At 57.4% G+C, this 68,631-nt stretch overlaps 3 protein-coding genes across 3 annotated transcripts in view; 2 read left to right on the top strand and 1 right to left on the bottom strand.

The window, feature by feature from the left end:
- Positions 1 to 27,210, top strand: part of MTMR9 (myotubularin related protein 9) — a 36,113-nt gene extending 8,903 nt beyond the window's left edge. Inside the window, exons 3-10 of the mRNA XM_004614702.2 lie at positions 798 to 923; positions 1,785 to 1,958; positions 3,307 to 3,524; positions 4,312 to 4,473; positions 5,628 to 5,769; positions 6,128 to 6,348; positions 19,036 to 19,187; positions 22,111 to 27,210. Of these exons, the coding sequence (XP_004614759.1) occupies positions 798 to 923; positions 1,785 to 1,958; positions 3,307 to 3,524; positions 4,312 to 4,473; positions 5,628 to 5,769; positions 6,128 to 6,348; positions 19,036 to 19,187; positions 22,111 to 22,274 (1,359 nt within the window). The 3' untranslated portion in view covers positions 22,275 to 27,210. The remainder of the gene's footprint in view (positions 1 to 797; positions 924 to 1,784; positions 1,959 to 3,306; positions 3,525 to 4,311; positions 4,474 to 5,627; positions 5,770 to 6,127; positions 6,349 to 19,035; positions 19,188 to 22,110) is intronic.
- Positions 27,211 to 36,310: 9,100 nt separating this feature from the next.
- On the top strand, positions 36,311 to 43,807 carry LOC101550091 (L-threonine 3-dehydrogenase, mitochondrial-like). The gene is made up of 9 exons (XM_055123655.1): positions 36,311 to 36,330; positions 38,964 to 39,144; positions 39,727 to 39,769; positions 40,143 to 40,213; positions 40,469 to 40,618; positions 41,032 to 41,204; positions 41,895 to 41,985; positions 43,004 to 43,273; positions 43,668 to 43,807. Exons 2-9 carry the CDS (start codon positions 38,976 to 38,978, stop codon positions 43,805 to 43,807), a joined length of 1,107 nt encoding a protein of 368 aa, XP_054979630.1. The 5' UTR covers positions 36,311 to 36,330; positions 38,964 to 38,975.
- Positions 43,808 to 56,657: 12,850 nt separating this feature from the next.
- FAM167A (family with sequence similarity 167 member A) lies at positions 56,658 to 67,995 on the bottom strand. Its single transcript, XM_055145532.1, has 3 exons — positions 67,888 to 67,995; positions 63,604 to 64,074; positions 56,658 to 58,501 (listed from the first exon to the last, which is right to left on the bottom strand). The coding sequence occupies exons 2-3, from the start codon at positions 63,883 to 63,885 to the stop codon at positions 58,241 to 58,243; spliced, it is 543 nt and encodes a 180-aa protein (XP_055001507.1). The 5' UTR covers positions 63,886 to 64,074; positions 67,888 to 67,995; the 3' UTR covers positions 56,658 to 58,240.
- Between the last annotated feature and the right edge of the window lie 636 nt (positions 67,996 to 68,631).

The following is a 68,631-nucleotide window of genomic DNA, read 5'->3' as shown; positions in this document are numbered from 1 at the left end:
AGTCGTTATGTCCGAGACCTGTCAGCGTTCCTGGCCAGCATGTGGTGGCGACCGTGTGTCCACAGAGAAGCAGAGAGAGCCAGGAAGGATTCTGCCCTCCTCCGCAGCGAGGCTGGCCTGGAGGGCTGTGCGGAGGGCCACAGAGGCGGGCTGCGGGGGCCAGCTCGGGAAGAGCAGAGCCGTGCCCAGGGCTCGGGATGGCCAAGCTTCGGGGGCAGGGGTGGGGCACCATGTATGATGTGACCGTGGGGTGACGATGACATCACGGGCACCCAGGCCTGCTTGCCGCCCACAGCTGGAGGCCCGTGTGGCAGAGCCGGGATCCTCACCCTCACCCACCGTCCACAGGGTGAAGCCAGCCCCTGTGCCCGTCAAGAGTAGTGGTTCCATTTTCCAGTTTCACCTCCATACAGGAGGAGAAAACAAGCCCGAACCATACGCGTGCTGGCCGGGGGGACCGCTCTCCTGCCTGGTAGTGGCTGAAACTGGCCCGGCTTCTCTGAGCTCCTGTGGGCCATTTGGCCTCCCTCCCCCCTGCTGGACTGGCCGGCCGGGACCTTCTGTGCCTGCTACTCCCGACGGCGGGAGGGAAGGGGATTATTGGGTGTCTCGGCGAGCCTCGTGGTGCCTCCATAAGTCCCGCAGGGGATCGCGCTGCTGCGTGAGCACTTGCCGTGACTGGCGTCGGGGGCACTGCCAGGCCCCGTCTGGCTTCCCCGAGTCACCGGGTGCAGGGGCTCCGGCAAGTGTGGGCCCAGGCGTCTCTCCCCTGGGCTCATGCTCTTCTCCCCGGCCAGGCGCTGTCCACCCTGGACTCCATCACGCTCATGTACCCCTTCTTCTACCGGCCCATGTTCGAGGTGATCGAGGACGGCTGGCACGCCTTCCTTCCCGAGCAGGAGTTTGAGCTCCACTCCTCAGCGGTGAGTGGCCCCACGGATGCCGCCTCCCGTGGACCCTGTGTACCAGAGGGTCTCTGATCTGGGGAAGGAGGGCTGGAGTGATGGTGCAATGGTTAGGGCGCTGGCCTTGCATGCGGCTGACCCGGGTTTGGTTCCCAGTGTCCCATACGGTTACCTGAGCACGGCCAGGAGCGATGCCTAAGTGCAGAGCCGGGAGCATCGCTGGGTGTCCCCCGCCCCGCCCAAAGCAAAAACCAACCAGTGACAGTTCTAGTTAGGAAAGGAGCGCTCTGGCATTGGGCCTTCTCTCCTGTGGGGTCACTGTCTCTGGGGGCGGGTGCTTCCAGCCACTCACCAGCTCGGGTGCCCTCATGTCTGAGGACTGGGTGGCACCGAGGGGCACGTGCTCTGCTCTAGGTGGGGGTCTCGTCCTCTGGGAAAGGCGTTCATGTTCTTCAGACGTCCATTTCCCACGTCTTCCTGTCGCGAGCGCCGTGGCTGCTGCCCTGACTCAGAGCTCTGCCTGTCCCAGCTCCCCACGCTGAGTGACAGGGAGCAGGATCGGGGCTCATGGGGACGGCAGGTCACAAAGCACATGGCGTCAGCCACGAGCCCTCGAGGGTCAGCAGGCAGCAGCCATGCAGGACGTCTGAGCAGGGGGCTGGTGAGGCCGGGACAGACGCGTCCCCGGCCCGGCCTGCTCTTGCTCCTGGAGGGCGGGGGTCTCGAGTGCAGGGGCAGGCGCCGAGGCTGAGGTCGGGGCTTCTCTTCCCCCGAGCAGCCCGTGGGGTCCCCTGGGCTAAACGTTGGTGGCCCAGGGATGGTGGCACCAGAGCCTGGCAGGTCCCTCGTACCGGCTCTGAGGCCTCCCTTGCTTTGCAGACCAGCGAGTGGCGGCTGAGCCACGTCAACAGGGACTTTACCGTCTGCCCGTCGTACCCGCCTGTTGTCATCGTGCCCAAGGCCATCGACGACGAGGCCCTGCGCAAGGTGGCTGCCTTCCGCCAAGGTGGACGCTTCCCCGTGCTCAGCTACTACCACAAGAAGAACGGGATGGTGGGTGCCAGGCCCTGGGGTTGGCGGGATGGTGGGTGCCAGGCCCTGGGGGTGGCGGGTGCCAGGCCCTGCAGGGCCCTTTCCAGCACCCTTAGCTGTGCTGCGGGTTGGTCCCCTGTGCCTGGGTGTGTCGGGAGTCTGGGAGCGGAGGGAGGGCAGCTGCCGCCGTCATTCTCTGTCTGCATCCCTGCAAGGGCAAAGGGGGCAGGGGGTCGAGTGGGAGATGCCCTGATGTGGCCACGCCCCGAGCTGTTCCCCGCCCCGTCCCAACGCCCCTGTGCTGCCTTCCTCTGTGGAAACTCCCGGTTGCGTGCTCTTGCCACCGCCCTACCCCGCCCCACCTGGGCCTCGCTTTTCCTTTGGGCCCTCAGGGAGCCTTTGCATGTATGAACGGGCCCTCGTCATTCTTGGCAGTGGCGAATGCTTGTGGAAAGTCTGCCACCATTGAGGCCTGGGTGCTAGCACAGCGGGGAGGGTATTTGCGTTGCATGCACCGACCCGGGTTTGATCCCCAGCATCCCATGGTCCCCCCAAGTATCTCCAGGAATAATTCCTGAGCGCAGAGCCAGGAGTAACCCCTGAGCATTGCTGGGTGTGTCCAAAAAAGCAAAAAAAAAAAAAAAAGAGAAAAGAATAAAGAAAAGAAAGTTTGCCAGCGCTTCTCTGGGCAGCCTTTGTGGAGGTCCAGAGGTGCCAGGATGATGGTCAAGAAGGCCCTGGGTGGGGGTGGTTTGGGGCAATAGGACAGTGTGTGGGGGGTGCTTGCCTGGCACATGGCCAGTCTGGGTTCATTCCCAGGCACTCCATTTGGTCCCTTAAGCGCTGCCAGGAGTAATTCCTGAACATAGAGCCAGGAGTAGCTCCTGTGCTCTGCTGGGTGTGACCTCCTCAAAAAAAAGTAGCTCTGGGGTGGCTTGAAAGGGCGGTCAGCAGTCACCAGACTGTCATGGGTGAGGTTTCAGGGGCTGGCCTTGGAACCCCACTGTCTAGCCCGGAGTAAGGTCTTGGGGAGCAGGGGAGGGGGCCAGGGCTGGTAGCACTGGGGAGAATGGAATCGGATCCCTACCGAGCAGATCGCGCTCACGGGGACTCCTCCCAGAGCCCCTCTGTGGCCCCCAGTGACCCTGTCAGCCCCACTTCACATATGCGAGAATGTCCTGCCCTCGGGCCTTCATGACTGGCCGGTCCCTGCAGGGTCCTGTCTCATGGCCACAGCCCAGGGCTAGGGGGAAGGGCCAGGGGCCAGAGGGGCTGCCATGGGCGGGTGTCTCTGCCCCCGGCTCAGCCCTCGCGCGTGACCCACAGCAGTGGCCCAGCCGCGGCCACACTCGAGCCCCGTGCCCCCTAGGTGATCATGCGCAGTGGCCAGCCGCTCACGGGCACCAGCGGGCGTCGCTGCCGTGAGGACGAGAAGCTCATCAATGCATCGCTGAGGGCCGGGAAGCGCGGCTACATCGTGGACACCCGGCCCCTGGGCGCGGCTCAGCAGGCCCGAGCTCGGGGTGGTGGCTTCGAGCAGGAGGCGCATTACCCGCAGTGGAGGCGCATCCACAAGTCCATCGAGAGGTAGGCAGTCTCGAACCCCGAGTCACTCCCGTTCCCAGAGTGCCAGAAATGAGCCCCAGGGGGAGCCTGGGGCAGCCTGGACCGGGCAGCGACTTCTTCAGGGCGGCTCTGCTCCTGCAGTGGCTTCCTGACATGGATGTGCTCCCGTGAGTGCTGAGAGGCTTCGTCTTCCCCCGTCCTGCTCACACCCCCCGCCATCTTGATGACAGGGACCGGGAGGGTCTTCTGGGGAGGCAGCAGTGGTGCAAGAAAGGCCGGGTTATGGCAGTGCCGTGTGACCTGCCACAGGCCACATTCAGGCCTCTCCCCTTGGGGAGTTGAGCCACGTGAGCCGGCCGCCCCTCTGTATCGAGCCACGGGAGCTGGTTGCCTCTCTGCACTGAGCCACGGGAGCCGGTTGCCCCTCTGCACTGAGCCATGGGAGCCGGTTGCCCCTCTGCACTGAGCCACGGGAGCCGGTTGCCCCTCTGCACTGAGCCACGGGAGCCGGTTGCCTCTCTGCACTGAGCCACGGGAGCCGACCGCCTCTCTGCACTGAGCCACGGGAGCTGGTTGCCTCTCTGCACTGAGACACGGGAGCCGGTTGTCCCTCTGCACTGAGCCATGGGAGCCGGTTGCCTCTCTGCACTGAGCCATGGGAGCCAGCTGCTCCTCTGCAGCTGGCCTAGGAGGTGTTTTGAGGGTCCCTGGGAATGTTCTGGCAGCTGTGCATGGGTTTTGCTCCTGGCTGCCCTGTCCCTCCCTCACTGTTCTGCTTTCTGTCCTCGGCACCTCGTCACCACCCCAGGTACCACGTCCTCCAGGAGAGCCTCGTGAAGCTGGTGGAGGCCTGTAATGACCAGTCCCAGAACATGGACCGATGGCTGAGCAAGCTGGAGGCCTCCAACTGGCTGACACACGTCAAGGAGACTCTGACCACTGCCTGCCTGGCCGCCCAGTGCATCGACAGGTGAGGGCCCACCCTGTGCCCACCAGGCTCCCGGGCCCACCTCGGGGCCTGAGAACGCGGCCCCACAGGGGCTGTGACACTGAGTGAGAGTGTGGGACCCGATTCCTGAGCATGAAGGGACCCGGTGCTTGTTCTATAAAACCCTCGAGCCCTGGGTCAGCCCGTTTTCCCGAAGTCGTCTGTTTGTCTGTCTTCTCAGCAGGCCGGACATCCCTGCCCACACCTGTGAGGCCCTGGAGGGCACCATTGGTTCTGGTCTCTCCCCTCCTTCTGGGCAGAGTCAGTGCAGGGCTGCGGCGAGGTGTCAGGGTGCCTTTCTGCGTGCTGCATTTGGACCTGGAAGTCACTGGCAGAAGGGGGTGTCAGAGCCCCCGACTTTTGCAGACGAGCTTCACCCACCACTCAGTTGGCTCAGGGGATGTTGCTGGGCACCTGAGTCTGTTTCTTGGTGCTTCCAAGTCAGGGAGCAGTCCAGTTTCTTCTTTTTTTTTTTTTCCTTTTTGGGTCACACCCGGCAGTGCACAGGGGGTTACTCCTGGCTCTGCACTCAGGAATTACTCCTGGCGGTGCTCGGGGGAGCCATATGAGATGCTGGGGATCAAACCTGGGTCGGCCGCATGCAAGGCAAATGCCCTACCTGCTGTGCTATCACTCCAGTCCCAAGATCCATCTTCTTCACAGTCGGAGAGAAACCGGGTGATGGAATGTGTCGCTTCCAACAGTGTTTGCCAAAGTGGGGGATCCTGCCAGGGGCTGGGCGCCGAGAGCAGAACCACTGGGGACCACTTCCTGTGTGTTTGCTGGAAAAAAAACGTAGATTCCCAGGGGTGCTGGTCTGTGTCCCGGTGCTCTGTGGTAGGCAGAGCTCATTCTGCTGGGAGATGCGGAGACAAAGGACCAGGTCCCGGGACAGAGAGATGAGGAGCACAGGAAGAGATGGGGAAGGGCTCCATGTGCGTGTGGGGAGATGGGGAAGGTCTCTGTGTGTCGTTGAGGAGACGGGGAGGGCTCTGTGTGTGGAGGGGGAGACGGGGAAGGGCTCTGTACACCCCTGGGAGGCAGGGAAGGACTCCGTCCTTCCCATGCTGCTGCTTGCTTGTGTATAGGCCCGAGGGTGGCCGAGACACCACCCACTGACTCTGGCTCTCCTGCAGGGAAGGCGCCTCCGTCCTGATCCACGGCTCTGAAGGCACTGACTCCACACTGCAGGTCACCTCCCTGGCCCAGATCATCCTGGACCCCAGGAGCCGGACAGTACACGGGTTCGAGGCTCTGATCGAGAGAGAATGGCTGCAGGTGAGGCTTGACTCAGGGGCTGATACGGGACTGACAGAGACTGTGGGGCTGACAGAGACTGTGGGGCTGAGGAGATTGTGGGGCTGAGGAGACTGTGGGGCTGACAGACTGTGGGGCTGAGGAGACTGTGGGGCTGAGGAGACTGTGGGGCTGAGGAGACTGTTTGGCTGACAGACTGTGGGACTGAGGAGACTGTGGGGCTGACAGAGACTGTGGGCTGAGGAGACTGTGGGGCTGACAGACTGGGGCTGAGGAGACTGTGGGGCTGAGGAGACTGTGGGGCTGACAGAGACTGTGGGCTGAGGAGACTGTGGGGCTGAGGAGGCTGTGGCAGCCACCTGTCCCCCATCCCCCGCAGGCCGGGCACCCTTTCCAGCAGCGTTGCGCACAGTCGGCCTATGGCCCCAGCAGGCAGCGCTGGGAGGCGCCCGTCTTCCTGCTCTTCCTGGACTGCGTGTGGCAGATCCTGCGCCAGTTCCCCTGCTCCTTCGAGTTCAGCGAGAGCTTCCTCATCCTCCTCTTTGAGCACGCCTACGCCTCACAGTTTGGGACCTTTCTGGGCAACAACGAGAGCGAGAGGTGGGTACCCTGCTCCCCGGCCGGTGCGGGGAGGAGGTGTCGGCAAGGGTCCTGCTGGGGGTGAGGCTGCGCCAGGAGCTTTCTGCAGCCCAGGTGGCCACAGGCACCCCTCATGCTCATCAGATGCTCCGTGAGTGTTGGGTGGCCACGTCAAGTGCTGCCGTCCGCGTGCAGGCTGGCTCTCTCTCCACTCCGGCAGAAGCCCCCGTACAGAACCCCTCAACGTGTCTGGTTTTCTAGGCAAGAGAGAGAGATCCCGAGAAGGGAAAAGGTGTAAACCAGATACGGCTGGAAAGAACGCTCCCCCACCCCTGCCCTCTGTTCCGCCCCCAGACCTTGAGACCACCCTCTGACCAGAACGGGGTCTGACGTTCTCTCAGCACCGCTGAGGTGACGCCGTCTGCAAATGTGCAGGGCTGGGCCTCTGATTGGCTTGCTTGGTAGCCCCAACACTGGGTTGAAAAATAAACACAAACAGTTCCTTTGCCCGTGGACAAATAGGGTGGTCACTTCTCACCCTCCCCCCGACAGCACAGCTGGTAGAGTGGAGGCCTGCGGAGTATGACAGTGGTCGCATCTCTGCCAGCTTAAATAGAAGCTGACCGAGCGGTAGAGCCCACAGGGGTCTTCAACACGAGAGTTTCATCCACATTCTAGTCTTTAGAGGGCAGTCGTCCAGCTGGGAGGGTTCAATCCCTGGCATCCCATATGTGATCCTGAGCCTACCAGGAGTAATTCCTGAGCACCAAGCCAGGAGTGAACCCTGAGCATTGCTGGTGTGCCCCCCGACCCTCTTCACCCCCCAAAAATGGACTAGGGGGGCTGGAGTTATAGCACAGCGGGTAGGGCGTTTGCCTTGTACGCGGCCGACCCGGGTTCGATTCCCAGCATCCCATATGTGCCCTGAGCACCGCCAGGGGTAATTCCTGAGTGCAGAGCCAGGAGTGACCCCTGTGCATCGCCGGGTGGGACCCAAAAAAAGCAAAAAAAAAAAAAATGGACTAGGGGGGAAAAATTAGAACAATGGTATGATGTTCTAGAAAATTCTCAGTAGTTTTTACATGTTTTGTCTATTGTTACTACGGCCCCATAGGATTCTTTTTTTGGTTTTCTTTTTGGGTCACACCCGGTGATGCACAGGAGTTACTCCTGGCTCATGCACTCAGGAATTACTCCTGGCGGTGCTCAGAGGACCATATGGGATGCTGGGAATCGAACCCGGGTCAGCTGTATGCAAGGCAGACGTCCTACCCGCTGTGCTATCGCTCCAGCCCCTCGATAGGGTTCTTATGGTGAGAACTACAAAGGCAATTTAATGGGTGCATTTATATTTTATAGTATTTCTTCTTTACGCCCGAGGCTGTCTGCACTTAATTTTCTCCCCTGATTATAGTATGGGGTTGAGACAGGATTAACTTGTTTCCAGGCGTGTTCAGGCTAAAGTGCCTTGTATTTGCATCATAAAATTGAGCCTCTGAAGAAGCATTCAGGGGAGTTGGGTGCAGTTTTCTCCTATTCGGAGTTTAGGCTTAAATAAATTTTTGGGTTTTTCTGTGAGCTCTTTTGGAGGAGTTGGTTTAGGCCCCGCCCGAGGATGCTCAGGTGTCTCTCCTGGCTCGGTATTCACCAGAATTCTGGCGGTGCTCAGGGGAGGATATGGGGTGTTGGGGATGGAACACCCAGGTCGCCCACGTCCAAGGCAGACTCCCTCCCCGCCATAGCACTGCTCCAGGCCCTGGGTATAGATGAATCTTCTAGACACATTTATTTCTGTTCATGAGATTTACTGTTGCTTTGTTTCACGATGACGGTTGAGCAATAATTACACTTGCATTGTTACGCGTGTAGTTTTTACTTCTGCCCCCGAAACAGGCCTACTTTAAAGAAGTGGCATTTGAGTTGGCTCACCGTAGATCTGCAATTTGTATCTTACTTTTCCGACCTAGGAACTGTTCTGTAACACCACTGTTAGCTCATAGTTAATAAGCCATAACTTAGCCACATCTTTTCCTTCTATTTTCTTCATTGTTACCAAGTGGAAGGTCTTATGCTTCCTGGCTTTGGGGTCTGTGTTTCTCTGCTATGAAATCTAGAATCTTCTAATGAAAGTGGAAGAGATGATCTTAGAAGAGCAGTGAGCATGTGTAAAAGGATGGGCATTTGAGATTTTTTTTTTCCTTTTTTTAATTGAATCATCATTTGAAATTTTTTTCTTCCTTTTTTTTAATTGAATCACCATTTGAAATTTTTTCTTCCTTTTTTTATTGAATCACCATTTGAAATTTTTTTCTTCCTTTTTTTATTGAATCACCATGAGATAGCCCATTACAAAGCTGTTTACAATTGGGTTTCAGTCATACAGTGTTCCAGTGCCTATCCCTCCACCAGTGTACCTTTCCCACCACCAATGTCCTCAGTTTCCCTTCTATCCACCCCCACCTCCGATCCCCTCCCCAGCTGCCTCTATGGCAGGCACTTTTTCCCTCTCTCTCTCATTGATTCTAACATTACCTCACCATTATGAATTTGGAAGATTGGAATTTTAACTGGTCTTTCCTATTTAAACACACACACACACACACACACACACACAACCTTTTAAAAAAACACTGCACCACTTATGTCTCTGTCAGGCTCCTGGCCAGGCTGAGGCCAGAGGGAGGAATTTTCGCTCTTCCTTAACGACTGATGATGTTGAGTGTCTTTGAGCATCACCTTTGGAGAAATAGCTATTCACATAGCTTTTGGGTTTGGTTAGGGGTTGTGTTGACTCTGGGGCTTGCTTTGGGGTGTACTGGTGTCCCAGTGACACGCCCTTCTAGACCACGGCTGGGCTTTCCTTTCTTTCATTTTTGGTTTAGGGGCCATAGCTGGATGTCCTTTGGTCCTAGCTCTGTGCTCTGGGGGCCCAAACAGGGTTCTGGGGATGGAGCCTGGGTTGGCTCCGAGCAGGGTAAGCGCCCTGCCCGCTGTCTTATCTTTCAAGTATATCTTGGTGTATCTTTCCATTGACTTCCATCTTTCATTTATTTTAGCAGTATTTTAGCTTTAATGCAAAAGTTTTTCCTTTGAGGCTAAATATAGTCTCCGGTACTATTGTAAATGCTATTGTAAATGGACTTGTTTTTTAAGTTTCTCTTCAGAGTGTTCATTGCTGGTAACAGAAACATGATTTCGTGTGTGTGTGCATGCATGTGTGTGCGTGCATATATGTGTGTGTGTGTGTGTGTGTGTGCATGTGTATGTGTGTGCATGCGCGTGTGTTCTGTCAGGTTCTCTGGCACTTTGGAAGCATGTCGCCTGTAGCTAGAGACAGCTATGCTGCTTCCTTCCTCTCACACACACTCCCAGGAGCTCCCCACTGAGTCTGACTCTAGCTGTGGTTTTTTGGCAGACATATCTGCCGCATTGAGAAAATTCCCTCACGCTCCTAATTTGTTCAGTGTTTCTATTTTGAAAAGATGTTGGGTTTCCTGTGACCTTGTCCGTCAGTCTAGTAATGTGATGTATTGATTGTTTCTTATTATGTTCTAACCAGCTTCTGTACCTAAGATAATCCAACTGGTATGTTGTAGACCCCTTCTAACATGCTAGTGGAGTGGGTTTGCTGGCAGTTTGTTGAAGATTTTTGCATCTTTGTTTATAAGGGAAGTTCACCTTTGTAGTTTTGTTTCCTTGCGGTGCTTTTATGATCAGGGAAGATGCTGTGCAGTAGAACTTGGGGAATATTCCTTTTCTATCTTAGAAAGTTTGAGAAGAACCAGTATTTCATTTCCATTTAAACATTCAGTAGAACTCATCAATGAAGTCATTAGGCTCTATAATTTCTTTTGTTGGGAAATTTTTATTGCTAACTCAGTCTTTTGGTTATATGTCTGGTGAGAATTTTGATTTCTTGAGTCATTGTAGGTAATTTGCACGTTTATAAGACCTTACCCCTTTCTTCCATACTCGAACTTCACATATAATTGTATATCATCGTCTCTTGTGATAGGATTTATTTATGTTGGGTTGTGGTTATGTCCCGCTTTATTTCTCATTTTACTTATCCATGTCTTTTCTCTCTGCTTCCTTTCTCTCCCTTTCTCTTTCCACTTAGCTAAAGGGGAAATTTCCTTCTTTTGGAAGAACCAACATTGAGTTTCATGATACTATTCTGTGATTTTCTCTTCCTTTCCTTTCTGTTTGTCTTGGTCACACTCAGCATTTCGCAGGGCTTTGTTGCATAACATTGGTTTATCCTTGCTCCTCCTGCAGAGAATTTAGGTTTATTGAGTTACTCCCACAACAGTGCCCCTGAGGCACACCCAATTCCATCAAGCACTAAGAATCCTACATTGCTTTGCTCTTTCCTTTATGTCATTCGCATGGTTTATTCAGCAGTGTCCTTTTTGCATAGATACAGGAAGACAGTTGATGCTATGCTTTTGTGACATGGGAGTTAATTGACTCAGAAATAATACTTACTTCTGGGCATCCATCATATTTACCTGATTTAGACCTCAGTTGCCCTTAGTTTTTAACACCACCAAAAGGAGGGTCCCAGTGCAGGACGAGGATGGACCCAGAGCATCAAAAGCAGACAAGCTAAGCATAATGGCATCAAAAGGGGACAAGCTAAGCGCCATAAGTATAGTAAGTTAAGAGCACGGTCATGGAACAAACTCTGTCGTGACCCAAAAAGAAGTAACTGAATATGGATCCTGCTGGGGTTAGGAAAGACTAACCTGGCCTGAGGACTGTAGTCTGGGATATTTAGTGAAATGGTCCCAGGAAGAGCTACCCTTTAAGCTTAATATATTTCTTACTGCGTTCATATAAAATGACTAGAAATATTATAAGAAGTAAACTTAGTGATTGTTTAAATGGGTTACTAGCTGAGGAAAGGAGAAAGCAATATACCCTGGATGGAATCCCGTCCTTGAGTGGATCTCCTAGTAATCTGGAGTGCTGAACCCTCAGATGAGATCTTGTCCTTGAGTTCATCTCCTAGAACTTCCCCTGAGGGAGTGGCTTTACCTCTGTTTGTTGTTATGACAGTGTTCAAACCCACCTATGTGTACCCCCACCCTTTGTGATTTCTATGTAACTGCTGCAAGGGAAGGGAGAGAGGAGATGACGCTGGGGAAAAGAGGAGAAATTGGTACGCTACAAGGGAAGAGGCCGAATTACACTGGGGAGAAAGGAGGACAGATTACTAGGTTGGGGAGGAGAGGGAAAGAAACTGTCTTCCAACCAGCCTGGGGCCCTGTTTCCCCATTCCTCTGGTCCTTTGTCCATCCATCCCTGTGCGCTGGCCAGGGGAACGGTTCTCAGCCACTGAATGCTTTCGTCCCGCACCCCCATGCTTTTTTTGAAACTCGCAGCTGGCGTCCCTGTGTGGGCCATGGGCCTGGGCCTGAACCACCAAGTGGTGGGCATCAAAAGGGGTGCATCGGTGGACCCCCACTTACAGAGGTGAGGGGGCGAACACATTTTTGGGTTACTGGGAATGTAATAGTCCTAGCTGTATCCCCCCCCACTCAGAGGGGAGTGGGATAGTCGATTTTTCAGGGTGCTGGGAGTTAGAATCCTAGCGGTAGCCCCAACTAAGATGGGACAGAATCTGGGCCTCCCCAGGCCCTTTCAGTGTATCTTGAGCCAGACTGAACGGACCGAGCCATTTGTGGATTTGATTCAGTATCTCTCCCTCAGAACTGGGGACCCGGAAGACTGCATTTCCCAAGACCAACTCTGGGCCTGCTTTATGGTTTATGAAATAAACCCAAGGTTCCTGGCCGAAGGGACTGTAGAGACCAAGATTTGAAAAGAATTGTTAAGGGAAGTGTCTACATGGCATGCAAGAGGGGACTAAGATCCCCGTGGGATTCTGGGTTACATGGGAGTTTGTTAATTCTATTCTCCGGTTTTGGGGAAGTGCAGTTGAGAAGGAGAATATTAGGGATAAGACTCCCTCAGCTCCTCCCATACCCACGCCCCGAAAGAAACTCAGCCTGTTTCCAGTCGAAATACATCCTCAAAGTAAAAGTCTTTCCGATGCTGGTGAATTAATGTTCCCTACTAATGTCAAACCCAAGAGACCCCCTTCTCTTTCGTAGGGCTCCACTTTCAGTGCATCTGATAAAAGTGATGTCACTGATAAAAGTGATGTGGGTGACGAGCCTGCTGCCACTTCCTGGATTCTGAGTCGTGTGTCCCGGTACAGGAGGCTCCCTGCGGAGGCCTAGGTCCCTTGGCCGAGCAGCCTCCAGGCCACTCGGGACCCACTCCTGATGGAAGCTTCCAACCGAGACCTCTCGACCGTACGCGGTCGACCCCGCCCAGGCTGCCCGAGCTCTGTCTCCTTCTCCTGGTCCAGTGGGAGGAGAAGCAGCCTCCATCTTACAAGGGGTTGAGAATGGATTCACTCAGTCATATCAAAAAGGCCTGTGCCTCGTATGGACCTACATCTCCGTACTGTGAGGAATATCTTAGAGGCTGGAGTAAAAGTGCCTATTGGGTACCCCAAGATTTTGATTTTCATGTGGTCACGAAGACATGTTTAAGCCCCTCTCAATATGTGCAATGGAGGATGTGGCTCAGTGATGAGGCTAAGGCAAAACTTCATGACTTAGGTCTTTCTGGATGAAAATGTTCAGGATTTAACTTGACTTATGAGATGCTAGCAGGCAAAGGGAAATGGCTCGATCCAAAACAGCAAGTCACCGTGCCTTTTGCTGTTTTTGCTCATGTCCATGAGGCTACCTGTGGGCTTGGGAGAAGATGGATACAGATGCTGAATTTCAGGGAAGCTATACAAAGATTGTTCAGGGGGCCTGGAACCATATGCAGACTTTATAGGGAAGTTGATGGGTGCAATTGAGAAGCAGGTTAGGTGTAAAGTGAGTGACTAAGCAAAATCTGTCAAAACAATTGGCTTTTGAAAACGCTAATGAGGATTGCCAAGCTATTCTGCGCCCCATTAAGGAAAAGGAGGACATAATGGGGTATGTGAAGGCGTGTCATAATTTGTTGGTTCTGTTAAATATCAGGCACAGATGAATGCTGTAGAGGCCTATGCAGTACAGAGACAAGCTCAGAATAAATGTTTCAGGAGAAAAAAAAAGCAAAAAACAATGGGGCTTGAGTGATACCACAGCAGGTAGGGTGTTTGCCTTGCACGCAGCTGACCCAGGTTCGATTCCCAGCATCCCATACGGTCCCCTGAGCACTGCCAGGGGTAATTCCTGAGTGCAGAGCCAGGAGGAAACCCTTGCATTGCTGGGTGTGGCCCAAAAAGCAATATATATATATATATGTTATGTATATATAACATATATATATATATATATATATATATATGTTTCAGGAGTCTGGAGCCATAGTACAGGGGGTAGGGCATTTGCCTGGCATGCAGCTGACCTGGGTTTGATTCCCAGCATCCCATATAGTCCCCCAAGCACCGCCAGGAGTTATTTCTGAGTGCAAAACCAGGAGTGACCCTATGCATCACTGGGTGTGACCCTAAATGTTTCAATTGTGGGAAGTCAGGTGACTTCCAACAGGGTTATAGGAACCCCCTGCTTCTTCGAAAGCACCACCCAGGATCTGTGTGAAAGAGGAAAGCACCTCGCGGGCCCTGTCCCTGGTGTAGGAAGGGAAACCAGCAGGCCAGGGACTGCCGTGCCAGATTTGATGCTATGGGTAACCCCATCTCGGGAAACCAGCAAGGGGCCAGCCCCAGACCCCATTAAACCAGGGGACATTCTGGACTGCAGCCCCTCTTCCCAATGTGGAGTTTCAGAACTCCAATCGTAGACTTACTGCAGCCAGCCTCGGCAGGGAGCGCAGCCTTGGGTATTCCCTGCCTGGTGCAGTTACTATAACCCCTGCAGTGTCCCTACGAATTAAATTCTGATGTAAAGGGACCAAACCCATGAGGCACTTTCGGCTTACTCTTAGGAGAAGCAGTTTGACTGTTAAGGGAATTACTGTTCATACTGGGGTCATTGATTCGGATTATCCTGGGGAAATAGTGATTGTTATCACGGTGCCAACTGTTTGGGCATTTGATAAGGGAGAGAGCATTGTTCAGCTTCTCTTACTTCCTTTTGTTCTGCCCAGCCAATCTGCTCGCCCTGGTACGGGAGGTCTTGGCAGCACTAATCCTTTGGTTGCCTGTGTCCTCCCTCTTAGGGCAACTGCCCACTTGTAACTCTTGAGATCCATGGGGAAAAATGAGGGGAATGATTGAGTCGGGGGCTGACGTCTCTATCATCTCTACCCAATATTGGCCCTGTAACTGGGCCGTGCAGGCAATACCCTACGGTCTGCAGAGAGTAGGCATGATGCCTTCTTAAAATGTTTTGGCCACGAAGACATTACAGCCACTTTCCAGCCCTATGTAGCACCCCTAACTCTGAATTTATGGGGACGAGATCTACTTGAACGGTGGCAAGCGGAGATTAGGATCCTCACTCCGTCTCCAACTGTGGCCTCCGATCCTGAGGCCACCCCCCTTTTTAGTAAGGGGGTACTGTGGCTTTAATGCCCAACACCCCTCCATATTCAGTGGAGATCCCATGATCCTGTGTGGTCCCCCCACAGTGGCCCCTTAATTATGAAAAATAAAGGGTGTTAGAATCCTTAGAAGAACAGCTGAAGTTGGACATATTGAAACTTCATTTTCAGAATGGAATTCCCCTGTCTTGGTTATCTGAAAGAAATCAGGCAAGTGGCGTTTGCTGATTGGCTCGAGGAATGTTAATTTCACCGTGGTTCTCATGGGGCCCTTCAGCCCGGCCTTCCTTCCCCGCTGCTATTCCTGAGGGTTCGCCACTGGTGGTCACAGATTTAAAAAACTATTTTTACAACATAACATGTCGACTGGACTTTCCTCGCCCCCGGCTTTTACAGGTTGTGGATTGGACGATGCCAGGACCCTGTGTCTGGACTAACGATTGCCTTCTTTTACCCCCTCTCTGGGTTTCACAGATGCTTCAGTTCCCAAATGAGGAATTTCTTTTAGCTTCTCCCTAGGATGTTCTCTCGATCCTGTTTGTATTGGAGTGTCTCCCTCTGTTTCTCTTCACCCCCAGACTTGGGTTCATACCAACCCCCCGATTCATACCACCTCTGACCACTTCCAGAACATTTTTTTCCTCTTCCGCGCATGCTTTTCAGTGATGTGACACCCACTAACCGAAGCTTTCTCGGTCAGCCTTCCATTCCAGTGGGTGAGCCCATCTCTACGAAAGCTTAGAAGTCCTCGCCTGGGGAGCTGGGGAGCGGGCGGAATGCCAGTCCCCCTAGGCAAACCGTGTCATCGAGATGTTAGCAGCTCTAGACTGAGGCCTGGGGGCAAGTTTGTTCCTGAACTGTGTTAAATGTCCTTTTCTTCCTGCAGCCAATTGGCAGTGTCTCTTCTGTTTTTAGTTTTTTTTTTTTTTCAGCTTTCATATCTAGACCCACAACCTGCTGGAGCGGCACAATGGGGGAATATACCCCCACCAGCCTTGAGCATTTATTTATTTATTTATTTATTTATTTATTTATTTATTTGCTTTTTGGGTCACACCTGGCAATGCACAGGGGTCACTCCTGGCTCATGCACTCAGGAATCACCCCTGGCGGTGCTCAGGAGACCATATGGGATGCTGGGATTCAAACCCGGCTCGGCCGCGTGCAAGACAAACGCCCTACCCGCTGTGCTGCCACTCCAGCCCTGACCATGGGCGATTTGTAATGGACCGTTTTACCCCAAACATACTGACCTTAGCCTCAAGCCCTGGCCACTGTTGGGATGGATACCTGTGTGGCTCCAAGCAGCTCAATTTTCACTTAGGAGTGAAAATATCAGTCACAATCCTTCTTTCTGCATGAAAGCATGTGTAAAACACCCTTATGTATTTGCTCGAGGAGCCCTTTCCTTTGGCCCTGTCTGAAAAAAGGGTTTCTTGTCCTGACTGTGTCTGGATTCCTCCCTCTCTGTCCAAGCTTCTCGCAGTATAATCTTAGTAAAGGCCAGATCACATATATGGCTGCAGTGAACCTGCACGGGGAATGGCAGAGTTCCCCTGCTACAGAGCTTGTGACGGGGGTCCTGGTGCTCTCCCGATCGGAGCTCTCCTGGGACTCATTGCTACGGCCACTACACCTGCTCTTGCCGGAACAGCTCTTCAGACCCCATCCAGACGCTTGATTTTGTCAGAAAGTGGCAAAATGACTCACCACCTCTGGACAGGGCAGGCTGCCGTTAGCCGTGATGTCGAACACCTGCTGGACGCTGTCCAGCAGGCCCTGCTCTGGGTCCAGGGGCGGGCTGAGACCTTGGAGCAACAAACGAGGCTGTTTTGTGACTGGAATAGTTATTTCTGTGTCACCCCCCCCCCCAAAGATATAATGGGTCCACTCATACTGGGGCACAAATTAGATACCATTTATAGGACCTGAAGGGAAATATGTCTGGATACTCGCACTCTTCACGATGAGATAGTTCGAAGTGTTTTTTTTTTTCCTTTTTGGGTCATACCTGGTGATACACAGGGGTTACTCCTGGCTCAGCACTCAGGAATTACTCCTGGCGGTGCTCGGGCGACCATATGGGATATGGGGAATCAAACCCGGGTTGGCCGCGTGCAAGGCAAACGCCCTACCCGCTGTGCTATTGCTCCAGCCCCAGTTGGAGTGTTTAAAGATAAACTCCCAGGAGTTCAGTATGAAAACAGCCCAGTGTATTGCGGGGATGCATTACAGGGCCTCCACCCGAGGTCATGGTGGCAAAGCGTCACTCACACTGTTGGCAGTGCTGCTGCAGCCTTGCTTATCCTGTCCGTTTTATTGACCATAGGGTCCTGCCTCTTTCAGAGAATACTAGCAAATACGGAGGCTATAACATATCAAGCCTAGTATAAGTTTTTGCACTTTGCAAACAGAAAAGCGGGAGGAACTCACAGGCCTTACTCCTGGTTCTGTGCTCAGGGATCACTCCTGGCAGGATTTGGGGACCCTATGGGGTGTGGGGACTCAAACCTGGGTCACCTGCATACGAGGCAAGCACCTTGCCCGCTGGACTGTCTCTCCGGACCCTGCTCTGTGATTTTCTACTTTGTCTCTCCTTCTAATTCAGGTGTTCTCTTTCCTTCTGCTACCATTGATTTATTTTGCTGTTATTGGTCTAGCTATCAGGTAAAGCCAGCGTATAGATCTCAAATCTTTTTCTTTTCCTTTTTTTGGTATAGAAAGTCTCAGGACAGAGTCCCCGCCGAGCACTGCCCTCCTTGTCCCCTACCATGCTGTTAGCCAGCTGCATTTTTGTTTTTCTGTTTCCTGAAAATATTTTCTGATTTCACTAGCGATTCCTTCTTCAGACCATTAGTTATCTAAAAAGCATGTTATTAATTTCACCTATTCATAAATGTTCTGGGTTTCCTTCTGTGACTGATTTCCCTGTTCATTCCTTGGTGGGCCAGGGAGCTTTCTGTGTCATTTCTGTCGTTGAAAACTTGCTGACCCTCTGGCCCCGTGCCTGTCCTGACCTGGCCGCAGGGCTCCTGGGTTCCCTCACGCCTGGACTCCGAGGGTCTTGCCGTGGCCTGGTGGAAGGACTGGCCATGTGGCAACGCGTCTGGACCAGAGCGAAGTCCTTGCTGACCAGAGGGACTCAGCGGGGTCTGTCCCGCCTTTATCTTTCTCAAGTGAGCCCCCACTGGTGCCTCTCCGGCCTGGTCTACGGCTGCGCTTGTGCGTCAGGCGCAGGAGAGCCGACCGGTGCTGTGCTCTTGGCCGGGCGTCTGCGTGGTGTGTGTCTGCTGTGCTGCCCCTCCGAAGCAGGTCTCTCGAGTATTTTTTCTTTTTTTTTTTTTTGCTTTTTGGGTCACACCCCGCAATGCATAGGGGTCACTCCTGGCTCATGCACTCAGGAATCACTCCTGGTGGTGCTCAGGGGACCATATGGGATGCTGGGATTTGAACCCGGGTCGGCCGTGTGCAAGGCAAATGCCCTACCCGCTGTGCTATCACTCCAGCCCCAGGTCTCTCGAGTTTTGAGATTTGGCTCCATCTTCGTTTCCAACAGGCTGTGTATGATTGATGGTCCCTGAAACAACCCAAACAGAGCTCTTTTTCAGTAAGCTCTTCACATGAAAACACAGACTCAGACATCCTCACTTTTGTGTTGAGTAATTTTGAGGAGCTGGACCACACCTGGTGATGCTCCGGGCTTAGTCCTGGCTCCGGGTTGCTCCGGGCTCAGGGGTCGCTTCTGGTGGTGCCAGGGATGGAACCAGACTCAGCCGCCTCTGTGCTCGCTCGCCAGCCCCTTGTCGGGTTTTGATTCATGAGTGAGGCTGAGACCGGCCTCCCCCATGTCCAGCTTCTGCTCTTATCATTCTTGCTGATTGTAAAACCTGTAAAACAGTCTCTGTCTAGTCATTGTGTTTTTGTTTGTGTTGGCGCCACACCTGGCGGTGCTCAGGACTTCCTCCTGGCTTGGCACTCAGGGATCACTCCTGGCGGTGCTCAGGGGCCTCTATGGGGTGCCAGCTTGGCTGCGTGCAGAGCAAACGCCCTTCCCGCTATGCTGTCTGTGTGGTCCCTCTGATGGGTATTTTTATCTTGCAACGTTGTCTAACACGGGGAAGAGACTGTCCCGGCAGATGGAGCCCGTCAGCGCCCCTGACATGCGCGTCCATTTCCTTCCTTGGTCAGATGCAAGCTGAAGCTGCAGCAGAAGACGATGTCTCTGTGGTCCTGGGTCAACCGGCCCAGTGAGCTGAAGAGGTTCACCAACCCGCTGTACGAGGCCAACAACCTGGTCATCTGGCCCTCGGTGGCACCCCAGAGCCTGCAGCTATGGGAAGGTGAGTCTCGTGTCCCTGACGGAGAGCCGACGGTGGGGAGTGGGGGGAGCGGGGTCACCGACTCTGGTGTCTGTCCCGTGAGGCAGCTTCATCTGGTCATCTCCACCGTCCATGTCATGTCGCCAGCAGCTCTCCGGAATATGCGTGTCTGGGAGCTGCGGGCCCCGTGAGTGGCCATCTCATTCCCGGGGTGGCCAGCCCACGTTGCACGTCCCTCCTCGCCTGCTGGCAGGTGTCTCGTCTGTGCCCGCATGCCGTCCCTCGCTTGTCACCCTCACACCCAGCTGACCATGTCGTTGACCCACGGCGCCTCTGCACTGTGCTGCCAGCCTTTGGGGGGACACTCAGCACGTCGGGAGTGCTCACGGCCCCAGAGAGAGGGGACGGGGAGGCCACGTGAGAGCGTCATTGTCGGTGTTGTGAGGCCCCGGGAACGCGCACAGACGGGGCCCAGGCAGGACACGGCCCGGCTCCCGGTCCTGTCTCAGAGCCCGGACGGGCGTCTGACCTGCACTGGCTCTTGTTTGTGAAGCATAAGTTGCTACTAGGTGGAAGCATCGTCTCTGTGAAGCGACTGGGGGCATGGCCCGGGGAGGGGGCGCCCTGTGAGGCAGGAAGCGCCCAGCGCCCTCTCACCTGTGCTCCATGGAGGCCCGTTTGCTGCTATTCTCAGGGGTTGGTCCTATACTGGGTCCTCCGGGCTCGGCACCGCTGGCTGCTTCCTTCGCCGGCAGCCGGGTCCACTCTGACAGGCCTGGCTGCTGCAGACCTGAGCCCCTGCAGCTGCCTCCCCACGGGGGCTTCTGGAACACTCCTTGAAGCCATCCGTCCCAGGGGCCCGCCTGCGTGGGGACAGGCTGTGTTGGGAGCGGGGCCTGAGACTGGCCGGTTCTCCCGATGAGGGACAGGCGGCAGGGGCCTGTGTGACTCTCTGGCCAGGTTCCTGTCACTCCACCCAGTGATCTGGCCACACGCCGCCGCCATCCTCAGCTCAGGGCTCAAGGGACCCTGCTGGGTCCCACCTTCCTGCATCCGCCCCACGCTCTGAATTCTCCACTAGATTCTGACCTTACAGGCTTCTCCGCTGTTTGCATCTATGCCCCGGGGAGCGATCCTTGGATCAGAGAGTAGCCTGCTTATAGAAAGATCAATACCCTACAGCTAGACTGGAAGCCGTGTCTGGTCACCCTTCCCGACTGGGGAGCACTTGGATCTCCACAGAAGGGCGTCTTAGGTCCAGGAGTGTTTCAGAGCATTTACCAGGGGCTGGAGTGATCGTGTAGTGGGGAGGGCACTTCCCTTGCATGCAGCCGAATTGAGTTCGATCCCTGGCATCCCGTATGGTCCCTGAGCACTGCCAGGAGTAATTCCTGAGTGTAGAGAGCCAGAAGGAACCCCTGAGCATCTCTGTGTGACCCCCCAAAAGACCAATCGACCAACCAAACAAAACCAAATAAACACCTTTATGAACTTCTGGGATGTTGACATGTGTGGAAAGCTGCCATTCTTGCTCACATCTCTACACCCTTATTTGGGGATGCTACGGTTAAGCCTGTGTGGGTAGAAAGTATCTCCTTTTAGATTTATAATAAAGGATAATTATTGTTGTTTGGGAAAGTAGCAGTAGCGTATGGATTTGGAAGCTCGCCTCCTAGGTTCCAGAGAAAGGCAGAGAGGGGGGCTGGAGCGATAGCACAGTGGGTAGGGCATTTGCCTTGCATGCGGCTGACTCAAGTTCGATTCCCAGCATCCTATATGGTCCCCCAAATACCACCAGGAGTAGTTCCTGAGTGCAGAGCCAGGAGTAACCCCTGTGCATTGGTGGGTGTGACCCAAAAAGAAAAAAAAATAGAAAGGCAGAGAGTGTGGGAGCAGGGCTTTGAAAGGACAGTGTGTGTGCTTCTGCGTTGCTCCAACTTTGGTTGGTAAAAATGATTCCACGCACGGAGGCCTTATATGTCTGGGTATCACTGTCACTGTATCACTGTTATCCCATTGTTCACCAATTTACTTGAATGGGCGCCAGTAACATCTCCATTCGTTCCAACCCTGAAGCCTCTCCTTACTCGTTTTCCCAATGATTGGCGGCTCTTTTCAGGGTCAGGGAAAAGAGACCTGTCATTGTTACTGTTTATGGTATATTGAATACACCATGGGGGGGTGGGGCTTGCCAGGCTCTTCTGTGTGGGTGGGATACTCCTGGTAGTTTGCCGGACTCTCTAAGAGGCATACATATATATGTGTATATATATATATATATATATATATATATATTTCCCGTTATGATGTGTCGCGCGGCCGCGAATATGTTCACTCATGTGTGAGGCTTGGCCTGTAGGGACAGAAATGTGGATTTCCTTTGTTGTTGTTGTTGTTTGTTTGTTTTTATTTGTTTGTTAGTTTTGGTAACACCCAGTGGTGCTCAGGGGGGTTACTTCTGATTCATACACTCAAGAATTACACCTGGAGGGGCTGGAGTGATAGCACAACAGGTAGGGTGTTTGCCTTGCATGCGACCGACCCGGGTTTGATTCCTAGTATCCCATATGGTCCCCAGGGGTAATTCCTGAGTGCAGGGCCAGGAGTGACCCCTGTGCACCGCTGGGTGTGACCCAAAAAGAAAAAAATTATACCTGGCAGTGCTCGGGGACCTTATGGGATGCTAGGAATCAAACCCGGGTCAGCCACATGCAAGGCAAACACCCTACCTGCTGTGTTGTTGCTCCAGCCCCAGAAATGAGGATTTCTTGGGCTCTGAGTGACTGCATACACTCGGAATACTGCGAAATCCCTAGTTCAGAGGCTCTTAAGCTGTGTGAATGGTGGGGTCGGGGTGGGGACGTTGGCTGCTAACGTGGCGTCTTCTCTGCAGAGGGCTGTTAACCTGTTGTGTGTATCTCTCCCTCTGTGCCTGGTTCCACAGGCGTGTTCCTGCGTTGGAACAGATCCTCCAAGTACCTGGACGAAGCCTATGAAGAAATGGTCAATGTCATCAAGTATAACAAGGAATTACAGGCCAAGGTCAACCTCCTTCGGAGGCAGCTGGCAGAACTGGAGACCGAGGGCGGGGTGGAGGAGACCCCCTGAGCGACCCCACCTCCTCAGGACCTGAGCCCCACCCCCACCCCGTGCCCGTCAGCCCCCTCTTCCCGCGATGGACCCCTCAATACTCATGAGTGAAAGCTGCTGTCATGCGTGTGCGTCTGTGGCCTGGTAGGTACTTCCTGTGCAAGAGGCGGGCAGGAGGCACCGTCACCGAATCCCGGTGGACCAGAGTGACCTGCTTGCCCTGGGCTCACCTGCCTTTCATCAGAAGCTTCTCGAGGCCATTCGGCGTTGGGAGGTGCAGAGCTGCCCAGGAGATGCACGGCCTTGACCGGGAAGGGAGCCGAAACGTTTCAGCCGGACACGGTTTGACAGGTCCCGATCTCTGAGTTTGCCGAGTGGCCTCCCGTCACCTGTGGCACTTAAAATAGCCATCCTCTTTAAACAGCTCTGGACGAACAAAGCAAGCTCGCGCTCGATCTGGTTTGTCAAGAATGGGAATTCTCAGTACTTATTCAAGGTGAATTTTCTTTAGGAGGGCAACGGGGAGAGCCCGCTGGTCCTTACGTTTGAAAGTGAATTTTGTTTAACGGTAGACACTAAAAGAATGTGCAATAGGGGGGTCGAGCGGCTGTTACTGATCCCGCTGGGGCGTTCTTCTCCCGTCCCCGGCTCCGCTCTCAGGCTGCCTACAGGGGCACCCAAGGCTCCCTGGACCCGGCCGGCTGCTGTCCTTTAGGGGAGGTGCTCCTTGGAAAACCTCACCGCCCGGCATGTGTTTTGTTTCTCATTCCTCCTTTAATGTACTTTGAGCGTTTGTTACGGTAAAACTGTCGTGTTGCCTTGAGCCTTGGGGAAAGGTGTCTGGACTCTGCTGACTGGTCTGTCACTGTGGGCCAGAGGGTGACAGTTCGGAGCAAGATGCAGTGCGAAATGTGAAGCTTCGGAAACAAACTCTCGGTGTGGGCTGTGGTGGTGGTGACCCCACTCCCACCATACCACGCTGCTCTCGCCTGTCCCCCCACGCGGCGGCCCCGTGTTCTCTCGGTACGCTTGGCTCCGTAGCCCTGTGGGGCTTCAGGAATCCCTCACATCTGCGTTCCCTCTGCAGCGTGGAAGGCACATGCTTTGCATGTGCTGGGCCCCGCTAGGAGAGATCCCTGAGCACAGAGCCGGGAGTCAGCCCTGGGCATCCTCGATTGTGGCCCCAAAGCAGGATTAGCTGTATATGAACATTCCAGCATGAAACGCACCCGGACTGAACATTCCTAGAGCTACACGCCGAACCACAAACTTGCTTTTAACCAGGACTCCAGGGGGCTGGAGCCAGCACTGCCCGGCCCCCTCAACACCCCCAGGTGTGGCTCAAGGGGGACAAACGAAAGAATGAAAGTAAGGAGGCGCTGGCCAAAATCTGTGGTCACTTGGAGGCCTCAGGAGTGGCCAGTTCTTCTCCTGCTGCCCTCCCAGGGCCCCCGAAGCCCTGCCCCAGCCCCTCCCTCCCTCCCCCCTAGAGGCACTCTTATTCTTGGCTGGTTGTGGCCTGGGGGCTGTGGTCTGCACTCGGGCCTGGAGGCCCTCAGCAGAAGGGACAGAGTTGTCTCCCTCTTGAGCGCTGTGTGAAATGCTCTCCTGTGTCTGCCATAGGAATTGCCCCTGTGCATCTCCCCAGGGAGCCACGCCCAGCCTTCTCATGCCGCATCTGTCACGCAGCTGGCCAACCCGTCCCCTTCCTCTTAGACATGGGGAGATCCTTCCCCGGCCACACCAGCCGCTGTGGATGTGGCCCTCCGCAACTCTGATGGGTGGGTGGGTGATCCATGGATCCGTGGGTGGGCCCGGGGATGTGTCCTTGGGCCTGGATACACTGGTCGCCCTGTCTCGGCCTCGTGCTCCCCGGGACTGTCCCTCGCCGCCCAGAGCCAAGGAATACCTGGACAGTGGTGGCCATGCTTCCTTCCCTCGGAGACCGTGCTTGGGGCTGCTTGTTGGGTTTGCGTTTTAACCTTCACCTTGTGCTCGGGGATGGTTGAGGCCTCAGCAATGTCTGCAGGTGGTGGGAACAGGCGTCTGGGGTGGCTGCACACGTGCTGAGGACGGTTTCAGCCCTTCGTGGTGCTGACGCCCGCCAGCTGCTGGCTGGAGAATGCTGTGGTGCGGTGTGCCCTGGGAAAACATTCGGGGACGTGAGGAGAGGGGCCTCGGACTCAGTCAGTGATGGTCTAGGGACGGAGAGCCAGGCTTCTGTGTGCTGAGCACCACCGACAGGGGTGAAGGTACCCCACGAAGACTGAGCACCCGCTGCCCTTCTCTCTCCATGGTACTCAGGTCTCCGGGAGGGGATTCTTAAGAGGCAGAATAACACGGTGGCTCAGACCGAAACGTCAGCCCTTGCCGCTGGCCAGGATTCCTGCATTCACATGGCTCCACATCTGTGCCCTGCAACCACTTTTTTTTTTTTTTTTTAAAGACCTCTTGGTAGTGGAAAGCTTTCATTTTAATTTTATCAAATGGGAAAGAAAGAAGTGAACCGAAATTGTAAAATCCAGTAAGGTTTAAAATAACATATAGGGGGCTGGAGCAATAGCACAGCGGGTAGGGCGTTTGCCTTGCACGCGGCCAACCCGGGTTCTAATCCCAGCTTCCCATATGGTCCCCTGAGCACCGCCAGGGGTAATTCCTGAGTGAAGAGCCAGGAGTAACCCCTGTGCATCGCCAGGTGTGACCCAAAAACCAAAAAAAAAATTAAAAAAATAAAATAACATATAAAGATGTACTGTTTCTCAGAAATAGCATTGGACGAAGCAACATTTTTAAAGTGGCATTTGGGAGAAGGTGGCGAGGTGCCACAGCCCCAGCTAGGGAGCAGAGAGTATCGCTTGGCCGCCCAGGGGCCTGGCTTGGGGGCGAGTCGGTGCTTCCTGGGAGAGTGCCTGAGAGTTTGATCTTGGTTCCGTATTTGTTTTGGGTTGTTTTTTTTTTTTTGGCTTTTTGGGTCACACCCAGCGATGCTCAGGGGTTCCTCCTGGCTCTGCACTCAGGAATCACTCCTGGCGGTGCTCGGGGGACCATATGGGATGCCGAGGATCAAACCTGGGTCGGCCGCGTGCAAGACAAACGCCCTAACCACTGTGCTATCGCTCTGGCCCCTTGGTTCCATATTTGTATCGAGTCAGAACACACACATACACATATACATATACACATATAGCTCAATAGTATGGAAAAGAATTTCCTGTAATCGTTTTTTTTCTTTTTAAAATTGAGGTGGCTTTTTTTTTTAACTTTATTTTTTTATTGAGTCTCAGTGAGATACACAGTTCCTGACTGGGTTTCAGTCATACAGTGTTCCAGCACCCATCCCTCCACCAGTGTATGTTTTCCAGCACTAATGACCCCAATTTCCCTCCCACGCACCCACCCTGCGGTAATTGTTGATTCGAATGAAAGAACAGGAGGAACTTTCATCAGGTGTGGCCCCAAAAAACAAACCAACAAACAGTCCGCCTACAGATGTCACGGGTTTAGGGACTGGCTGTTGCACTCGGCAGGTTCATTTCTGAGTCCGACGGGGAAGTCTCGGTCTGCACACACCAGCCTTCGTGAGTGGGAGCTGCCTAAGGGTGTGCCAGGCCCCCGAGAGCAAGGCACCGCCCGGGCCCTCTGAGGACGAAACAGAGGTGGGTCCAGACTGGAACCCTGCTCCCGGCCCAGACGCTCTGGGACGCTGCGGTGAGCGGGCAGCGGGACCCTCTTGTGCAGGTCTGTGCTTCTCCCAATAGCAAAACGCTTCTGTTCTCACTCTGGCACGTGGCTTTTTACCAGCTCGTAATTTTACGGGACTCACCACCTTGCGGAACCCAAGGTGATCTCTCCATGTTCCCCGCAGGTAGCGGGAAGTGCCCACATCCTCAGAGATCAGTTTTGTCGTTTCAGTTTTCTTGGATGGTCCCACCTTTGCCTTGACCCTGCCTTCACGGTCCAGTGTACGGGCATGGTCCGCTGTGCCAGCGGTATGGGGCGGGGCACGTATGTGCTTTGCATGTCTATCCCGGGCCGCCTTTGTGGCACCACCAAAACCCAACGGAAACCAGTGGCCCCACAGCGCGAAGGCCCTGAGGTGCGAGGCTGGCGCTAGCCCGTCTGCACCCTGACCGAGCTTCCGCCGGGAAGCCCCGCGCCTCTCCCGCACTCCCGAGAGAAGCTGCCTGTGCTTGCTTTCCCGGAAGACGTTGGCACCCACCATCAACGCTCCCTGTCCCGAAAGGCTGTGGCTGCTGAGGCGCCGCTTCGGGTCTCCAGACTGACCCTGTGCAGCTTGTGAGGAAAATGAGTTGTTACAGTGGTGCCTGTGGCCATCTGCCTGAGACGCCTGCTGCCCTCTGGAGATGGCCCTGCTGTGAGCCGGCCACAGCCGCCCGCCCGCCCGCCAACGTCTGGAATCCGCTAGCCCCCGACCCGTCTGCATTAAAGTCCCTTCACAGCGCAGTCCAGGTGGACCTTGTGTTCCTCAGTAGCCTGCCGTTCGGGTCCTACTCTTGATCTGTGTGGATGTGACTGAGTATAAGTGCAGTGTCCACGTCTCACACAATAAACTCGCACTGTGCAGCAAATGTGTCTAATGCTTCGCTAAGGCCGCAGAGAGCTTGCGTGTACGGGTTTCTGTGTTGTGAGCCTGATAATATTTCCCCCTGTGTATAAAATCCCGGGAGGAAGGCTGAACTCCCCTCAGTTTATGGGACATTCGACTATTCCTTTTAGTGTTCTCTCGGTGGTAGGTTCACTTACGTCCCCAGATGAGACTTCTTCATCTTGGCGGGCTTCGTCACGGAACTGAGAGTCTTGTCCAAGGTTTTCTCTTAGTCACAGGTGTGCGTACGCTCTTCTCTCTGCCTCCCCGAACTGGGGGCACAGAGGCTGGTGTCGAATTCCTGTAGAAAATGGTAATAAAATTTGAATATATTGCTGGTAAATGAAACCTATCAGTTGACTTTTTATTTTGCACAAATATTCGTGAAGAAACTCAGCATCTCAACCGCTAGATGGAGTTTGGAAGAATTCGGATCCATGAGGGAAGTTGCCAGATGGTACAGTTGTCCTCGACGGTTCCCCTAATCCATCACACTTTATTATATCTACTCTAATACGTGTGTGTGTATGTGAGTGGGTGTGCGTATGTGTGTCTGTGTGAATGTGTGTGTTTGTGTATGTGTGAGTGTGTGTATGTGTGTGTGTATATGTGTGAGTGGGTAGGGGTGTGTGTGTATGTGTGAGTGGGTAGGTGTATGTGAATGTGTGTGAATGTGTATGTGTGCGTGGGTAGGGGTGTTGTGTGAATGTGAGTGTGTACGTGTGATGTGTATGTGTGAGTGGGTAGGGGTGTGTGTGTGTGAATGTGTGTGTTTGAGTGGTTTTGTATGTGTGGGTGGGTAGGTGTGTGTGAATGTGTGTATATGTGTGAGTGTGTGTGTATATGTGAATGGGTAGCTGTGTGTGTGAGAATGGGTAGGTTATGTGTGTGTGTGAGAGTGGGTAGGTGTATGTGTGTGTGAATGTGTGTTAGTGTGTATGTGTGTATGTGTGTGTGCACACATGACTGTTACTTTGCTGAAACATTCGAGGGGAAGCCTCAACTCAGCGTCTCCGCCTCCAGAGCTGCCGTGTGCACAGACATGCCGTTCCCTCCGGATGCTTGGGCATGAATCGATCAGTGATGGTATCATTAAAAAAAAAAAAAGGTATAGAAAGAATTGATCAGTGAGGGAAGGCTCATCTGAGAGAATGTCTCCTGAAATGAGAGGAGAGGAGGATTTGCCATTGTCCCAGAAATAAGTGGCCTGATTGTCCGCAGCAGCTGCTACTGAAAACACTACTGAAAACTCGGTACGAGGTTACAAGGAAATGTCCATCCTGCCCGAGGTTTTCTAGAAAAGGCTAGTTACAGTGCAGGAAATACGGAGTTTGCAGTGAAGGAAATTGGCTGGTCACTTTATCCACCATCACGACTATTATAGATGAGGCACCCCAAAAATGCTCCACAAGGTCATAATTTTGTCTTAAATTATGGCGCCTTTATTAGCTGGACCAGCCTGGAGGAGAGAGGCAGCCCTAAGTGTAAAAAGCAAGCTTTTTTTTTTTTAAGGGCCAGACTACTTTCTTGGCATTTCACTAAGTCAGCAAGGAAGTTTACTAAAGCCAAACAATGAGGTTAGCTAAACAATCCATTGGTTAATACAGAAACCCAAACTAAAGCAAACAGTAATTCAACAGAAACCAAAAATAAGTAGTCAAACATTCAGTAAAGTAGTCAAACAGTAAAATAGTCAAACAGTCAATAAACTCATCCAACAATAGAGTGATCAAACAATCGATTGATGCGGGAACTGAAACCGGTTAGCTACCTCTTTACTGATCCACTCCCGTCTCAAGGACCAAGCGAATACACATGTTCTGGATGCGAAAGCCAAGAGTAGAGCAATTTGTTTCTTTCTCAAGGGGTCAGTCTTATACAACTACCAATCGCCAAACCCAGTATTGATCCCCCAGCCCAACAAGATCTGCCTTTTTGAGACGTTCCTCGATTTTATGTCATTTAATTCTATAATCATGAGGCACCAGGAAAACAAAATGAGACTGATAACTGATGTGCTTTTTGGGAGGGCAGGAAGGGTCATCCCCAGCAGTGCTCAGGGCTGACTCCTGGCAGGCCTTGGGGGACCACATGGGGTTCCAGAGATTGAACATGGGTCAAACAAACCCATGCTTATTCCTGGGCACCCCATATGGTTCCCCCGAACCCTGCCAGAATGATCCCTGAACACAGCGCCAGGAGTTAGCCCTGAGCACTGCTGGGTGTGGCCCCAAAACAAGAGTGACAATAAAATGGCAAGCATGCAGGATCTGAAAGCAACCCACACAGAAGGTGTGTAAAGAAAATTAGAACTTGACAAGGGTCCTTGAAGAAGAAAAACAAAATAGTACTTAAACTTATCATCCAAGAAAACTTCCCAGAAATTAAGGCCTGAGTAGAACTGGATACTGAGTGTAAGGGCGACACTGAGGCCATGATAGGTGGCAGAAATCAGCTAGGCCTCAGGTTCAGTTATCGGAACTAAAACAATCTTGGTTTCCCAGCAGTGAAACAATGTGCAACTAGCCAACCTGAACCCACCTGGTAAAGTTCCTGGGCCCAGCAAGTGGGCTCAATTAATCAATTCTCACAATGCCCCAGAAATTGCCTTTTGTTAACCCTAAAAAGAATGAGTAGCATATGTCACCATAGACTGCTGGTGGAAACTATTGTTTAACTGCTGCCTGACCACTGTTACCTTAGACACTCGCCAAAACACCTTCGTTCGGTAACTAACTAAGATTTCTTTCCGAAATGGTAAGGCGTGTGCTGCTTATGTAATCAAACCCTATATAAACTGCTTGCTGCCTGAGGTCGGGGTCGCTATCAAGAGACCACTCTGTGGGTGAGACAGTTGACCCCAGTATACTGGAATAAAACTCCTGCTGCTTTTGCATTATCGAGTTTGTGTCTCTCTCCATCTCACTGCTTGGGAACCCAGAATCCCGGGCTTAACATGAGTAGACGAGATCTAGTGGAAATAAAACTGCTGGGCTTTATGAGAGGAAAATCCTCAGCGCCACTACAAGCCCCCGAGGAGCATCAGAGATCTCAACATCCCCCAGAGAGACAATGAGGAGAACAGACAATCCCCTATGCCAGGACGCAGCCAATTGCACTTTGAGATTCAAAACCTTCCCGGAAGTTTCCAGACCTGTCAGAGCTCAGGGGATGCTGGTCAGGAGGCCTGAGAGATCTGTCCAGGGAGGGCCCCATGGCCAAGCAGCCCTGGGAGAGCCAGGGGTCAGGACTCTCTGTGTGACACTCCACCGAGACCAAGACAGAGGTGGACGAGGGCGGAGAATATTAAATCAGAATTATGGGTGAATAATAGGGCCCGAGAGATAGAACAGCAGGTAGGGTGCTGGCCTTGCATATGCCCAGCCAGATTTGATCCCTGGCACCCCAGATGGTACCCCGAACACCGCCGGGTGTGGGCCCAAATTAAAAGATAAGTAAGGGGGAAAGCATTAGCTCAATAACTTAACAAGTGAGAATCTACATTTCCATCTGATAAATGGCTTATGATTACGAGCAAGGGGACCTAATGGCACCTTCTGAGCAGTGTGGCATAGGAGCTCTAGAGAGATCACTGATTCTTCTATATCAGGGTTCGACCTTCTGCACCACACATGGTCCCCAAGAAACCTCAAGGAGTGAGCCCCAAGCACCTGCAGGGTATCAGCCTTCCACCCCCAAACAAACAAAAAAACACCCCCAAAAACCCAGAACCCTTTCTCAGAGGGCACACAAAAGTTGATTCAAAAGATTCAATATCAGATACATCGAGGAAAACGGGCACAGGCAGAAACCTCTCTCCATGATACTGGCTTCAGGAGTGTTTTCAAAGATACAACCCCACTGGAAAAGAAATTAAGGGCAGAAATAAAGAATCGGGACTTTACCAGAACTAACAGCGTCTGCTCTGTGAAAGAAATGAAAAAAAAAAAAATCTAAAACCACAGTGCTGGGTGGGAGAAAGTATTGGCACCTCACACATCAGGCAAGCTATTAAACTCATCCACGAGGCTCAACAACAAAAACAAGGTCCCCCACTCAAAAAAAAAAAAATGGGGAGACCTAGAGAGAACCAGTAGGCGAGCAAGTGAGTGTCCAATCAGCACTCTCATTGCTTCCTTATGTTTTATAGAAAATGCCAATCAAATTGACAGTGAGGTTCTGCCTCACTCTGGCTAGATCCCTCTGCATCAAGAAGTTAGTTCAGTGGGGCTGGAGCAATAGCACAGCGGGTAGAGCACTTGCCTTGCACCAGACCAGCTCGGGTTGAATCCCCGGCACTTGTAAGATCCCTGAGCTCAGAGTCAGGAGGAAGCCCTGAGCAGTGCCGGGCGTGACCCCCCAAACGAAGCTGAAAAGTTTGGAACCAGTCAGTGTTGGCGGAATGCAGAGACAAAGGGTGTCTCATTCACGGTTGGTGGGACCATTGTCCAGATCAGCCTCTATGGAACAGTTTGGGAACCTCGAAAATGACGAGAATTTCCACGTGCCCCAGCAATTCCTTCCAGAACCCTGACACAGTCCTTTGGCAGGGTGTAGGCACCGCTGTGATGGGAGCATACGCTGCCTGGCCGCACCGGGGATCACGCCTCAGCCCTGGGAAAAGATGAAATCCTGCAGCTGGCTGCAACCTGGGTGGCCGTGGAGAGGGTGCTAAGTGAGGTGAGTGAGACCCAACTAGGTGTGCCCTCTCGTGTGTGGCGTTACGGAAGCTGGGGAGAGACTGTCCCTGGTGGAAACAACCCTGAGACAGTCTCAACAGAGCTGAGAACTGAGGGTGCAAAGTTGGAGGGGAGGGGCGCTAGGATGCGGGTGAAGGGACACTAGCCCTGGTGGATGGGGTAACAGACGCATGTAAAACAACATGATACTGTTAAAGTTGGTGGCCCCCAGGGTGGCTTTTGTGAGGCGGGAGGAGAGAGATGATCACTTTCTCCCCATCCGCCTCTGCCACCCCAGGTGGCCATGAGGCCACACCTCGCGTCCGGTCTTCCACTTGGGGAGTTGATCCCCGCCACCCAATTTCTCGGGCAGTCACAGACTCTGGAGTGAGGAACTGCTTTTTGCCAGAAAAGTCAGGTGGGTTCTTGTCTCGCCTTCCAGGAAAAAATTTCAGGAGTAGACGAGCAGTGAAGTCAGAGATTTTATTTGGAGTTTTTTGAAGGTGAGGAGGGAGAGAAAGCGAGTGAGAGAGTAACGCACTCAAGGGAAAATATGGGCTTTCCCAGGGCAGAGAGACCCCTACACACACCCCAGCATTAGAGGTGGACGTGCACCCTCAAGAGGGGAGATGCGGGCGCCACATGTGCCTGGCCATGTGGGCACAAGCAGCACATGGGCTCCGGCAGCATCTGCAAGCCCTCCCTTTGTTCAAGGTGGCTTTTATAGGGTTTTCCCAAGCCACCCCCCACTCGGGGGCTTTCTAGCTAGATAAGAGTCCGTTGCTGGGGTTGTTGCTAAGTGGTAGAGTTGGGAGAAGTCTTTGAAACTCCTTTTCTCGACCTTGTTCCTGTTGGATCTTCTCTGGAGAGTGGGTCTAGCCTTCTCTATCTGGGCTAGCGGAGGGTTAATAGGATTACAGGAAGCAATTGGGGGGCTCTCCAATACTTTCTGCAGGGAGGGGTCATCTCCACAGGGCTGGCTACTGGGGAAGGTCTTATCAGGCCTTGCTTTCTGTGTCCACAGGAGGGCGGGCAGATTTAGGACTTCACTACCTAGACATTTTATTTCTAATTCAGGTGGCTTTATTTCCTACAGTTTTCATTGCCACGGGGCCTTCCCTGTCTATCCTTGCCTACATCGCCATCATAAGCCACTGCAACTCAATAAAAATATATAAATAAATATATATATAAATAAAAATAAAAATGACAAACCATTTCAGGAGCGAGTGAAGGAGGCCTGGTGCTGGCAGACCTGGGTGTGATCCCCGGGACCCCACGTGCCCCCCCCCCCAGTCCTGACAGGTGTGATTCCTGAGCAGTCAGCAGTAACCCTGAGCACTACCGGGTGTGGCCCCCAAATCATAGAAACAAAGGATTTCAAAATCAGGTGTGTCTTGGAAGACTCATAGACATGGGAAAATGTCAGGAGAAAAAGTTGGAAAATGGGCCCTGTCAAAGATGAGTCACATTCCTAGAATCACTCCTTCCCAGCCAGAGAGAGCGCAGGTGGGGCCTTGCAGTCCGTGGCAGGCTGAGAGAAGGCCTCAGATTCCCCTGGCCAATGTCCCTTCCTACAATTTTGGGTTTGTTTTCTTTTCTTTTCTTTTTTTTTGCTTTTTGGCTCTTACCCGGCAATGCTCAGGAATTACTCGTGGTGGTGCTGGAGGACCCTGTGGGATGCCGAGGATTGAACTGGAGTTGGCCGAGTGCAAACACCCTCTCCGTGGACTGTCGGACTGTGGACTGTCGAACTGTTGCTCTTGTCCCCCTTTCCCCCTCCCTTCCTTGCCTCTTTCTGATCCACTGTCCACCATAAAATGCTGCTGAGGCTCACATGAATGCGGAGATAATGGGCAATGCCTAAGGCAAGTGGCCAGTGGAAGGATCTTTAGGACCTTGCATTCTCCCTAACATTCATGCCCCTTGATAAGAAATGCAAAAAGCCCAATTTCCATTAAAAGGGCCACACCACACAACAAACCCTTATCTCTAACTTCCCCCGCTGTCTCTGTAACACAGAGACCCACTGTTCCCATAAAAAACCAAGAAAAGGGCCATAGTTAACTCAGTCCTAGATCAGGTTCCTCCCCACTGGGAAGTGAGTTCTCCTTTCCCTTCTACTTTCTAATACACCTTTCTAACTCTGAGCATTTTTGTCACTCTTCATTTTCATTCTTGAAAATATCAAACCATCAGAGACCTGTCCTCAGAGCTCTGGCATTAAGACCTGTGATTGATCTACAGCCCGAGGTCCCCTGAGCACTGAGCAGGGAGCACCACCAGGACCATACTTTTGTTTGTTTGTTTTTTCTTTTTTCTTTTTGGGTCACACCCAGCGATGCACAGGGGTTACTCCTGGCTCTTGCACTCAGGAATTACTCCTGGTAGTGCTCAGGGGACTACATGGGATGCTGGGAATCGAACCCGGGTCAGCCATGTGCAAGGCAAATGCCCTACCCACTGTGCTATCGCTCTAGCCCCAGGACCATACTTTTTAAAATTTTTGTTTGTTTGTTTTTTCCTTCCAGTTTTGGGCCCACACATGGCAGTGCTCTGGGCTTACTCCTGGCTCTGTGTTCAGGGGTCACTCCTGGTGATGCTCAGAGAGGACCCCAGCAAGCGCACTACCCGATAAAACTATTTTCTTTCTAGTTCCAGGGGCTGGAGAGAAAAAATTCCTGAGTGCAGAGCCAGGTGTGACCCAGAAAAAATAAATAAAATAAAGTATTGTTGTTTAACAACAAAAAAAAACCCCTATTTTCTAGTTCCAAACCATACATTCTTCTTTTGGCTTTTGGGGTCACACCAGTGATGCTCGGGGTTGCTCCTGGTGGTGTTAGGGGGACCCTGTGGGGCTTGGGGACTGAATAGATCGGCTGCAAGGCTAACGGCCTAGCTGTTGTGCTGTTGATGCAGCAGGAGCTGAGATGCAGAGCGTCACTTTAAGTCTCTGCCCATGGAACAGGTCGACAACCAGGAAGTAGAACTGGAGAGTTGGGGGTGGGGGTAGGATTTGGCAGCAGACAAATGGAAGCCCCCAGCCCCATCTCTCTCTGAGCACATGTACTCTGGACTCTCCCCAAACAGGTGTTGCACCAAGACACGGCCCAGTAGAGGCAGCCAGACAGGGCCAGGTACAGGCAGGGCTGATGGCCAGGACAGCTCAGGTGCCCAGGACAGCTCAGGTCCAGGAGGGCTGTGACAAGGTACTGAGCACAGGACCCTCACCCACAGACATGTGGTCATGGCTAGGGAATAGAAAAGCCAGGACTACACGACAGGAACTGCTGGGGGGACAGCTGGGAGGCCCAGAGATGGGGTGGAACACAGGGACCTTGCCCACGCGCCGGGCTGTGGCCACAGAGGGGGAAGGTGCCCACGTGAGAGCAGCTCAGGGATGGGACCTGGCTATCATTCCCAGGTACAGGAGAGGCGTGGACGTCTGGGCAGACCTGAAACTATCCACCCTTACTGTACAATAAATCAGCTTTCAATCTTCCGAGTTTGCAAATCTTTCATACGATTCTCAAGAACCCGCCAGCACAGGAAAAACCTGCCTTCACGCCAACACTATCCCGACAACCCACCCCCCCCACCCCAGATCATACATACATCTGGCCAGCGTGAGCGGCCGGCAAATGCCCTGGCGTTCTCAGGGACAGGCAACTCTGGTTCACGAGATGTGGGACAGATGTCTGGTCCAGAGACCACGCTGAGCGCCGCGCCTCGTGGACAGACGGGCTCAGCCGGCCGCACCTTCGCTGCTGAAAGAGCGTCACACAAACTTGTGCTGGGCAGCTGCTGTCCTCCAGGACAGTCGACTTCTTCGGTCTTAAGTCCAGCCTGGGCGTAGGGTCGGTGCAAGCCCTCCAGGCGGGCGCGACAGGCCGCTGCGAACCCGGGTGCGCGCTGGGCGGGACCAACAGCTCTTGGGCGCTGGCGCGGGAAGGTTCGAATCTGTCTTTCCCGCAGCGGCGGGTAGGCGGAGCGGGCAGAAGCGGCGGGATTTGCAGCGCTGCTTCCGGAGACCACGGGCTCGGGCTCGGGGGCCCCCCCGCACACCAGACGCCCCGACTCCAGATCGGGCTCGCCAGCAGCATCCCTTCCGGGACTGCACGGTGCGCCCGGGGGTCCCCGACGGCCTTTACCTTCTTGGAGGTGGGCGGCGCTCGTGGGCGTCGTGCTCCTGGGCGGTGCTCACGCGGACACGCCCCCCAGGCCTGGCACGTCCCGCGCGCGTTGGTGATTCTTGTCCTCGGAGGGTGCCGCTGGCGCGGGGAGCAAGGCGCAGGGCTCAGGGCCAGGGCACGACCCTGGCGTGCGGGACGGGGCGGGGCGGGGTTGCTATGGCAACAGCCCCCTCCCCAACTCCTGCCCCCCGTGATCCGGTCGAGGGAAGGGATTGGCGCGCCAGGTGCGGGGCGGGCCGGCGGGAGCGCTTAAAGGTTCCGGCGCTGGGCCCCGGGGCCCGCTCGCCGCCTTCCGCCCCGTGCAAGTGCTTCCCGGCCGAATCGGATCGTCTCGTCATCCCCCGGGATCTCGCGCGCGCAGGTCAGTGCCCAGGTGTCCCCGGCGCCCTGGGCCCCGTCCCGCGACCGATCCCCCTGGTGGCCTGACTGTGGGTCGCCCGGCGCCGGCTGGCCTGGACCTCGGGAGCCGCCCACCGCGGGACGTGTGCCCCGGGCGGGCGGGAGCGCGGGGAGGGCGCGGGCACTGCTGACGTGGACACCCCCGCCGGGAGGTCAGCTCGGGGCGCTGCGGGGACGGGGACCGCGCCGGCCGGAAGGTAAGAGCTGGGGCGCCGCCGGACTGAGCAGCGTGCTCCGAGGAGGTCCGCTCCGGAGGGCTTCAGGAGTGGACATCGCTCCCGGAGCGGAGAGCTGGGACACTTGTCCGGAGCCGCTGAAGTTCGGGGCGCAGCTGGGGTAGGCACCTGGGCACTCGCGCCCGGGCGCTGGGACAGGCGCGGCTGTGCCAGAACCGGTTGATCCTGCATCTCCCGCGGAGGGTGGCGCAGCGCGCTTTCCCAGGGACCCCGGCCTGGACGCAGCCCCACGGCCCCGCTCGAGGGACCCCCGGAGCCACTCCGGCGCACAGCCGGGCCCAGCCCAGGCTTTCGCGTGTCGGCGTGTTGGCATGTGCGCGGGGTTCACACGTGGCCCCGCGCCTGGGAGACCATCTGGAGGCCGCGGATCCCGCGGGCACAGCGCATGGGGCAGGTATCTGCGCGCCCCCGCACCCCCGGGACGACTTGTCCCCTGAGCGTCCCTGTTGCCCGACCTTACTACTGCCCCCAGCCCGGGTCGGGGGTGTGGCCTGGGACCCCCCGGCCGGCTGGGCGCTCCGGAGAGGGGCGCAGAGGTGAGGACGGTGCCCCCGGACCCGAGCGGGACCCCGCGTCTCTGCCGGACCCGAGCGCTCAGTCCTCTGAGGCTGGAGCTGGAGTTGCGAGCAGCCGGTGAAGGGACACGTCTGTGACCAACCTTCTCAGCCACCCGGCAGCCTTGCACGCTGTCGGGGGTCGCGGTGGAGACCCCGAGACTGAGGAGGGGCCTGGAGAGTGGGGGGCGGGGCGGGCGAGGCACCAGGCAATTGAGATAGGGCCCTAGGGCGGGGCCCATGGGGCGAGGCCCAGCGCTGGGGGCGGGTCTTGGGCCTAGGGACTGGAACTGACCCAGTTTTCCAAATGTCCTTTCACAGCCAGCAGGGTGGGTACCCCGCCAGGGGCAGGGAAGGGGGGTGGCACAGCCAGCAGAGTGGGTACCCCTCCCGGAGCAGGGAAGGGGGTTGACAGCCAGAGGACTCCAGGGTCCCAAGTCAGGAGGAAAGAAAGGTGCAGAGAGATAGTAGGTTCTGGTTTATAGCTGAGGGAGATGACCAGGTTTGGGGGAATGGTGTCTGGGTTACGCACAGTTCTACCTGTTCTCCTTTCTGACCCCACATCCTCTGAATTCACCCTTATTCTGAAATCTCAACTTTTGGGGGCTCGGTGGGCAATATGGATTCCCGGGGATTAAGCCTGGTGGGCCACATGCAAGGCAGGTGCCCGTCCTGCTGTACTGTCACTCCAGTCTGTTTGGGGGGCTCACACCAGCGGTGCTCAGGGGTTCCCCTCTGCTCTGCACTCCGCAGTCACTCCTGGCGGTGCTCTGGGGACCATATGGGGTGCCCGGATGCATCCCGGGTGAACCAACCATCAGGGCCAGGGCCCTCCCCGCTGTGTCCTCGCCCCAGCCCCTGGGCCCACACTTAAAATATAGACTTGAAAATTAAATTTTCAAGTGGTATAACAAAATTCCTTTGGGTTTGAGGTTTCCTTCTGAAATGGAAGAGCACTGTTTTGCCTGCTTTTTGGAGAGAGTTGGAGGCTCTGCCTGTATCACTGACCCCGGGTTTCCCCAAAGAGCATAAGGAGAAACAGGAGTCCCTGGAGACCCCCAGGAGCCCCTAGGCCAGGCACCCACTGAAATGTGGGGTGCAGGGACCAGTGGGCTGGGGCCAGGCGCTGCCAGGCTGCTGTCTACTTACTGCCTTGAAGAGACCGGGGACTTGGGGGGTGTCCAAGGCCTGAAAAAGCTTTTAAAATGCAAGAAATGCCTCCTACAGCTGCTTGGGCTGAGTCCCTTGGGAGTACAGAAGCAAACGTGGGGGCAGCCACTGTGTCACACACTGTCACCTGTCATGTATGTACCTGTCACACACTTGCCATAGCCTGTTACACCTGCCATACACACGTGTTGAGGTGCCACAGGCGTTGGCTGGTTTGTTGTTGGTTTTTCGTTTGTTTTGTTTTGTTTTGTTTTTGCCTTTTGGGTCACACCTGGTGATGCACAGGGGTTACTCCTGGCTCTGCACTCAGGAATTACCCCTGGCGGTGCTCAGGGGACCATATGGGATGCTGGGAATCGAACCCGGGTCGGCCGCGTGCAAGGCAAACGCCCTACCCGCTGTGCTATCGCTCCAGTCCCAGCATTGGCTGGTTTGGCTGTACAGGGAAGTAGGGCTGTTTCCATTGTAAGAGACCAAGTTGTCTGTCGGTCTGTTTGTGAGTTCTAAGGGGATTCAGGCTTTATGCCTGCGGGGAGAAAGCGCCTCCAGCCCAGCCCCAGGGATGGGGTGGACAGACTAATTGTGCAGGGGGTCCCCGGGGACCGCCCCGGGGCAGGGGAGTTGGCTGGTGGCTCCTTTGTCCTTCTGGGACAGGCTGACCTGGGTAGGGGGGGGTCCTGGGGGCGGGTGGGGTCTGCTCAGTGTCATGCCAGTCTGGAGCTACCCACTTGGGCATGGGTATCCTCTCCCCTGTGCTGTTGTCCCAAGAGAGGGCAGCCTTCTAGTCGTGAGTCTGGGGGGCCCCAGTTCTGTGCTTGCATAGTCTTGGGGCCCAGTGGCCGTGCACTGACCCTGCCCCCTCCCTTGCAGACACCAAGAGCAATGCTGGTCTCCCGCACTCTGGGCCGAGCCTGGGGCCTGGGCGCCGCCCGCCGCCTGCCCATCCCGCTCTGCCGCTGTCTCTGCAGCTCGTCTTCGCAGATGCCCCCCAACGCCAGCTTCCACTCTGCCTCGGCCCCCGACCCTGAGCGGCCGCGCATCCTGATCACAGGTCCGTTGAGCTCTTTAGTGCTGTCGGTCCTGGATGCCGTCCCGTGCCCCTGCCCTCTGCAGCTGTCTGGGTTGGTCCTGTGCCTTCTGCCCCTCTGGAACCCACAATGGGCTGTCCATCACTTGGCCTCTCAAGGGCACAGGCCCCACTTTGCCCGTTTGTCACCCACGTCCCGTTTTGTTCCTTTGGGGGCTATGTTCAGGCAGCCTCGGGTCCCCTTGATTCCCAGCCAGCTGGGCTGGCAGTTCAGTGCTCGGGTCTGAGGCTGTGGCCCTGCCAGGCCCTGCCATGCTGAAGCTCTCCCCTGGCTTCCCCGACGGTGCTTGGGGGTGTGGGGCACCCCAACTGCTGTCCTGGTCCCCGAGGCTGCGGGTGCAGTAGGCATGTGAGCGGCCTGGACGCCTGGGGCAGAATGGGGCGGGTCCCACTCACGGAGCAGGGGTACCGCCTCCCTGCTTGGGGTGTGCCCCTGTTCACCGGGTGGCGTGTCTGTTCACATGCCTGTGTGGCACCAGGGGTGGCAGTGACTCGGTCTCTGTCCTGACCTGGCTCTGCACCCCGTGTCCTGTTCTTCTTCACCAGGGGGTCTTGGCCAGCTCGGGGTGGGGCTCGCCGACTTGCTGAGGTAAGAGCTGAAGCTGGAGTGTGTGTCTACGTCTCGTGCCTCGGGTCTGTCCTCTGTCCTCTGTCCTGTCCGGGCCTGGTCAGAGCCTGTCACAGGCCAGCCCTGTTTCAGCCTCAGTGACTCCTGATGAGTCTCGATTCCGAGGTGTGGGGGGAGACAGATTGGACCACGTGGGGCTGGGGGCTAGAGCAGAGAGGAGAGGGTGCTGTCGGGGTGTGGGTGATGGCACCCTGGATGGAGATGGCGGTGCTGTTACAGGGGTGTGGGGTGAGGGGCGCCCGGCCGGGAACTGATGGTGGAGCTCGGGGGACGGGAAGGCGGGAGGCAGCAGGAACGGCAGGGTGACCCCACACGAGCCTCTGACCTCCCTCAGGAAGCGCTTTGGGAAGGACAACGTGATTCTGTCGGACATCAGGAAGCCCTCGGAGCGCGTCTTCCGCAGTGGTAAAAGCGAGTGGACACTGGCGTGGGAGCGAGCTGTGGGCTCTCCGAGGCGTGTCTGTGGGTCCCCGGGTCCCCGTTGAGGTGATCAGCTCCTGCCTGCAGTGCCCTGACCAGGAGAGACACAGGCAGCCTCCACTTTGTTCTTCCATGAGGAAGACGGCGTTAGTTACTGGCTGGGGGCTCCACAGGGGGCGTGGCGGTGCAGGCAGGGCCCCTCGTCTCTGACCTTGCACGTGCTCTGCCCGGTCGGCCCAGGCCCTTTCATCTTCTCGGACATCCTGGACTACAAGCACCTCCGGGAGGTGGTGGTCAACAACCGCATCAGCTGGCTGTTCCACTACAGCGCGCTGCTCAGCGCTGTGGGCGAGGCCAACGTGTCCTTGGCGCGAGCCGTGAACATCACAGGTGGGTCCCACCGGCTGTCCCGGGCTGGGGAAGTGGGAAGCACGTGTGCGGGCCGGGGGCTGGGGGCTGTTGCCCATCTTGGGGACCATATGTGCGCGTGTGTTTGTGTGTGTGTATAGGTGCCTCTGTGTGAGTGTGTGTGTGTGTGTGTATGCATGTGTGTGCATGTGTATGTGTATGCGTGTGTGTGCGTGTATAGGTGCCTCTGAGTATGCACGTGTGTGTGCCTGTGTGTATCCATGGGTGTGCATGTATATGTGCGCTCCCACATGAGTGTGTGTGTGTGTATGCGAGCGCGCGCGCGCCTGCCCACATGTGTTTCCCATAGGGATCCCCTGCCTGCCCCGTTTCCAGTGTGGGCCACGTGTGTGACCCACCCAGGTCACCTGCCCGTTTCCACCCGTCCATCTCAGGTCTGCACAACATCCTGGATGTGGCGGCCGAGCACGGGCTTCGGCTATTTGTGCCCAGCACCATTGGCGCCTTCGGTCCCAGCTCTCCCCGCGACCCGGCTCCAGATCTCTGCACCCAGAGGCCCCGGACGATCTACGGGGTGTCCAAGGTCCACGCGGAGCTCATGGGCGAAGTAAGCCGTGGTGGGCCGGGAGACGTCGGTGTCACCTGCCCTCGGTCGAGCCCACACCTTGGGGGTTGTGGTCAGTCTGGGCTGCCCCATGGCCCTGCCCCAGCACCATCTCCTCACTGCCCTGCTTTCCTTTGAATGGTGGCCACTGAGCTTTGCAGTAGGGGAGGTGACCGTCCCCTCGCCCTGCCCTCCCAGAGCTGCTGGGCAGAATCTCTAGGAGCGTGAGTGTAACTGTCTCCCGAGAAAGATCAGACATCCTTAGTCAGGCTGATCCAGCTTCTGAAACTACGTACATAGCGTACACACCCAGAGAGATACAAACTGTACACACACAGACACACACAGACACACACACACACACACACACAGATACATAGCATACATACACACACAGGCAGATACAAAGCAGGCAATCAACCATCTTGTTTGTGTTTGTGCCACACCACGGTGCTCAGGGCTTCCCCTGGCTCTGTGCTCAGGGATTGCCTGGGGCTCGGGGGACCATTTGGAGTGCCAAGGATCAAACCCAGCATGTGCCAGGCGAGCGCACTGCCCACTGCACTGTCTCTGCGGCCCCTGTAGGAGTGTTTCACAGCAGCCGCGTGGGATGTCATTGCAGAGACCGCCAGCCCTGCCTTGCTCCACCTCGTGTGACGGGGCTTTTGAAAGGACCTTCTCTCCCTTGCGCAGTACTACCATCACCGGTACGGGCTGGACTTCCGCTCCCTGCGGTACCCTGGGATCATTTCTGCCGACTCCATGCCCGGCGGGGGAACCACGGGTAGGTGCTGCCGTGCCAGGTCGGGTTCCCTGCAGCCCTCCGGGGCCTCTTGGGCCGTGTGTCTGAGTGGCTCGTGGAGATGCAGCTGTGGGTTGGCCTTGCCCCGTCCCGGAACTGGGCAGCTGTTGTTCACAAAGGAATGTGTAGCCCACGATGTAGAAGAGGCGGGTAGCAAATGGCTCTGGGGGCTGGAGCAATAGGACAACTTGCACACGGCCAACCCCCGAGCTTGATCCCCGGCATCTTGTAGGGTCCCCTGGGTGAAGAGCCAGGAGGAAGCCCCCTGAGCATCGCCAGGTGTGACCCAAAACCCAAACACTAAGAACAAAGAAGTGGCTGTGCTGTGAATCCAGGCTCTGTCTGGTGGAGTCCACTCAGAGTGGCCCGACCGCCCTGCTCATCACAGGTGGCAGGTGGCCTGCCTGGGGTGCAGTCCCTCGGCATGGGACCCTCCCCCACCTGCCGGAGGGCTGAGGCCAGTAGGGGAGGCTGCTGACTCAAGAGAGGCCACGTTTCTGAGCGGGCACTGGCCCTGGTTGCCCTGAAAAAGCTTTGGGTGGCTGGCTGGAGAGGAAGCAAGGGAGCACGGGAGCTGGTGCACTGCTGCTTGGTGGTCCAGTTTGACCCCTGAGCACGTGGCCAGGACTGCCCAGAGCCCCGCAGTAAGAGAAAAGCCTGTGCCCAGAGCTGCCGCTTCTCGGGGTGTGAGTGGGCCTAGCATGTGAGACTGATTCTCTCCCCAGCGTGCCCCGCGTCTGGGTTTTGCAGGGCCAGGGCCAGCTGCTGGTCATGGTCTTGTCAGCCTGGTCAGGAGTGTCTGACCAGAACCTCTCTCCCCCTCACCCCCACTCCCCGGGGTCTCGGTGCTCAAAAGCATGAGGAGCCCACCTTGCTGTCAGAGGCTTGGGCCCAGGGTCCCAAGAAGACTCCTATACACGCACTCATGCACGCGCGCGCACACACACACACACACACACACACACACACACGTATGCACACACGCATGGCTCTCTTCCAGACTACGCCGTCCAGATCTTCCACGACGCGGTCAAGAGTGGCACGTTCGAGTGTAACCTGGAGCCACACACGCGGCTGCCGATGATGTACATCGAGGACTGCCTGCGGGCCACGCTGGAGGTGATGGAGGCCCCGGCTGAGGCCCTGACCCTGCGCACCTACAACATCAACGCCATGAGCTTCAGCCCGCAGGAGCTGGCCCGGGAGGTGGCCAAGCACATCCCTGGCTTCCACATCACCTACAAGGTGGAGGCCGTCCGCCAGGCCATAGGTGGGTCATGGTTGCCGCAGACCCGACCTGGGGTCCAGGCTGGCGGGAGCGGGTCCTTCCCACTGGGGAGAGGGACCAGTATTGGGTGGGGCCCATGGGGCAGTGACAGGGGACACACACCGTCTTTGTGCTGGGCTCCTGGCATCCCAGCAAGCCGACTCCCAGCCACAAGGTGGGAAGGCTTGGCACGACATCAGCTTGCTGTTCAGTGCGACTGGCCTCACGCACCGGGCAAGCTGGGCAGGGTGTCACCGTTCTTGGCCTCGCGGTAGCCACGTGACCATGGTGCTAGTCTGCTCACACGGAGACTTTCCCGCCTGGGCTGTCAAAAAAATGTTCTAGAACTTTCTGTGCCAGAGCCCAGGTTACCTCAGCTGTGTTTCCCTCCTTCCAGCCGAGAGCTGGCCCATGAACCTGGATGACAGCCGCGCCCGCCAGGACTGGGGCTGGAAGCACGACTTTGACCTCCCGGAGCTGGTCGCCACCATGCTGCATCTCCGCGGGGCCCACGGCCAGGCGGCCCGAGCCAGCTGAGCCCTACAAGGCCACCAGCACCACCACCCTCGGTCCTGCGGTCCACGTCACAGGCTCGGGCTGGCACCAGTGGCTCAGGGGAGGGGTGGCTGTGTGTGTCTTCACCATGCCAGCTGCCCCCACGTCGCAGGACACAGGTGGACCTCATCACCTGTCTCTTTCTCCTGGGAAGGGGGACCCTGTGATGCTGTGCCAGAGCTAATTAAAGTTAATTATCACCCCAAGATTCCAGTTGTTCTCTTGGCCGGACATCGAAGGCTGCAAAGCCTCTTTAGAGGGGGTGTTGTTTGTGTGTTCATTGTTTCAGCGGAAGCACCACGGTTTATGGTTCTTCAGAGTTGAGTTTTAGACTTGCAGAATCTCCGCACAGGTGCCACCTCCAGTGTCAGCTTCTGCCCACCTGTGTTCCCAGCCCCCACCGCCCTCCGGACAGGAGCCTGGCTAGGTTATTGAAGGTCTGGTCTGGTGATTTCAGGGCGGTCGGCTATGCCTGACTCCCTGACCTGGTCCCCACTGCTTCTCATCTGTCTCTCCCTCTCTCCTCCACCTAGGAGTGATCCTGTGTTTGGCCTTCTGGCTGACTTCACTTAACCTGATGTTTTTTCATTCCGTCCACGTTGCCGCGAATAGCATGGTTTCTTTATTCCTGTCAGCTGTGCAGTATTCCAGACAGATACGAGGATCATGAAGATGTTTTTTAAAAAAGTTCATGAGGGGCTGGAGAGATAGCACAGCGGGTAGGGCGTTTGCCTTGCACGCGGCCGACCCGGGTTCAAATCCCAGCATCCCATATGGTCCCCTGAGCACAGCCAGGGGTAATTCCTGAGTGCAGAGCCAGGAGCAACCCCTGTGCATTGCCAGGTGTGACCCAAAAAGCAAAAAAAAAAATAAATAAATAAATAAATAAATAAATAAAAAAATTTAAAAAAAGTTCATGAAAGATGCTCTCCTGAAAAGTGCTCTTTGCCCACCCATCGGAGCCTAAGAAATGTGGCCAGATTGTCCCTGGGATGTGGACCATCTGAGAGCACACCTTCACAGTGACTGGGCTCATGGTGTCCCCACACACGGCGTCTGCCAGGCCGTGGTAGCCCTGGGGATTCTCGGAGAGACGAGCGGGGAGGTGAGGTGGGGAAGCATTGGCCGTTTGCGTGCGGCCCGCAGTGTTGGCAGTGTGGAGAAAGCCCTCACTGGAGCCACCCAGTCCTGGCAAAAAGTTTTTCTTTGTATTTCGATGCAGAAGAGCACTTACTTTGTTTCCCTGGCTGGGGTTGTGTTTTGGCAGGATAGCGCTCACCCTGTGTGAGTGAGGTCTTGGGTCTGATCCCTGGCACCACAAAAAACTTTTCTGGTAGGGGATCAATTCCTCCGTCCCTCTTGGAGAGCCCGGCAAGCTACCGAGAGTATCCCGCCCGCACGGCAGAGCCCGGCAGGCAAGCTGTGGCGTATTCGATATGCCAAAAACAGTAACAAGTCTCACAATGGAGATGTTACTGGTGCCCGCTTGAGCAAATTGATGAACAGCGGGATGACAGTGCTACAGTGCTGGAAGGGGTATCATACATGGCTATGCTCCTAGCTCTGTGCTCAGGGGACCCTTTGCAGTGCTGGGAATTGAACCTGGGTTGGTGGAATGCAAAGCAAACTCCTAACCCGCTGTACTCTGTCCGGCCCTATGATGTGTAAATTATTGAGAAGTGTGAAGATGGCCTGTGTGTGAAGGCTTCTCCGTTACAAGCCTCGCGCACTGGACAGTGTTGCAGGTCTAAGTGGAGGCGGGGCAGCCGGGCACGCGGTTCCTCGGTGTTCCCTCAGAGAGGAAACTTCCAGTCAGCAGACTAAGAGTCTCAGGACTTGGCAGCTCAACTTTTTCTTTCCCCCGTTTCTATTTCACTTTTAAAAAATTAAGTTAGAAAAAAATACCAAATTTAGTTGACTTTTAATTAAGGCGCTGTGATTTTCATCTGGTGTTCAGCAGGAGCCCCTCACCTGTGTCCCCAGGTCCTCTTCTGTCCCCCAGTTTCGCTGACAGGTATGTTTTGTGTTCGGTTGTTATATTTTTTAAAAAATTAATTTTATTATTATTAGTAGTAGTATTAGTATTAGTATTTTTCTTTTTGGGTCATACCTGGTGATGCACAGGGATCACTCCTGGCACTGCACTCAGGAATTACTCCTGGTGGTGCTCAGGGGACCATATGGGATGCTGGGAATAGAACCTGGGTCGACTGCGTGCAAGGCAAATGCCCTACCCGCTGTGCTATCACTCCAGCCCCTAATTAATTTTTAATTAGGGCGCTGTGACTTTCATTTATTCATAGCTGGGGTTCAGGTGTGTGGTGTGCCAGTCCCGGCTCCTCTACCTGTGACTCCGACCCCCTCCCATCTCCTGGCCTCACTGACAGACACATTTTCTTACATTTGGTCATTGTACTTGGGGTCCCCTGCTTCCGGAGCTGTTGGCTCTGTGGCTTCATTATATACATCCCTCACATGTCCACGAACCAAGGGCCTGTCCCTTCTTGTGATCTCCCGTTCACATCTTTTTTTGTTTGTTTGTTTGTTTGTTTGGGCCATACCTGGCTTTGCTCAAGGGTTACTCCTGACTCTGCACTCAGGAATCACTCCTGGCGGTGCTCAAGGGACCATATGGGATGCTGGGAATCGAACACAGGTTGTCCGAGTGCAAGGCAAATGCCCTATCTGCTGTGCTATCACCCCAGCCCCAGCCCGTTCACATCTTCCCCCCTCCCCCGCCCCCGGACCCTGTGCCTTTCCTTCCCTGCCCTTCTCATTCCTCTAATCTGGGGCCCCTCCCTGAGGCCTGGCATCCCCTCGTCCTGTTCTACACCCCACAGACAGTGAGACGGTGCCGTCTGCCTCCTGACGGGCTGTGCTGGGCACGAGACCTCCGGTTCCATCCGGTGGTGTGAGTTGTGTGACTTTATCACTGCCGCTTAGTATCTGCTTGGTGGACCCCACGCTTGACCCCATACCCCTGCTTGAGTGCCTGGCGAGGGCCTTTGGCACGAATGTGTTTGTGTCTTGGGGTGGGTACCGAGAAGAGGCATGGTGAAATCCTCTGCTGAGGCCCCCTCCAGATGGCTGTCCGTGGGCTGGGCCACGCGGCATTCCCAGCAGCAGTGCGTGAGAATTTCCACCCCGTGCCCGCCAACACAGATGGTCTGTTTTTGCTCTGTGCTGTCTCACTGGTGTGACATGCACCATTGTCCTGGGCTGGACGCCCTAATAGGTGATGCTGTGTACTTTCCATGTGCCTGTTGGCCACCATCTGATTTCTGCAGAGAAGCGTCTGTTCATTCCCTCTCCCCAGTTTTGGATAGGGTTAGGGGATTTGGGGGGTTAATCTCCATGAGTCCTTTGTACATCCTGGGCACCGACCCTTTATCTGATGTCTTGAGGGCAAACATTCTCTCCCCTCTGGTGGCTATCTCTTCATTTTAGCCCGTTTCTTTTTTAAAAAAATTTTATGATTTTTTTTATTTTATAAGGTAAATTTTATATTTACCTTATTTAATTACATTTTTTAAAATAAGGTAAATTCACAGTATTTAATTACATTTATTTTTTTATTTTTTTATTTTTTTTGCTTTTTGGGTCACACCCGGTAATGCACAGGGGTTACTCCTGGCTCTGCACTCAGGAATCACCCCTGGCGGTGCTCAGGGGGCCATATGGATGCTGGGAATCGAACCCGGGTCAGCCGCATGCAAGGCAAACGCCCTACCCGCTGTGCTATTGCTCCAGCCCCAAATTACATTTAATATTTAAACACCAATCCCACCACCATTACACCTTCCCACCACCAAATTTGGGATGTTTCCATCCCAAGTCCCAATCCCTGTCCCAAAGCAAAACTGAACCACCTGGAGAATCTGCCGCCAGTACTTGTCAATACACTGGCTCGGCTCTTCACAAACTACCTGTCCAAATGCAAGTTTCCATCCCAGTGGAAAACCAGCACGGCGGTTCTGTTGTATAAGAAGGGAGACATCCACAACATTGGGAACTATTGCCCAGTCTGCCTGTTATTCATCGTCTACAAGTTGTTCACTCGAGTCATCCTGAATAGAATAGGCAGAACACTAGATGAAGGACAACTATGTGAGCAAGCTGGGTTCCAAAGGGGATTCAGCATAACCGACCATATCCACACAGTGACCAAGCTCACTGAAGTTTCTAGAGAGTTCAAGATGCTGTTCTGTCTAATGTTCATCGATTTAAAGAAGCCCTTGATTCTGTTGAGACTGAAGTGGTCATTGAAGCCCTAGCCAAACAGGGTGTTCAAACTCAGTACATCAAGATCCTCCGTGAGCTGTATTATGGATTCACCACCAGAATCTCACCATTCTACAAGGAAGTGATCATTGACGTAAAGAGAAAGGTTCAGCAGGATGATACTATTTCACCGAAACTCTTCAGTGCCACCTTCGAGAACATCATGCGATGACTGGAATGGGAAGGAATAGGAGTGAAAATAGACGGTCGGCAACTACACCACCTCCGCTTCGCTGATGACATCGTTCTCATAATGACAAATAGCCAAGTGGCACAAATGCTGGTTGACTTCGACCTCGAATGTGGAAAGGTCGGACTACAGCTGAATCTCAGCAAAATGATGTTCATTAAAAACGAATAAGTCCCTGACATTCTATTTGCTCTCAATGGAACGAACATCTCCGAATGCAGCAGCTATTTGTACCTGGGTCGAGAACTCAACGTGAGGAACAACTTGGTGCCAGAACTGCGCAGGAGGAAGAGAGCAGCGTGGAACACCTTCAAGAATGTCGAAGATATAATATATATATATATATATGTATATATATATGATTTGTTGCCTACTATTTGAACCCCGTCAAATGTGGTGTGGTGCTTACAGAGAATGGGTAGAAAGTGTCTTATGATGTGTCCAAGAATATGTTCACTCGTACGTGAGGCTCTGCCCGAGCATGTTGGGAGCAGCCTTGAGCGTGGCGGCGATTGGGTTCTGGAGGTTTTCAGTTGCCGCAGCTGGGTCACTTGGGGCGGGGAGGGCCCTCACTGTCCCCTCTGGGGCGCCCTGAGTGAAACAGCCTGGCCCATGTTTCTTTTGCTGTGCAGAAGCCCTTACTAGGACACCGTTCCATTGGTTTTAGTTCCCGTCGCCTTGGCCAGAGTTAGTCACACGTGGAGGCAGTTCCTGAAGAAGGAGCCGCAGGTGTGCACGGCTCTCACCTGCATGTGCCCCCCGCCGCGACCCCGGCCTGGCCGCCTTCCTGAGCCAGCAGGCACTCACTCATTTCTTGTTTTCTGGCCCCCAAGATGGCTCTGAGAGGGCTCTTACTACTCGCACCCACGCCGAAACCTTAAAGTAACACAGGGTCAGGGAGATGGGCCAGTTGGAGGGCTCCAGCCTTGCGCAAGGCCTGCCTGAGTTTGATCCCCAGCACCACGTGTGGTCCCCTGAGCCCTGCCAGGAGCCATCACACAGCCAGGTGTGGACCCCAAACCCTAGACAAATAAGCATTAAAGTGACACAGGTACGACATTCCCGCTTCCAGTGAGCCAGCACCTTCCCTCTTCAGTAGGCGACAGTCCGTGTGTCCTGTGTAGTCCTTTCCATCATCACTCTCCACTCTTGTACCCCAGCAGAGCTGCTCGGCTATCTTGTCAGCCCCAGGAGTGGCTCCATCAGGAGTCCCCATTCACGGAGAGAAGCTAACACGCAGACATGGTGGCCTTTGGAGTCTCAGATTGGAGCCGACAGCACAGCGGGGAGGGTGTTTGCCTTGCAAACAGCTGACCCAGGTTCAATCTCCGGCATCCCCTATGATCCTCCGAGCCAGGGGATAATTCCTGAGTGCAGAGCCAGGAGTACCCCCGAGCATCGCTGGGTGTGAGCCAAAAAGCCAAAAGAAAAAACCCGCAGATTTCTCTCAGTTATGGGGTTCTTGGGAAAATCTGCTTTGGGGTAGGAATTGCCTGGTGTGGATTCTGACTGGACCCGCATGCGGACGTGTTTCCGTGCGCTGGAAGCAGATAGGGTTCCACTGGAGGGAGCCAGAGGGTGATTTTTGAGTCTTCCAGCGATAGTGGGGCAGGTGGGGTATTTGCCTTGCACGTGGCTGACCAGGGTTCATACCTGGCACCCATTATGGTCCCCCAAGCCCTGCCAGGAGACCAGGAGTAAGCCTGAGCATGGCCAGGTGTGGCCCCGAAACAAACACAAATGTCATTATAACACACCATAGTGGGCACTAAATCAAGCCTGAATGATAGGACATTCATGGGGCAGATTGCATCACTGTGGTCGGGACCCAGGACTGATGGGAAACACTGTATGGGCGTGCATGTTGTTTATGTGCACATATTTGCTGTGTATGTGCCTTTGCTGTGTGTGTGCCTTTGCTCTGTGTGTGCATTTGCTGCGTGCATGTGCTTGCGTGTGCTTTAAATTAGTCTGAGTCAGCTGTAACTTATTACCGGTTTCCTCATCAGCCATGAATGAACAACCTCACAGCTTGTTTGTTTTTATTTGTATGGGTAACAATTTAATCTTAAGCAGGGGAAATCTTTTCAGGATTCATCTCTTTGGGCCTCGCCATTTCTGGGGAACCCCGGAAGAAAGAGAACTGGAACTTAGCAAACGGCTTCTCTAGATTTTGGTTTGGGTTTCAGGGGGGGTCCCACCCGTGGTGCTCAGGGGGCCGTGCAACGCCCAGAGTCCCACTGCCACAGCCCCTGGTGACTTTGTTTGGCCTCGGGATGAGGCTGGAGCTGGTCCAGGCGATGTCACGTGACATGTCTCAGCCCACAGCAGACATGTAGGCAGGGAAACAAGAACCTGGCGTGGTTCAAAGGACCAGAGCACAGAGTGACCCCTGAGCACTAAACTGGGAGCAGCAATGAGCTAGGAGCAGCCCCTGAGCACCACCAAGCATGGCCCAAAGCCAAGTCATGTCTACTGAGTGGAGGCCGCAAGCAGGCGTCTATACCTGTGACCCTAGACTCTGGGCAGGCCAGGACCCAAGGTGGCATTTGGCTTTGGCCTCTATTTTTTTTGGGGGGAGGGTCACACCTGGTGATGCACAGGGGTTACCTCCTGGCTTTGCACTCAGGAATTACTCCTGGCAGTGCTCAGGGGACCATATGGGATGCTGGGAATCGAACCCGGGTGGGTCGTGTGCAAAGCAAACGCCCTACCTGCTGTGCTATCGCTCCAGCTCCTCATGGCTTTGGCCTCTAAAGGAGCTGGATCCAGGCCACAGCCAGCCTGGCTGCAGGCCACGGGGGCAGGAGGCGCCAGGCTGTCTGCAGGCTCTCTGGCAGAGCACCGCCCTCCGAGCCTGACACCGGATCCCCCAGCCCGGCGCCCTCTCCCTGTCAAGGGCGGGTAGAGCCCAGACTGGGGGTGCTGGCTCCTCAGCGAGGGGCTCACCCAGAGGGGGTGTTGGGAGGAGAGAGAGCACGCAGGTGAGCCCTGTGCTATGTCAGGAGGGGCTTGGGCCCCGCAGGAGGTAGGGGCCAGCGTTAAGGGGCAGGAAGCTGCCAGAGAGCATCACTGAGGAAGGACAGCTAGCAGAGCCTAAGCGGGCACGGAGGGCTGAGCGGGCAGGGCAGGAGGCGGGCCTGGTGGGGGACAGGTAGGAGAGCTGGCAGAGGGCAGGGCAGGAAGGGGAAGCCATGACGCCCCTTGGTGCCGCTGTGGATGCCCCGTGTCGGCCTGAGCTGGCACTGGGGGCACGGGGCCGTCCCTGAAGGAAGACCCGAGTCCCAGCCCTGACACCTGTTCTGAAGTGTCCTGAACTCTGACACGAGCCGCCAGGCCTGCATGCACGCCTGGTCGGGCAGAGATCCCACCTGTCAGCCTTCCCACCCCGGACCCTTTGCTCTGCCCAGACTGAGCACTCAGGCCCGAGCCTGTCACCTGCCGTGACCGTCCTTGGGACAAGCTCCTGTGGCTCTGTCGGCTGTCATGGGCCCAGAGCAGGCCCTGAAGGGCACTAGGGCACCTTCCTGAGGTGGGGGGGGAGGGCGTGTGGTGGGCGCCGTTTCCTCAAGCTCGCCCGTGGCACCTCTGCCATGTTCTCGGTGCATGTGCATCACGTGTCCCGCAATGGCACGTGCTCGCCATTCTCCCCGTGAGCCTGGAGGAGCGGCCAGATCACCGCTGGACTCTGTCCGCCGTCCCGCCACCACCTCCTCTGGGCGCCAAGCTGGGCCCCAGGGTCCTCTCGCCCTCGCTGTTCCCTGTCCACTCCCCCTGCCCTGCTGCCTCTCAGGCCCTTCCCACCTCTGTCCTGGGCTCCGTCACTGAGGACACCCCTCAGTGCCTCCCTCCCTCCCTCCCTCCCTCCCTCCTTCCCTCCCTCCCTCCCTCCCTCCCTCCCCTGCCTTCCCCACCCCTGTGGGCTCACTGGGCCCCCGAAGGACCCTCAGGGCTCCAGGTGTTGCTTCTCCCACCATCAGCGGGGCTGGGGCTGTCCTCAGCAGCGGGGGGTGGGGGGGGCGGGGAGGTCTGGAAGCTGGGCCTCGCCCTGGAGTGGCTCCAGCTCCACCTTAGCTTATCTACCGTAGGCCTTGGCAGCTGGCACAGCCCCACCGTCCTGCCAAGCCGGCCCCGCTCCCAGGCGGCACTCAATGCCACGCAGTCACAGGTGCACGCCCCTCCCCCACACCCAGGCTGCTGCTCGGGCCTCGCTCTCAGAGTTGAGGATCCGTCCTGCAGCTCACGCATACATGGGGGTGCTTGGGGACTCTGCTCCCAGTGCTCCTCCTGGCCCAGTGTTGGGGGGCTGCCCCAGTCTCTTTGGGCCAGTGTCTGCACTGTCCTCAGACAGTGAAGGACCCTGTGTAGAGCCCCCTGGACACTCCCTAGGCTGCAGGGTGGGTTGTCGGTGACCATCCAGGCACTGGGCACCGGGACCGGCCCTCCCCCAGCTTCTCTTCTGTGGAATGATTTCCTGCTGGGCGCCGTCCCCAGGGCCCTGTGGCAGCTGATGCAGGTGGGCAGAGCCAGGAGTGGCCCCAAACAGACAGAGGCACAGGAGCACCCCGGTAGCTGCACCGTCTTGCTTCTTTGCCCACTTTCTTCCAGAGACAAACACAGTGACCGGAAGCCGCACTTTAATCACCGAGTGCAGGGCCTGGTGCTGGTCACACCCTCCTGCCCAGTCCTGCTCCTTAGGCAAACGCGTCTCTGGGCCCCATACCTGGGCCCAGGCTCCTGCACCGTCACCACCCACACCAGAGTCTGGGCTCCTGTGCCTCCCGCGGGCCCTGCCGGGTTCTGGCCCTGCTCTGGGCCCGTGGCTCTGGGAAGCTTGTTCCTTCTTTTCCTCCCATTTTTGGGGGCACAAGGTGATGCTCAGGGCTTACTTTCAGCTTTGTGCTCAGCTTCACTTCTGGCGGGCCTCAGGGACCACCTGAGGTGCGGGGTCCGAGGGTCACTCCCAGCCTGCCGTGTGCGAGGCTGTGCCCTCCCTGCTGTGCTGGGCTCGGCCTCCACCCAGCCCTGGCTGGGCCGTCTCAGGGCTCCGAGGCTGCTGCCGTCCCGTCTGCCTGTCCACGGGCCAGGGCCTCTGCTCCCCCACTGCCCAGGCAGCAGGTGGCGCCCCAGCTGCCGCTTCGGGTTCGGGTGGTGGACCTGTCCAGCAAAGGCCAGCAGGGCTGAGCACAGGGCTCAAGTCTGCAGGTACCACATATCGCCAGCAGGGGGTGCCACAGGATCACCTTTGCACCTTCCTGGCAGGCGCAGGTATCCCTGGGGTGGGCCTGGGAGACCAAGGGGATCCCCAGGTCTGTGCCTGGAACCTTGGCGATTGGGACCTTCCTACCCTGTGTTCACACCAGGGTCTCCGGGGCTGACCATGCTCCTCCCTGGAGCCAAGCCCCCGAGACTCCCGTCTCATCCCCTGTTGGGGTCAGGACAATGCTTGAGGTGGGCTGTACCTGAGCATCTGCCGGTTGGCTGGAGCTCTGGGCAGTCAGAGGTGCCCCCATGGGGCTGCTGCCGAGGCTCTGTCCAGACACTGGGTGACACTTTAAGGTCATCCTTCAGGTGGGTGCGGGGGCAAGAGAGGAAGACTGAGGCTCAGGCAGGAGCGGGAAGAGGCGGAACAGACCCTGCTGGCTGTGGGGTGCCCACGCCCACCCACCCCCCGCCTCTCTGGCCACAGCTGCAGGGCCCACGGGACGCATGGGGGAGCAGAGTCAGCGCGTGTGCAGCTGCGACGGGAGACGGACAGGCAGAGCCAGTGTCTGCCCGGTGCCAGCCAGAGGGCACAGTGCCACACAGGCTGCTGTGGGCTGCAGCGGGCATGTGGGCGAGCCCGCTCCCGGTCAGCTGATGGGCACCTTTCCCCGTGCCCCCTGTACTTGGCACCTGCACCCGTGCCCCATGTCCTGGACACCTGTTCCCATGCCCTGTGTCCTGGGCAGTTGGTGGGTACTTGCCCCCATGCCCTGTGTCCTGGGCACCTGCCCCCACACCCCATGTCCTGGACACCTGTTCCCATGCCCCATGTCCTGGGCAGCCGACTGGCACCTGCCCCCACGCCCCATGTTCTGGGCACCTGCCCCTATGCCCTGTGTCCTGGGCACCTGCCCCCATGCCCTATGTTCTGGGAACCTGCCCCCATGCCCTGTGTCCTGGGCACCTGCCCCCACACCCCGTGTCCTGGACACCTGTCCCCATGCCCCGTGTCCCGGGCAGTCAGCGGGTACTTGCCCCCATGCCCCGTGTCCCGGGCACCTGCCCCCGTGCCCCATGTCCTGGACACCTGTCCCTATGCCCTGTGTCCTGGGCAGTCGGCGGGTACTTGCCCCCATGCCCCGTGTCCCGGGCACCTGCCCCCGTGCCCCATGTCCTGGACACCTGTTCCCATGCCCCATGTCCTGGGCAGCCGACTGGCACCTGCCCCCACGCCCCATGTTCTGGGCACCTGCCCCTATGCCCTGTGTCCTGGGCACCTGCCCCCATGCCCTATGTTCTGGGAACCTGCCCCCATGCCCTGTGTCCTGGGCACCTGCCCCCACACCCCATGTCCTGGACACCTGTCCCCATGCCCCGTGTCCCGGGCAGTCAGCGGGTACTTGCCCCCATGCCCCGTGTCCCGGGCACCTGCCCCCGTGCCCCATGTCCTGGACACCTGTCCCTATGCCCTGTGTCCTGGGCAGTCGGCGGGTACTTGCCCCCATGCCCCGTGTCCTGGGCACCTGCCCCCGTGCCCCATGTCCTGGACACCTGTCCCTATGCCCTGTGTCCTGGGCAGTCGGCGGGCACCTGCCCCCATGCCCCGTGTCCTGGGTACCTGCCCCCATGCCCCATGTTCTGGCGGCAGACGGGCACCTGCCCCGTGCCCTCCGGCCCGCACCGTCCCTCCTAGAGCCTCATACTCCGCCCTCACCATCTGTATCGCTGTGTCCACACACAGGCATCCCCCGAGTCCCGGGACTGGGGACCCCGACAGCAGGAGTTTGGGAGTGCAGTGTGGCCCCGGTCTCACGTACGACCTGTTTTCTAGGGGGGCAGCAGGTGGGGTGCAGAGAGGCCCCTCCCGGGTCAGCCCCAGAAGCTCGGGGACCACAGGCCCCACCTTCCCCGGAATCTGCGAACCCTGCACCCTGTCCCAGCACCACCAAACGGGCGACCACAGCCCTGTGCCCCCACACCCAGGTAATCTGGAGGAGGAGGGTGGACAGTGTTTGTCCTGCACGCAGCCAGGCCGACCCAGAACAGTGTGGGGGCTGCGCTTCCTCTCGGCTGCCCCTCCTGGCCACGATCCTTCGTGCATGTTGGATCTGGACAGCGTCCCCGTCCATGGCCGCTGGGGCCGGTCCCTGCTGGCCGGGAGTGTCTCCACCAAGCTTATCTCCCACACTGGGGTGGGGGCTGCCCAGTGCTGGTCAGTTCCTCCCAGGCACCCGGCCAGCTCCAGGGCTGTTGGCTCAGAGCCTGAGAACAGGATTTGAAAATACCAGCATCAGCCCGGCAGACGGGCGGGCCAGCCTCCCGGCCAGGCCTGGGGCAGAGGGGCTGGGGTGGCCGTGCCTGGGGGGTGTCTGCGGGGTGGGGGTGAGGCTGCTCCCCTATGCAGTGGCCCCTGAATCTCACTGTCCTCTCTACCTCGTGTCCCTGCTGGCCACCCCAGGGCCGCCAGCCTGTCCCCTCCTGCTCGCCGAGCACCCCCGCCTCACCCTGGAGTGGGCAACCCCCCGCTGAGGCCACCTGCCTGGTCCAGGGGCGACAGGATGGGGGGGGGATATGCACCAAGGCCCCATGGGTGCGCCGAAGCCAGCCAGTGCTGTAGCCACTCACTCCTGACCTGAGCCTGAGGGGACTCCATGTGGCCGTGTCCCCCCTCCCGATTCTGGCAGTGAAGGAGTGACGGGCATCGGGGCACCCCCAGAGCCTATGGCGACACGCGTGTGCAGTGGGTCTGTCTGAAGGAACACACACACACTTCATTCAAGATACTTTCTTGGGCCGGAGCGACAGGACAGCAGGGAGGGCACACGGCGGACCCGGGTTCGATGCTGGCACTACATATGGTCCCCCGAGCCCACTGGGTGTGGGCCAAGAACAAACTAACAATCATGGGTACTCCCCAGTCTGCCCTCCTCCGCTGCTCTCTTCCTCTTCCCCTCCTTCCTTCTGTCCTCCCCTTCTCTTCCTCCCTCCCTCCCCTTCCTTTCTCCTCTTTCCTTCCTCCCCCTTCCTCCTGGTCTTCCCCCCTGCATTGCCAGGATCCACCCAGAGCTGCCATGGGGCTGCAGCCCCTCCCGCCTCCCCCCTCCCGCTGCCCTTTCTCTGCTCCAAGGAAGCCCAATTCTCCCACTCTCAGATCTTCTCCCAAAGTCTTTTATTTGACTTTACCTAACCACAGTGTAGAATCAGAGCGTGAAAGACTCGAACCCGTGCCAGCTGAGGTGAGGTCAGCTCTGCGCATTGCGGTGGAGGAGGAGAGGGGCCAGCTCCAGCCCCCTGACCCTGTCCCAGGAATTCCACAGGAATGCTTAGTCAGGTCCAACGGCAGGGAGGGGCGGGGTGGGGGGGCGACCGGGGTGCGTTACTTTCTAGAGGGCCCTAGAGAAGAAAAAGTTCCTGTGCCCCGTGTGGAGTGGGCCGTGCGCCCTGAGCTGAGCACCCGAGGAAGGGGGCTGCAGGGCTGGGGAGGGGGCCTGCGGGGCGGGAGGGCACAGCGGTTGGGGGGCTGCGTGGCTCTGAGACTCCAGCAGGAGGCCACCGTCTCGAAGTCCACAGGGTCCACGGGCAGGGCCTAGCTGAATTGGTGAAAAACCTTTTTTTTGCTTTTTGGGTCACACCCAGTGATGCACAGGGGTCACTCCTGGCTCTGCACTCAGGAATCATTCCTGGCGGTGCTCAGGGGACCCTATGAGATGCTGGGAATCGAACCCGGGTCGGTCGTGTGCAAGGCAAACGCCCTCCCTCTGTGCTATCGCCCCAGCCCCAATTGGTGAAAAATCTTAAACATTTCTTTGAAAATAAACTTATGTATGTTTTGTTATTAGTAAATATTTGATTTTTGCACTTATGTAATATCTCTATCTACTTGGAGTCCTGAGCAGAAAGTTTAAAGACTTTGTTTTTTTAACTCCAACTATCCCAGGGGTTCACTCTGTGTGCATGCATGTGTGTGGTATGTGTGTGTGCATGCATGTGTGGGGGCAGGTATGTGGTTTGTGCACCTGTGGAAAACTGCAATCCATGTGTGCACACGTGTGGATGTGTCTATGCACACGTGTGTGGTATGTGCATGTGTGTGCACATGTGTGGTATCTGCATGTTTATGCACACAATTGTGGTGTGTGCACACATGTGGTATGTGTATGTCTGTGCACATGTGTGTAGTGTGCATGTCTGTGTACATGTGTGTGGTATGTACATGTGTGGCATGTACATTTGTGGGTACATGTCTGTGCACACACACAACACACTCTGGGTTCACTCATGTGTTCTCTGCCCTGAGGTGCACGTGGGGCCTGAGTGCAGTGCAGAGCAGAGAACAGGACGTGGGTGCAACACGCTACATGTGCCCCCCCGCCGCACCCCAGGGAGTCACTGTCCCTCCCCTCCCCTCCCACTTTATGAAGGGGGTCCCTGGGGTTCTGGGGGGACCTTTGGACATGCCCCTTGCCTGGCTGACCTCATGCCTGCCCTCACTCGCCCTTAAGATCAGGCCAGAGCCTCTGCCCCAAACCACTCAACACCGCGGGGCCTGCTGGGGGGTCCCCAGCACCCTCCCGGCTAGGGTGCAGGGCAGGGGCTCTCTGGGGCTGGGGCTGTGCCACAGGGTCCCTGAATGCAAGCAGCCCCCCAGCCCTGCTCTGAGACTGGGTCCCGCTGCTGCCCAGTCCTGTGGGGCCAGCTGGTATCTGAGCCTCAGGCCGGGGGCCCGGCCACACTCGGGGTCAGCACAGAGAGAACCTCCGGGAGTTGAGGTTCATCTTGGTGACGCCGATGAGCTTGAGCGGGGCGGACAGGCTGAAGTGGGGGGCCGGCGGGCAGTCGCACAGGTCCGACAGCTCGTCCCGCTCCTCCAGCTCCAGGGCTGCGTCGTTCAGCATCCGCCGGTGCAGGTCGCACGCCTGCTCCACCTTCAGCTGGTGGATGTCGCCGCGCAGACGCATGAGCTGCCGCGCCAGCTGCTGGTCCTGCAGCCGCATCTCGGCCTGCGGGGGACAGAGGGGTCAGTCAGGCAGCCTGTCCAGTGGCCAGCCCCGCAGGACACCTCCGCCTGGAGCTGCACCACCCACGGCTGAGTCGCCCAGGACCCCTCTGCCTGGCCGCCACCACGCTTGGGCCCCCGTTGAAGGGGCAGGCGGCCCTGCCCAGAGGGGTCTCCAACTGTGACGGAATGGGAAGGCGGAAACAGGACGGGGTTAAAGGCACTCTCCTTGCATGCGCTGACCCTGGTTTGAACCCCAGCACCCCCAGGTGTGGACCAAGCCCACCCAGCCCTGGTGGGAGAGAACAAGGGAGAGGTAAACACGGAGCGATCACATGGAGGGGAAGCAGCAGACACAGAACATTCCGGAGTCTGGGCGGGTTAGGCTCGAGTGTGTCTGGACACCTTTAGGTCACCTGCACGTTGGCACATACCAGACACGGCCGGCCGTCGGCACCGGGGGGCTGGGACCAGACCAGCAGGTTTAACACTTTCCAGCAACTGGAAGAGCTCTGGCCGCCTTCCCCGCACACAGCAGACGCTCGCCCACGTGGGCACTCAGACACGCGGCCATGGGTGGCCAGGGCTGGGTCTGTCCATGCCTGCTCCTCCCCAGCGGCTGTCTGCTGAGCACTTTGCCGCGCGGCTGTCCAGCTCCCTGTCTGACCCCCGCTCCCCGCGGCTTCCAGACCCCAGCTCGGGGCAGGCAGGGGCTGCTCCATTCCCGAGACGCCCTGAGTTCCCTGCAGGACCAAAGCTCCCGCCTCCCCGGGTGTCTGGGGCCAGAAACCCCTACCCCTGCTTTCCTTGTTTGCCCTTGGGCCTCACCCAGCAGCACTCAGGGCTGCTCTGGGCTCTGTGCTCGAACCCAGGGGACCCGATGGGGTCCTGAGCATCAAACCTGGGTCAGCTTGATGTAGGCAGGTAGACAGGGGAAAGCCCTTGGCAAAGAACTCAGGTCAACAAAGCTTCTGGGAAGAAATATTTTAAGACTGATCCACCTTGTGGATACGGAAAACAAAGATCTGATAAGACCATCAGCAGACTCCTGAGGAGATTGGACCCCTCCCCATGGGTTCCTCTCCTCGAAAATCCTTGGGCCTCTCCTTTAATCTTATTAACTTCAGTAATTCAGCCCCTAGAGTTCTAGAGACTCTAGAACATTCCAGATCAAGCCGACCCACAAAGAACCTATAAAAGCCAGCCCAAGAGCCCATTCCAGGCTCTCTCCGCCCTTGAGAAGCCTGCGGTCTCTCTCTCTCTTCTTTCTTTTTTTTTTGCTTTTTGGGTCACACCCGGTGATGCTCAAGAGTTACTCCTGGCTCTGCACTCAGGAATTACCCCTGGCGGTGCTTGGGGGACCATATGGGATGCTGGGAATCGAACCCCCGGGTTGGCCACGTGCAAGGCAAACGCCCAACCTGCTGTGCTATTGCTCCAGCCCCGCCCTCGGTCTCTCTTGAGCGTGTTACTGTCTCTCTTACTCTCCACTCTCCCACTTTTTTTTTTTTTTTTTTTTTGCTTTTTGGGTCACACCTGGCAACGCACAGGGGTTACTCCTGGCTCTGCACTCAGGAATTACCCCTGGCTGTGCTCAGGGGACCATATGGGATGCTGGGATTTGAACCCGGGTCGGCCTCGTGCAAGGCAAACGCCCTACCCGCTGTGCTATCTCTCCAGCCCCTCTCCCACTTTTCTCTTCCTCCTTCCCTCCAAAAACCCTCCAAATAAAATCTGTTTTACTTCACTGCCTGTCTCCTCCTGAGATTCTTTTCTGCGAGAGAGACAAGAACCCTGAAAACCCTGGGTAAGGCCTGGGACTGGTTTCTCCTTTCCTGCAAAGAGTAAATCCTCGCTCCAGCCTGAGTCCATGGCTCCCTGAGAAATCGGGAGGTGGGGATCGACTCTGATGCTGAGACGACCAAGTGGACTTCAGGTGTGGCCTGACGGCCACCTCGTGGGGCTGGTGGGGCTCAGGCCCATGCCGAGCAGGGGCTCACTGCAGGCTTTTACCGGTCCTAGTCTTCCCAGCGGGTCCCGGGTGGCAGAGGTGGAGTGAGAGGAGGTGACTGCCTTCTCTCCTCCTGACTCACGTGAGCAACCCATGGGGTCCACCAACACCAAGCTTGTGTGTATTCTATACACAGGTGCATACGTGAGCCCTTGTATACACATGCGCAGGGTGAGGTCGGCAGGAAGGTGGCGGTCGTGCTCGAGGGCCCCACCTGCCCTCTGACCCCACCTGCTACCCCAGGTGGGACCAAGTGCCCCTCAAGATGGCGGGCGGGGTCTTCAGGCTGTGACTCCAGCTGAAGTGCTCTCACAGCTACAGGTGTGGAAAGGAAGGGCGTGGGAGAGCGGGAAGGCCAGGAAGGGTGTGGAAGGGTGTGGGAAGGGCGTGCCCTTGCCCTGCACGCATGAGGCCAGTGCACCCACCTGTCACATCCCCTCCCCATGACCCCCACGGCCCCTGACCACAGGCAGCACCACTGGGCCCCAGCACTAACCTTTCCTTCCTGGTTGTCCAAGAACTGCCCCTGGATGCCCTGAGCACTGTCTGGAAGTCCCTCCCAACAGTCCATCCTACCACGCGCCATGGCGTGGACAAGCCGGAACCAAACCTTCCCTGCTCAGCCCAGCTGCCCAGGGCGGGAAGGTCCAGAGACAGAGGATGGGGACCCCCACAACTGTAGTGTCCTGGGTGGCCCTGGGCTGCCCTGTCTTAGAGGCGGGGAAGGTGGGCATAGCCCAATGGCCAGGGTCTTGCCTGGCCCCTGGCCCGGGGCTACATGGGCCAGGTTCCATCCCTGGCACCCATGCAGCCCCGAGCACCGCCAGGAGTGATCCCTGAGCTCAAATAAAATAAGGAGTGGAGAGGCGGTCACGTGTCCTGTCCTGATGCCGAGGAGTGGTCCTGTGGGCTGAGGCTGTGGGGTGACCCTGACCCGTCTGCCCAGCTGCATTTCACCTCCAAAGTGTCGCCTCCTGGGAAGCTTCTTCCAGCCCCTCGGAGGCTGCAGGGGCAGCTCGGAGGGGCCACCAGAGGCCCTGGGACAGGACCAGAGGGGAGGAAGGCCTGAGCGTGGCCCCCGGGGGGTGGGGTGGGAGGGTTCTGGCTGGGGGAGGCTGGGGGTGGGGGGCTCAGACCCCTGCCGGCCGTCCCTGCCCCTGGGGAGGTCCTTGCTCATCTGACCTGTGGCTGCTGGCTCTGCCCCCTCCCTGCCCCCGGGCACACGGGGGCTGGGGGCTGAGGTCCCTAATCCCTGGCTTCCTGGGCCCCCAGCCTGGCTGCACCCCGCCTGTCAGCATGTGAGAGGACGAAGACCCCAGACCCCCAGGGAGCCCCCGGGAGCCCCCCGCCGCCCCTTTCTGGCCCCGCTCTCACTTGGTCCCCGCACCCTCGTCTGCGGAAGCTCCTGCAGCTGGGCGTGGGGTGCAGCCTCTCGGGCGTGGCTGTGTCGGGGAGCCCCGCGGAGGGGAGCCCAGGCCCGGGTGTGACGCCCACGCTGCCGCACGCAGGACCAGGACGTGCAGGAGCGGCGGCGCCAGGCCGGGCAGGCGGCCAGGCCGGGCCAGGACACCTGCCTAATCCCCCGCCTGTGCGGGCTCTGCTCTCTCCCAGGCCTTCTCCCGCCTCCGCCCTCCTCGCTTCCCTGTCAGACCCGGGGGCCCTCGCAGCCCGCACAGCCGGACAGAGGGGCCGCGCGGCTGCCGCTACCCAGAAGGCACGCGAGCGGCTGGCACCTGCCCGCAGCCCCTCGCTCCCGACGAGGGCGACGATGATGCAGAGTAGGGGGCTCAGGCCGCTGCAGGCCAGTGAGGCCGCAGGCGCTGCAGGGTCTCCTCTGCTCGGGCTGGACCCAAGTCACCTGGGGGCGACTCCTCCGGCCTGCCCCGGGGCACCCAGGGACCGAGGGGTGCGGGGCGGCAGTGACCACACACACACCTCCTCGGCAAGTCGACCCCACGATCCCCAAGACCCCCTGACCTGTCCCCAAGGAGCCCGGCCTCGCCCCCGACAACGGCCGGTGAAGAGCCCGTGTGCCTGAGCTGTCCACACCCTCCTTGCTCCGTCCCGCTGTCTGTCCTCGCCCTCCTCACCCCTTCCTCACCCTTTCCTCGGCGCTCACACTCTGCCCCACTCTCAACCCCACGCCCAGCCCATCCTCATCCCAGCTCAGGGCCCAGTACTTATACACAGTCCCACACTCAGTGCTCATACTCAGTACTTAAACTCGCTCCTACACCCAGTGCTCACAGCCACCCATACACGGTTGCTCCCCTGTCAGTGCCCTGCTGTCCTGCTGTCCAGGCTGCACTGAAGGATGGTGGTGGGGTTGTCCCAAAGAGTGGACTTACCCCAGGGCCCTTGCCCGGGTCACCCCTTGGAATGAGAGTTGGGGCTCCCGGGGGAGTGGTGGGAGTTGTGGACACCTTCAGAGCATGGACTTGTGCGCTCATGAGAGTGTGTGTGTGGTCAGTGCAGAGGGAGCCCGTGGAACCCCACGGCCTGGAAAGAGACCCTAGGGAAGGCAGGCACGGGGAGACAGAGCCGGGGAGAGAGAGATGAGACAGAGACAGAGATAGAGAGACGAGACAGAGAAAGAGAGATAGAGGCAAGAGAGAGAGGCAGAAAGACAGAGACAGAGACAGAGATATGAGACAAATAGAGAGAGACAGAGACAGAGATAGAGTCAGAGTGAGAGACAGAGACAGAGGGAGACAGACAGAGATAGACAGAGATAGAGACAGAGAGAGGGAGGGATAGAGACAGAGAGACAGAGACAGAGACAAAGACAGAGACAGAGAGAGGCAGAGACAGAGAGACAGAAACAGAGACAGTCAGAGTGACAGAGACAGAGACAGAGGGAGACAGACAGAGATAGAGACACAGAGAGAGGGGGACAGAGACAGAGAGACAGAAACAGAGGCAGAGACAGAGAGAGGCAGAGTGACAGAGACAGAGACAGAGGGAGATAGAGACAGATAGAGAGAGACAGAGAGACAGAGACAGAGACAGGGAGACACTCGGAGGCCAGATGCGGGCACAGAGGCAAGAACGGAGGCAGCGAGGAGGCGGGGTGGGGCGGCCCCGGGTCCACTCACCAGTTCCTTCCGAAGCCAGCCCAGGGCTTCGTCCACGCTCTGGAAGCCGGGCAGCCTGCTGGAGCCCAGGTCGCGGGGCGGGCGGGGGCTGCTGCCGCTCGGGGGTGCGCCCTGGTCCCCCCGGGCCTGCCACTCCAGGTAGGAGGGCCTGCGTGTCTCCAGCCTCAGCTTCTCTGTGAGCGCCTTCAGGCTCTGCAGGTGGTCGTCCGCGGGCAGGGCTGCTCTGGCCACTCCCGACTCCTCACCGTCCATTTCCTCCACCCGGACGTGGGGCGCAGACATCGTCTGGCCAGCGGAGGCGCCGGGCTCAAGGCTGCCTGGAGCCCCCGGTGCCCACAGGCAGGTGCCGACAAGTGCTGGCAGCCACCGGGGGCGCCTCTGCCAAGGGGCCGGAAGACGTGGAGGTGCGGGCGGGCGGGACGGCGGGAGACAGGCCCCGACGGCCTCCGGGCAGGGCCCCGGCCAGCATCCCTGCAGGAAGGAGCCAGGGGTGAGCCAGCCCCGCCCTCCACACGAAGGGGGAGGCCGAGGCGGGGGCCGCCAGGAGCAGGGCATGGCCCGCTGTGAGACTTTTGTCCAGGGGCTCCTATGCCGAGACCCCCCTCTGACTCCCGAAACCCCCCCTCCAGGCACCATTTCCTGCCTCTGGAGCTAGAGACTCTAGCTGGCCCTGGGCCCAGCCTGTCCTCCCCGCAGGCCACACTCAGGGGTCTGTGGGAGACCCTGAACCCACCCAGCCCGCCACCCTCCCCTGCCGGGAGGCTGTGACTCCCCTTCCAGAACCTTCTCCCAGGCGTCCCAAAGGCCCGCACCAGTGGCAAGTCCTGGGCATTGCCCTGGCCCAGTGCAGCCTCCTGCCTTGGGGTGTCGGGGCTCAGAATGGCTTGGACAGAGGGGCCTGGCTGCAGGAGTCCTGTCCATCTTTGGGGGGCGAGGAGGAAGTCCTGACGAGGCCTCCGAGGGGGCTCCGGATGTCTCAGCTGCAGAGAGGGGCCCCTTGGGGTGGAGGTGTGGGGAGAGACTGAGAGTTTTTATCAACTGTCCATTTCAGGAAGCCCTGCACGGGAGTCCCTGCTTGCCAATGTGACCGGCAGGGCTGGGGGGCAGTGTCCAGCTGAGGAGTACAGACAGAATGAGGAACCCTTAGAAGTAGGTCATGGAGGGGGACACGGGGGTCCTGCCCTAGGTGTGAAGATGCTCAAAGAAGATCAGGCAAGATGTCTATTCTGGAGGCTTCTAGGGGGCTCTGAAAGTTTCTAGAAGGTGAAGTCTGGCCAGCGGACATCTCACTGCCCTCCCTTGCATAGAGCCAGACCCTGCCCGGGAGCTTCCCACCTTCACAAAGCCATGCCAGGCTGCACCCTGGGGTCAGGCTCTATTAGCCTGGGGCCCTGCCAGGCTGGTGAGCCCCGTGCTGGGAAGGGGCGTTCCCACGTGCGTCTCATGGGCCTTTGTGTGCCGGCGTCTGGGAAACCCCCCAGACTGGAGCCCCCAGGAGAAGCGGGTGCAGGGGGGCCGGCCCTCAGCTGCAGTGGCTGGAGCTGCTCTGGGTCTGCACAGACATGAGGCACTTGCACTTTTTATAAAATCTTAATTAGTTTATTTGCTGACTTAGGTGCCGGGGCTGGAAATTGGCAGCCCCCACTCAGAGGGGTGCCCCGTCCATAGCACGCCCCGGTACCCGGGGTGGGATTTCGGGGTGAGTGGGGACGGGCTGAGGGTGCAGGGTCTCCCCACTCTGCACGGCAGAGACGTGGGGGCAGCCCTGGCAGACAAGCCTGGCACTTGGGTTTCAGGCTGCCCTCAGCGCTCGGGGTCGGAGACTCAGCCCCGACCCGACCACCCCTGGGCCCCGGAGCCCCAGGAGGCCCCACGGCTCTGGCACCCGGCACCCCTGCCACTGCCCAAACATGCCCACAGCCGAGGAGCCGGGCCAGAGTGAGCTCATCCCGCCCGCCCGGGCCTGACGTGATCTCATCTGTACCCCGATCACCGCCAAACCCACTTCCGGCTCCTGGCTTCCCGGCAAGAGGGGCGGGTGCTGGCCCACTGCCCCCCTTTCCTCTCCCGCTTCTCCCCTCCCCACCTCCCCTCCTCTCCCCGACCCGGTGAGGCCCAGTGTGGCCCTCGGAGGGGGCCAGTTAAGGATCCTCATCCCCTGACCTGCAGGAATGAGGAAGCAACACTCAGCCTGTGTGAACCCTGAACCCCGAAACTCTGGGCCCAGCCCTGCCCAGCCCTGATGGGTGGTCTCGGTCACCTTCTGGGAACCAGGCTCTTCTGCACCCTCGAAGGTGCACCCCACTCCGCCCTGGGACTCTGCAAAGGCTGGGTGCAGGGGCCCGAGGGCCGAGTGCCTGCGGGGGACACGGGGCCCTGCCCCCTTCCCGGGGGGCCCTCGGGGAGGACTTTGCAGGGGGGCAGGGCCCAGGCGGCACTGGGCACGAGGGAGCCCCGGCTTCTCTTGCTCTTCTTCTTTCCTTCTTTCCCGCAGCTTCATAAAGAAGGGGACAATTCCAGGACCAGAGAACTGCTGACCATAGGGGTGGGCCACGCCTCAGCCTGGCCACAGGGGGCACGCCTCAGCCTGACTATGGAGCGCCACGCCTCAGCCTGACCACAAGCCCCCACCCCGGCCCCGCGCCATCCCAAGCTCCTCCTGCTCAGACTCCCCTGCCCGAGCCAACCCCCCTCAAGCCCCTAGGGACTGTCCCTACAGTCACCCCAATTTCAACCTCAGGGTTCACTTCATATTTAAAGCTCCTTCGGTCCCTCCTGGATTTCTAATGAGGAGGTGAGCACTGCCTCCGAGCACCCCTTCCTCCAGGCCGCTCCCACTGGGGGCCCCCAGAGGACCTGCATCCTCCCACTGCCCGCGATCCCCAGGACTGGGGGTGATCTCCCTGGCAGTCCGTCCATTGGGGACCACACCCACCAGTGCTGCAGAAATCGGGGTCTCCGGGAGTAGTGAGGGGTATGAGGGGGCCCTCTCAGCACCAGCATGGGGACACCCACAGGGGTCTGGGAAGCAGGGGACAGGCTGGGTCCCGGGCACGGCCCTGTGGGTCTCCCCTCTGATCCGGGTCCTAGGAGTGTGTGGGGGGGATGTCTCCACTCCCCCTCATTCAAGTTACCACGGCAGCTGCTGTGAGTGGCAAGGTGAGGGGCCCAAAGCCAGGGACACTGTGGGGGCAGGGGACGCTAGGGAGGGCCATGAAGAGAGGGAGGGGCTGCACCTCAAGGGGGTCACAAGGGGTCCCAAAGCCTTTGCCCCCGCGTGTTTGTGGGGAGGGGGTCTCTGAGAGAACCCACTTCCGGTCTCTGGGCTGCAGAAGTCCTGGGTCCATCCCAGTTCCCCCAGTAGTGGGGCAGGGCCGGGGGGCACTGTGGAGCCCTTGGGCTAAAGCGCCACCTCAGGCCCTGCCTGCTGTCCCCAGACCTGGCTCTGGGGGTCCCCTGGGGTCATCCGAAGCCCCCTGGCAGGAGCTCCTGGATGGAGGGGCCCCCCCAGAGCCTGGGCACTTTCCCTGCTCCCCCAAATCTAGAGCCCTGGAGGGAAGTGAGACCCCAGGAAGGTGGTGTGTGGGCGGGGACGCTCTTCTCCTGGGGGGGGGGAGGGAGGGCGCTCTGAAGGGGGCCCGGAGGGGCTCAGGCCCACCACCTGCTGAGTGCAGATCTGAGCACTCAGCGCTGCCCCTCGTGCCCCAGCCCTGCCCTGCGCCCCCAGATCCAGCGACCCCAGACCCCATGCCCCCAGACCCCGCGCGCCCCAGCCTTGCCCTGCGCCCTCAGACCCCGCGCCCTCCCAGACTCCGCGCGCCCAGCCCTGCCCTGCGCCCCCAGACCCCGCGCGCTCCCAGACTCCGCGCGCCCAGCCCTGCTTTGCGCCCCCAGACCCCGCGCGCTCCCAGACTCCGCGCGCCCAGCCCTGCCCCGTCCCCACAGACTCCGCGCGCCCAGCCCTGCTTTGCGCCCCCAGACCCCGGCGCCCCCAGACTCCGCGCGCCCAGCCCTGCCCCGTCCCCCACAGACTCCGTGCGCCCCAGCCCTGCCCTGAGCCCTCAGACCCTGCGCGCCCCCAGCCCTTCTTCGCGTCCCTGACCCCGCGCGGCCCCAGCTCTGCCCCGCGGCCCCCACTGGCCTTCACTGCCCCCCACTGCCCCCTTTTCTCCCGCTGCCCCCCACTGCTCCCACTTGCCCCCACTGTCCCTACCGCCCCCCACTGCACCTCACTGGCCCCCACCGGCGCCCCCGCGCCCAGGACGCGCGGTGCCCGGGACCCACCTGGAGAGCGCCCTGAGCCGCCGGCCCTGCCCTTCCCGGGACTTTTTCTTTCTTTCTCTCCGGGTTGCGTCAGGCGGTCGCCTGGAGACCGCGGTCGGTCCCGGAGCCCCCCGCCCCGTCCAGCCGGCGCGCCGGGTCCTAGAGCCCGCCCGGTGCCTGGGGTGTGCCAGCCCTGAAAACTGACCTGGTCCAGGCCCCTGCCCCAGTCTGGTCCCTCGGCAGGGCGCCGGCTGGGAGGGGCAGGGGCATCCCGGGGACGGCCCACAGCACCCTAGCCCTGGAGGACCAACGCCGGGACCTTCGGGAAAGGAGTGTGACCGCCAGTCCCTGCCCTGCCCCGCCCTGTCCAGGCCCTGTCCAGGCGAGCAGGGGCTCCCCAGCCTCCCCAGGAAACGGAGGCCCCTGGAAGGCCCGCAGAGCCCAGACTAAGGGAACAGATGTTTTAGGAACAGCTGGAAGGGCCTAGGGGACATCACCCGCTGACCACCGTGATGTCCAACTGGACAGCTCAGGTCTGGGTCCAGACCCTGGTGCCCTGCCTCCTCCTCAAAGGGGCCAGGACTGAGGAGGGGGTGTAATCCAGCTCCCACCCCCAACCCCATCTTTCATTTATCTATCTATCTATCTATCTATCTATCTATCTATCTATCTATCTATCTATCTATTATTTTATGGAATCCCTGTGAGATAGACCCCTACAGAGCTGTTCATGGTCGGGTTTCAGTCATACAGTGTCCAACATCC

The sequence above is a fragment of the Sorex araneus genome, chromosome 1 (genome assembly GCF_027595985.1).
Source record: "Sorex araneus isolate mSorAra2 chromosome 1, mSorAra2.pri, whole genome shotgun sequence".
Lineage (NCBI taxonomy): Eukaryota > Metazoa > Chordata > Mammalia > Eulipotyphla > Soricidae > Sorex > Sorex araneus.
Note: the sequence above shows the minus strand (reverse complement) of the source record. Positions and strands in the feature narration are given on the sequence as shown.

Bases quoted from the DNA above. Each gene is read 5' to 3' on its own strand.
- FAM167A (XM_055145532.1), bottom strand. From the start codon at position 63,885: ATGTCTGCGCCCCACGTCCGGGTGGAGGAAATGGACGGTGAGGAGTCG. The intron at 58,502-63,603 runs GTGAGTGGACCC...TGTCCCCCGCAG, and splicing joins GCTGGCTTCGGAAGGAACTG to GCCGAGATGCGGCTGCAGGA.
- LOC101550091 (XM_055123655.1), top strand. From the start codon at position 38,976: ATGCTGGTCTCCCGCACTCTGGGCCGAGCCTGGGGCCTGGGCGCCGCC. The intron at 41,986-43,003 runs GTAGGTGCTGCC...GCTCTCTTCCAG, and splicing joins GCCCGGCGGGGGAACCACGG to ACTACGCCGTCCAGATCTTC. The intron at 43,274-43,667 runs GTGGGTCATGGT...CCCTCCTTCCAG, and splicing joins GGCCGTCCGCCAGGCCATAG to CCGAGAGCTGGCCCATGAAC.